Here is a 72089-nt window from a genome sequence, read left to right as displayed (position 1 = left end):
TTTGCAGGACGGCCATTCCTAGGGAGAGTAGCAACAGTGCTGAACTTTCTCCATTTATAGACATTTTGTCTTACTGTGGACTGATGAACATCAAGGCTTTTAGAGATACATTTGTAACCCTTTCCAGCTTTATGCAAGTCAACAATTCTTAATCTTGGGTCTTCTGAGATCTCTTTTGTTCGAGGCATGGTTCACATCAGGCAATGCTTCTTGTGAATAGCAAACTCACATTTTGTGAGGGGTTTTTATAGGGCAGGGCAGCTCCAACCAACATCCCCAATCTCATCTCAATGATTGTAGTCCAGGTTAGCTGACTCCTGACTCCAATTAGCTTTTGGAGAAGCCGTTAGCCTAGGGGTTCACATACTTTTTCCAACCTACACTGTGCATGTTTAAATTATGTATTCAATATAGACAAGAAAAATACAATTTGTGTGTTATTAGTTTAAGCAGACTGTGTTTGTCTGTTGTTGTGACTTACAGTAGATGAAGACCAGATCAAATGTGATGACAAATTTATGCAGAAATCTAGATAATTCCAAAGGGTTCACATACTTTCCACTGTATGTGAGAATACTGTTCATTGACTACAACTCAGTGTTCAACACCACAGTGCCCACAAGGCTCATCACTAAGCTAAGGACCCTGGGACTAAACACCTCCCTCTGCAACTGGATCCTGGACTTCCTGACGTGGTGCCCCCAGGTGGTAAGGGTAGGCAACAACACATCTGCCACGCTGATCTTCAACACAGGGGCCCCTCAGGGGTGCGTGCATAGTCCAGTCCTATGGAGTGGACTCCATGTTCACCCACAACTGCGTGGCCAAGCACAACTCCAACACCATCATTAAGTTTGACGATGACACAACGCTGGTAGGCCTGATCACCTACAACGATGAGACAGCCTATAGGGAGGAGGTTAGTGACCTGGCAGTGTGGTGCCAGAACAACAACCTCTCCCTCAACGTGAGCAACAAACTATCATGGTCCAAACACACCACGAAAGTTGTGAAGAGGACACCACAATGCCTTTTCCCCAGATCCTCAAAAAGTTCAACAGCTGCACCATCGAGAGCATCCTGACCGGTTGCATCACCGCCTGTAATGGCTACAGAGGGTAGCGCCTTACTGGGGCCAAGCTTCCTGCCATCCAGAACCTACAGTTGAAGTCGGAAGTTTACATACACCTTACCAAATATATTTAATCTCAGTACTTCACAATTCCTGACATTTAATCCTAGTAAAAAATCCCTGTTTTAGGTCAGTTAGGATCACCACTTCATTTTAAGAATGTGAAATGTCAGAATAATAGTAGAGAGAATGATTTATTTCAGCTTTTATTTCTTTCATCACATTCCCAGTGGGTCAGAAGTTTACATACGCTCAATTAGTATTTGGTAGCATTGCCTTTAAATTGTTTAACTTGGGTCAAATGTTTCGGGTAGTCTTCCACAAGCTTCCCACAATAAGTTGGGTGAATTTTGGCCCATTCCTCCTGACAGAGCTGGTGTAACTGAGTCAGATTTGTAGGCCTCCTTGCTCGCACACGCTTTTTCAGTTCTGCCCACAAATGTTCTATAGGATTTGAGGTCAGGCTTTGTGATGGCCACTCCAATACCTTGACTTTGTTGTTCTTAAGCCATTTTGCCACAACTTTGGAAGTATGCTTGGGGTCATTGTCCATTTGGAAGACCCATTTGCGATAAAGGTTTAACTTCCTGACTGATGTCTTGAGATGTTGCTTCAATATAGCTACAGCATTTTCCTTCCTCAAGATGCCATCTATTTTGAGAAGTGCACCAGTCCCTCCTGCAGCAAAGCACCCCCACAACATGATGCAGCCACCCCTGTGCTTCACGGTTGGGATGGTGTTCTTCTGCTTGCAAGCCTCTCCATTTTTCCTCCAAACATAACAATGGTCATTATGGCAAACAGTTCTATTTTTGTTTCATCAGACCAGAAGACATTTCTCCAAAAAGTACGATCTTTGTCCCCATGTGCAGTTGCAAACCGTAGTCTGTCTTTTTCATGGCTGTTTTGGAGCAGTGGCTTCTTCCTTGCTGAACGGCCTTTCAGGTTATGTCGATATAGGACTTGTTTTACTGTGGATATAGATACATTTGTACCTGTTTCCTCCAGCATCTTCACAGGGTCCTTTGCTGTTGTTCTGGGATTGATTTGCACTTTTCGCACCAAAGTACGTTCATCTCTAGGAGACAGAACGCGTCTCCTTCCTGAGCGGTATAACGGCTGAATGGTCCCATGGTGTTTATACTTGTGTACTATTGTTTGTACAGATGAATGTGGTACCTTCAGGCATTTGGAAATTGCTCCCAAGGATGAACCAGACTTGTGGAGGTCTACCATTATTTTTCTGAGGTCTTGGCTGATTTCTTTTGATTTTCCCATGATGTCAAGCAAAGAGGCACTGAGTTTGAAGGTAGGCCTTAAAATACATCCACAGGTACACCTCCAATTGACTCAAATGATGTCAATTAGCCTATCAGAAGCTTCTAAAGCCATGACATCATTTTCTGGAATTTTCCAAGCTGTTTAAAGGCACAGTCAACTTAGTGTACGTAAACTTCTGACCCACTGGAATTGTGACACAGTGAATTATAAGTTAAATAATCTGTCGGTAAACAATTGTTGTAAAAATTACTTGTGTCATGCACAAAGTAGATGTCCTAACCGACTTGCCAAAACTATAGTTTGTTAACAAGAAATTTGTGGAGTGGTTAAAAAACAAGTTTTAATGACTTCAACCTAAGTGTATGTAAACTTCCGACATCAACTGCCCAAAAAATTGTCAAAGACTCCAGTCACCCAAGTCATAGACTGTTTTCTCTGCTACCACACGGCAAGCGGTACCGGAGCGCCAAGTCCAGGTCCAAAAGGCTCCTTAATAGCTTTTATCCCCAAGCCATAGGACTGCTGAACAATGAATCAAATGGCCACCGGACTGGCAACCCCCACCTTTGTTTTTACAATGCTGCTACTTGCTGTTTATTATCTATGCATAGTCACTTTACCCCTACCTACATGTACAAATTACATCGACTAACCTGTACCCACGCACATTGACTCGGTAGCCCCTGTATATAGCCTCATTATTGTTATTTTATTGTTACTTTTTCATTTTTTTTACTTTCTTTTTTATTTTGTAAATATTTTCTTATCTCTATTTTCTTAAAACTATATTGTTGGTTAAAGGCTTGTAAGTAAGCATTTCACGGTAAGTTCTACACCTGTTGTATTCGGCACATTTGACAAATACAATTTTATTTTATTTTGAATGGTAAGTATGTGACGTGATATGATTCAAATATATGTAAAGCTGTGTTGATGATGACAAGTCAAACAACAACCCATTGCGGTAGGATTTATATACAGTGCTTCATATATTATTAATTACACACACACACACCACACGTTCATGTATTAAGAGGGCGATAACATTAATTATTTAACATTATGTCCACAGAAAGCAGCGGTTGTTGTGGGCCTGAATTAATAATGTATAAAATCAAGAATGAAGACTACTCAAAGACTATTTGAAGTGTCATGGATTCATCTGTATCACAGAAGATGCATACAGTGCATTCGGAAAGTATTCAGACCCCTTCCCTTTTTCCACATTTTGTTACATTACAGCCTTATTCTAAAATTGATTAAATAGTTTTTCCCCCCTCATCAATCTACACACATATCCCATAATAACAAAGCAAAAACAGGTTTTTAGAAATGTTTGCAAATGTATTACAAATAAAAATGAAAATATCACATTTAGATAAGTATTCAGACCCTTTGCTCGAAATTGAGTTCAGGTGTATCGTTTCCATTGATCATCCTTGAGATGTTTCTACGACTTTACTGGAGTCTACCTGTGGTAAATACAATTGATTGGACATTATTTGGGAAGGCACACACCAGTCTATATATGGTTCCACAGTTGGCAGTGCATGTCAGAGCAAAAACCAAGCCATGTGGTCAAAGGAATTGTCCATAGAGCTCCGAGACAGGATTGTGTCGAGGCACAGATCTGGGGAGCTCTGACAGAACTCCAGAGTTCCTCTGTTGAGATGGGAGAACATTCCAGAAGGACAACCATCTCTGCAGAACTCCACCAATCAGGACGTTATGGTAGAGTGGCCAGACGGAAGCCACTCCTCAGTAAAAGGCACTTGACAACCTGCTTGGAATTTGCCAAAAGGCACCTAAAGGACTCTCAGACCATGAGAAACAAGATTCTCTGGTCTAATGAAACAAAGATTGAACTCTTTGGCCTGAATGCCAAGCGTCACGTGACACGTCTGGATGAAACCTGGCACCATTCCTACGGTGAAGCATGGTGGTGGCAGCATCATGCTGTGGGGATGTTTTTCAGCAGCAGGGACTGGGAGACTAGACAGGATCGAGGGAAAGACAAACGGAATAAAGTACAGAGAGATCCGTGATGAAAACCTGCTCCAGAGCGTTCAGGACCTCAGAATTTGGCCAAGGTTTACCTTCCAACAGGACAATGACCCTAAGCACACAGCCAAGACAACGTAGGAGTGGCTTTGAGACAAGTCTCTGAATGTCCTTGAGTGGCCCAGCCAGAGCCCGGACTTGAACCAGATCGAAAATCTCTGGACAGACCTGAAAATATCTGTGCAGCGACGCTCCCCATCCAACCTGACAGAGCTTGAGAGGATCTGCAGAGAAGAATGGGTGAAACTCCCCAAATACAGGTGTGCCAAGCTTGTAGCGTCATACCCAAGAAGACTCAAGGCTGTAATCGCTGCCAAAGGTGCTGCAACAAAGTACTGAGTAAAGGTTATGAATACTTACTTGATATTTCAGGTTTTTATTTTTAATACATTTGCAAAAATTTCTAAAAACCTGTTTTTGCTTTGTCATTCTGGGGTATTGTGTGGAGATTAATGAGGGAAAAAATCAAATTAATCCATTTTAGAATAAGGCTGTAACGTGACAAAATGCGGAAAAAGTCAAGGGGTCTGAATACTTCCCGAACGCGCTGTACATGTAGATAGACCAGGAGCCCGTAGTGGTGGTCAAGAAATATCTAACTGAACATTCCTAGATAACCTCTACTTAGGTGGTGATGGCTATTATCACTCTCTTTGGCTTTTTTTCTAGAATGGCTGTAAAATTCCGTCTACAAATGTGTAATAGAATGTGATTCTATGGGGCCTCCCGAGTGGCGCAGCGGTCTAAAGCACTGCATTGAAGTGCTTGAGGTGTCACTGCAGACCCGGGTGTGATTCCAGGTTCTGTCACAATCGGCTGTGACTGGGAGTCCCATCGGGCGGAGCACAATTGGTCCAGCGTCGTCCGGTTTAGGGGAGGGTTTGGCTGGGGGGACTTTACTTGGCTCATCGCTCTCTAGTGACTCCTTGTGGCAGGTCAGGTGCCTGCAGGCTGACTTCGGTCGTCTGGTGAACAATGTTAAGGAGCGCGGTTTGGCGGATCATGTTTCGGAGGATGCATGACTCAACCTTCACCTCTCCCAAGCTCGTTGGGGAGTTGCAGCAATGAGACAAGATCGTAATTTGGCATTGTTGAATACTCATTTCTGATTGGATTGAAGGGCATTCTAGAGTGTGCATTATTTCCCTATAATGCATTGGTATATTTGCACGGTATAATTCAATGGCTATAGTTCATTTTTACAAATGTTTTGTTTGAGCTGCTTTAGAAAGCTAAACACGAATTGAAACCTGGACTGGAGTGTGGACCTCAGTTCATCTTTCAATCACCCATGTGGGTATTTGCTCCTAAAAACCAATGAGGAGATGGGAGACGCGGGACTTGCAGCGTCAGGCGTCACATAGAACCAAGTTGTAACATGCTGACCACACCACTCACGTCGAGTTGCAAAATAAATGTACACACATATTATTTAATCATTGCACCCACACTGCTCGTGCGCGTCAATGCGGTTCTATTGGTTTTACTCGTGAATCTTGATGTGCTGCAAGTCCCGCCTCTCCCATCTCCTCATTGGTTTTTAGGAGCATATACCCATGTGGGTGATTGAAAGATGAACTGAGGTCCACACTCCAGTCCAGTTGGTTGTGGTAATGCACCTTAAAGTTGGTTGCCAACCACCATATAAAGTCCAAAGAATAAGAAGAAGCCTGAAGGTGGAGAGATTACTAGAAATTAACTCGGTTTACCCTTTTATCTGTGGATTAATTGTCTGAGTAGAGGACCTTGTGCATTTCAGGTCAATTAACAACCCGATGTTTATATCCCAGGACAAATGAGCTAGCAACAGCAAGCTAGCTAAATTGCCATTAAATGTTTAATGCTTTTTGACCTATCCCCAAATTAATGTAGTTGGTTCAGAGTTCGTTTTGATATTTCAACCTGCGTGTCTTGATCGGTCCGGTGTGGGTGGACAATATCAACTTGCGCGCGATGGTGCACGTGGATGAGCTGTCTGGTCAGCATGTAAGGAAGAATTTAACATCCTTCTCCAACTATTTTATAGAAATGGGAAGGGTGAGCAGTACAGCATAAGTAGCTACCTGGCACTCCGGAGAGCGCTGAACCAGTTTCTGACTAACCCACCCATCGGTCGCAGCTGGTGCCTTAAGAAGGACACTGAATTTACCACCTCGAATCATGTATTTCTGGGCAAAATCAAACAGCTAATAAGGCAAGGAAAATATATCACAAACAGACACCCTCCCATCACCGATAAGGACATGGCCCAGCTCCAAAACTCCCAGGCTTTGAATCCCGCAACACCAAGGGGTCTGGCCCAGAAAGTGTGGTTAGACCTCCAGTTACATCTGGGTCAAAGAGGGTAACAGACAACTAAAGCCCAACTCATTCCTCGTAAAAACAGATGAGAACGGTCTACGGTATGTTGTTCATAGCCTGTTTGTGTTATTTCTAAGTTGCACTCATTATTAGGCTACTAGAAAACAATATTATAACAACGCATTCACTCTCAGATACACCACTTTCCCATATAACAACGCCACAAAGAATCCTCTGGACCCAAGGGGAGATTCATGTTTGAGCAGCCAGGGAACCCACTATGCCCGGTTGCATCACTGGGGAAATATCTATCGAAATGCCCGGAGAACGCCCTTACATTTTATCTCCACCCAAGGAGAGGAGAGTGTATCAGGGACTTGATCTGGTACACGTCAGAGCCGATGTGCGTGACCTATCTGGCAGCACTTTTACCCAAGATCTGCAGGGCAGCGGGAACAACTACATACACAAATCACAGCATCAGGACCACGACAGTCCAGAAACTGGCCAATGTTGGTTTAGAAGCGAGGGAGATTATGTCAGTGAGTGGGCATCGGTCCATAGCTACTGGCGTTCCTCACTTATAGACAGAAAATGCTGGAGCAACATCCTGGCCGAAAACTTAGAATACTGCAGCACCATCAACACCCAAAAGGCTGAAATCGAATCAAATCAAATTTTATTTGTCACATACACATGGTTAGCAGATGTTAATGCAAGTGTAGCGAAATGCTTGTGCTTCTAGTTCCGACCATGCAGTAATATCTAACAAGTAATCTAACAATTTCACAACAACTACCTTATACACACAAGTGTAAAGGAATGACTAAGAATATGTACATAAAAATATATGGATGAGCGATGGCCGAACGGCATAGGCAAGATGCAGTAGATGGTATAGAGTACAGTATATACATATGAGATGAGTAACGTAGGGTATGTAAACATTATATAAAGTGGCTAGTGATACATTTATTACATCCAATTTTTTATTATTAAAGTGGCTAGAGATGAGTCAGTATGTTGGCAGCAGCCACTCAATGTTAGTGATGGCTGTTTAACAGTCTGATGGCCTTGAGATAGAAGCTGTTTTTCAGTCTCTCGGTCCCCGCTTTGATGCACCTGTACTGACCTCGACTTCTGGATGATAGCAAGGTGAACAGGCAGTGGCTCGGGTCGTTGTTCAAATCAAATCAAATTTATTTATATAGCCCTTCTTACATCAGCTGATATATCAAAGTGCTGTACAGAAACCCAGCCTAAAACCCCAAACAGCAAGCAATGCAGGTGTAGGAGCATGGTGGCTAGGAAAAACTCCCTAGAAAGGCCAAAACCTAGCAAGAAACCTAGAGAGGAACCAGGCTATGAGGGGTGGCCAGTCCTCTTCTGGCTGTGCCGGGTGGAGATTATAACAGAACATGGCCAAGATGTTCAAATGTTCATAAATGACTAGCATGGTCAAATAATAGTAATCACAGTGAACAGGTCAGGGTTCCATAGCCACAGGCAGAACAGTTGAAACTGGAGCAGCAGCATGGCCAGGTGGACTGGGGACAACAAGGAGTCCTCATGCCAGGTAGTCCTGAGGCATGGTCCTAGGGTTCAGGTCCCCCGAGAGAGAGAGAGAGAGATATTTCTTCAGCCTCCTGAGGTTGAAGAGGCGCTGCTGCGCCTTCTTCACCATGCTGTCTGTGTGGGTGGACCATTTCAGTTTGTCCGTGATGTGTACGCCGAGGAACAAGGCAGCAGAAGTAGTAACACAGACTCCAACAGATATTTCAACCAATGCACAGTCCAGGGGAATGTACAGATAAATGTGACATACAATAAGTAGCAATATCTATGTCAGCTGTAGTGGACACAAAGAGAATGTATGGTTTCATTTATTAAAATCAGTTCAAATAAATGTCTTGGATTGTCTTTATTTTGTGTGAACAGTGTCCTGACAAGAGAGCACATTTTCTCTGCATGGCAAAATCGCTCACCATAAGCTCATTGTTATAAATGTATCAACATAAATCTAACTAGGAAATAGCTACTTGCTGTTATTCTGGCTGCACTGTTTGATGTGACTGTAAGTTAGCCGTAGTTGCATAGTTAGCAAGCAAGGAATAAGAATGTTGCCAGCCAGTATGGCAATGGAACATTTAGAACGAACAACTCGGTCGCGTCCATGGATACAGTATATCATTAATACATAGAGGAAGAAACATGATTTATTCAACAATGATGCATATGTAGCGCCCTGTGGTGTAGATGATGGATTGGGCCTTGGGACACCTCAGTTATCCTGTACCAAAGTCTAAACAACATTTCCTATCTCTTTTTAATGCACTGGGAGTCCTAACTTAGTCACATGAGTATACATCCTATTTCTTTTTAATGCACTGGGCCGTGATCTCACTCGCAAAAGAACACAGACAATCATTTTTTTTCATGTAAATGGTTTAACTACACTGAACAAAAATATATACGCAACATGTAAAGTGCTGGTTGCATGTTTCATGAGCTGAAATAAAAGATCCCAGAAATGTTCCATATGTACAAAAATCTTATTTCGCAAAGATGTGGTGCACAAATATGTTACATCCCTGTAAGTGACCATTTTATCCTTTGTCACGATAATCCATCCACCTGACAGGTGTGGCATATTAAGAGGCTGAATAAACAGCATGATCATTACACAGGTGCACCTTGTGCTGGGACAATAAAAGGTCACTCTAAAATGTGCAGTTTTGTCACACCTCACAATGCCACAGATGTCTCAAGTTTTGAGGGAGCGTGCAATTGGCATGCTGACTGCAGGAATGTCCACCAGAGTTGTTGCCAGAGAATTAAATGTTCAATTCTCTACCATAAGCCGCCTCCAACGTCGGAGGATTAGGAGTATTTCTGGCTGTAATAAAGCCCTTTTGTGGGGAAAACTAATTCTGATTGGCTGAACCTGGCTCCCCAATGCGTGGGTCTATGCCCTCCCAGGCCCACCCATGGCTGTGCCCCTGCCAAGTCGTGAAATCCATAGATTAGGGCCTAATGAATGTATTTAAATCGACTGATATCCTTACAGGCTGAGTACACCGCTCGCATCGCGTGCGCGAGCGTTGCAAAAATAAATGTAAAAATCTATATTATTCAATTATTGCACCCACACCGCGCACGCGTCAACGAGCATCTGCATTGCCAATGGCTAAAATAGAAGTCAGTTTTATTTCTGACGCAGATCGTGCCTCAAGTCCTGCCTCTCTAATCTCCTCATTGGTTTATAGAAGCAGGTACCCACGTGCCATCTCCTCGTTGGTTATACCCACATGGGTGACTGAAAGACGAAATAGGTCAGTGGCAGTAATGCACGTAATTTATGAAAGTTGCCAATCGCAATATAAAGTCAAGAGAAGAAAATCCTGGAAGGAGGAGAGATGACTAGAAATTATTTGGTTGACCGTTTTATGTGTGGATTAATTGGTGGAGTAGAGGACCTTGTGCATTTCAGGTAAAATAACAACTCAATGTTTATATCACAGGACAAATTAGCTAGCAACAGCAAGCTAGCTAAATAGGACAAATTAGCTAGCAAGTGCAAGCTAGCTAGCTACATTTCCATAAATGTTTAATGCTATTCGACCTGTCGCCAAATTAATATAATTGGTTCAGAGTTTGTTTTGATATTTTAACCTGCGTGTCGTGATCGCGTTTAGTGTGGGGGGACAAAATACATTTATGCACGATGGTGCATGCGCGCAGCCAGTTTGGGTTCCGTGTTTTATGAACTGCAACTAATCAAAATCTTTGAAATTGTTGCATGTTGTGTTTATATTTTTGTTCAGTATAAATAATAATTTACTGGTATTCATGTATCTTTTTATCATGTATTATGTAATTCAGAATGAATTGTAAAAGTCCTAAATGGATCATGTCTAGTTTATCTATGTACACTACATGACCAAAAGTATGTGGACACCTACTCGTCCTACATCTCATTCCAAAATCATGTGCATTAATATGGAGTTGGGCCCCCCTTTGCTGCTATAACAGCCTCCACTCTTCTGGGAAGGCTTTGGAACAATGCTGCGGGGATTGCTTACATTCAGCCACAAGAGCATTAGTGATGTCGATCACTGATTTTGGGCGATTACGCCTGGCTCTGAGTCTGCGTTCCTATTCATCCCAAAGGTTTTCAATAGAGTTGAGGTCAGGGCTCTATGCAGGCCAGTCAAGTTCTTACACATCTATCTCGACAAACCATTTCTGTACGGACCTCGCTTTGTGCATGGGGGCATTGTCATGCTGAAACAGGAAAGGGCATTTCCCAAACCTTTGCTACAAAGTTGGAAGCACAGAATCGTCTAGAATGTCATTGTACAGTGCCTTGCAAAAGTATTCATCCCCCTTGGCGTTTTTCCTATTTTGTTGCATTACAACCTGTAATTTAAATGTATTTTTATTTGGATTTCATGTAATGGACATGCACAAAATAGTCCAAATTGGCAATGTGAAATTAAAAAACGAACTTGTTTCAAAAAATAAAGTACAAATTAAAACCGTAAAAGTGGTGCATGCGTATGTATTCACCCCTTTGCTATACAGCACCTAAATATGATCTGGTGCAATCAACTACCTTCAGAAGTCACATAATTAGTTAAATAAAGTCCACCTGTGTGCAATCAAGAGTGTCATATGAGCTGTCACAGGAAATTAGTATATACAGTTGAAGTCGGATGTTTACATACACTTAGGTGGGAGTCATTAAAACTCGTTTTTCAACCACTCCACAAATTTCTTGTTAACAAATTCTAGTTTTGGCAAGTTGGTTAGGACATCTACTTTGTGCATGACACAAGTCATTTTTCCACCAATTGTTTACCGACAGATTATTTCACTTATAATTCACTGTATCACAATTCCAGTGGGTCAGAAGTTTACATACACTAAGTTGACTGTGCCTTTAAACAGCTTGGAAAATTCCAGAAAATGATGTCATGGCTTTAGAAGCTTCTGATAGGCTAATTTACATAATTTGAGTCAATTGGAGGTGTACCTGTGGATGTATTTTAAGGCCTACCTTCAAACTCAGTGCCTCTTTGCTTGACATCATGGGAAAAATCAAAAGAAATAAGCCAAGACCTCAGAAAAAAAAATGGTAGACCTCCACAAGTCTGATTCATCCTTGGGAGCAATTTCCAAATGCCTGAAGGTACCACGTTCATCTGTACAAACAATAGTACACAAGTATAAACACCATGGGACCACGCGGCCGTCATACCGCTCAGGAAGGAGACACGTTCTGTCTCCTAGAGATGAACGTACTTTGGTACAAAAAGTGTGAATCAATCCCAGAGCAACAGCAAAGGACCTTGTGAAGATGCTGGAGGAAACAGGTACAAAAGTATCTATATCCACAGTAAAACGAGTCCTATATCGACATAACCTGAAAGGCCGCTCAGAAAGAAAGAAGCTACTGCTCCAAAACTGCCATGAAAAAGCCAGACTACGGTTTGCAACTGCACATGGGGACAAAGATTGTCATTTTTGGAGAAATGTCCTCTGGTCTGATGAAACAAAAATAGAACTGTTTGCCATAATGACCATCGTTATGTTTGGAGGAAAAAGGGGGAGGCTTGCAAGCCGAAGAACACCATCCTAGGAGGTTTCTAGGCTTTCTCAGTTTAACATCTCCAGATGTTCTTCACAAATTCCAGAGCTCTGAAATATTCTATTGTGTTCTATTCTATTGTACTTTTTTTATATTATTTTCTATTCAGATTACTTGTGATAGGTACATGTGAGATGTACCCTCCCTACCTTAGGTGATTTGGCTGTATGTGTACTTGTAAATGATCAAATTAAATCAATCAATAAATACAATCAATCGACCTCTTCCTCTCTGCTGAGCCAATCCAACCTGGCACAGCTGGCTGTGAAGGACTCTGGGAAATCTCATCAGCAGTCTACGGGAAACAGTGAAGTCACTCAGCTAGTCACATATAATATAGATAATGCTATTCTGATAGAGAGAGTGGAAGGCATCCCCTCTCTTTCTCTCTCTCTATCTCACTCCCTATATATCTCTCTGTCACTCCCTTTCTCTCAATCTGGTTCTCTATCCTTCTCTCTGTCTCTCTCTCTCTCTGTTTCTCTCGCTCTCTGTCTCTCTCTCTCTGTTGTTGTTGTTTTCTATGGTTCTTGTGTCAAGGTAACCTTCAGGGGCTTGTTCCTTGTCTCTGACATTTTAGTGCCTTGTTGTGCGTCACAGTGTGTGTGTGTGTGTGTGTGTGTGTGTGTGTGTGTGTGTGTGTGTGTGTGTGTGTGTGTGTGTGTGTGTGTGTGTGTGTGTTTTCTCCTGTTGTGAGAGAGCCACTGCCCAAACAGAGACACTGCTCGGCGGACAATATTAACTGCTGTGTAGAATAATATAATAATATCACAATAATATGATAATCAAGTCTTATAGCTGATCGCTAATTTGTTTACATTGTTGTTTCCTCTTTAGTGAGCACAATGTGTTGTCATACAATACAGCTGCTCTCCTTTCCCTCTGTCTGTCTGTCTGTCTGTCTGTCTGTCTGTCTGTCTGTCTGTCTCTCTCTCTCTTTTCTCTGTCTCTCTCGTTCTTCTCTGTCTCTGTTTGTCTGTATCTCTCTCTTTCCCCTCTGTCTCTGTCAGTCTTTCCACACTGTCTTTCTCTCTCTCTCCTTCCCCTCTGTCTCTCTGTATTTAATTGGGTGATGAGAGACAGAAACAAGTGTGCCCATGGATCAATTAAAGGTTTGTGTGTGTGTCCTTCTGCTGCTAATGAAGGTGACTAGGTCACTGTTCACTCTCCTGAAACTATCAATTAGACCGTGAGGTGCTGAACTTGTGTAGCCCACATATGAGTCACACACACACACACACACACACACACACACACACACACACACACACACACACACACACACACACACACACACACACACACACACACACACACACCGAAGGCACTCTAACACCAGCAGTCCTTGAGATATAGTCATCCATTCCACATAGTCATCCATAAATGATGTGTTAGTGCAGTATGAAGCTATTACTCATCCACTCCGCCCAAACTATCTCACTGTGCTGCACCTCGTCCTCCTCTCCCTCCTGTTTTCAACCTCCCTAACTGAGCACCCTATCAAACCACTGGGCCAGCTAGAAACCTGAGCTGCTTCACCGTTTGTGTACTGCATTTTTGGTATGACACCATCACCTAAAAAGGTATACACAAGACCCTTAGAGAACCATTGAGCAACTGCAATATTTCCTTGTATGCCTTGGAACTTTTTATTTTTATCCCTAATTACTTGTTCCTTCTTGACTTTTCTGGGTCACGGTTATTGACAGTACTTCTTTGTGTTGTGTTGGTGTGTAGACGGTTGTGAGTTGGTGCCCAGATTGGGATGGAAACTCTCTTACATGTATTTGAGAGGATGAAGTAGTATGGCAGGTAGTCTAGTGGTTAGGAACTTGGTTAGGAAGGCTTCTGGATCGAATCCCTGAGCTGACAAGGTAAACATCTGTCGTTCTGCCCCTGAACAAGGCAGTTAACCCACTGTTCCCCGGGCGCTGAAGACGTGGATGTCGATGAAGGCAGCCCCCTGCACCTCTCTGATTCAGAGGGGTTGGGTTAAATGTGGAGGACACATTTCAGTTGGACAACTGACTATTAATAACTGAGTGACTGTAGAAACATAGCATGCTAGCCTAGTGGGTTAACACACACACACAGAGGATGAAAGCTCATAGAAGACATTCTGTTCTGATACCACTTGAACCAGACCTGATGACTCTTCAGATACCAGAGACAAAAGATGAATTTAGCTAAGCTCTGAGACAATGGAGAAAGATCCTGTGTTTCAATATAAAACTGGAGCACAATGGAGACCAAAGTGGGTCTAAAGTGTCTAAAGTGGGCCAAGAAAATGTGTGCAGCAGTATGTAAGTTTACCTCTTAAGGACGAACTTTTCCCTCTGAAAAACAGGTGAAAACTTGGTAAGTCAATGCTTAGTACATTTTTGGTAGAGATCCTAACATTGGACGCTGTTGGCTGTGTCTGTCACGATCTAGGAAATGAGCGGATCAAGGCGCAGCGTGAGTATAGTTCCACATATTTATTTAAGTGAAACTAACAAACACAAAATAACAAAACGTACTAAGACCGTGAGGACGTAGTGCCCAAGCACACTAACAAACAATCAATATCCCACAAAACACAGGTGGGGAAATAGCTACCTAAATATGATCCCCAATAAGAGGCAACGATAAACAGCTGCCTTTAATTGGGAACCATATTAGCACCAACATAGAAATAGATATACTAGATCACCCCCTAGTCACGCCCTGACCTACTACACCATAGAGAACCAAGGGCTCTCTATGGTCAGGGCGTGACAGTACCCACCCCCAAAGGTGCGGACTCTGGCCACAAAACCTGAAACCAAATGGGGAGGGTAGGGGGGGTGATTAGTGTCGGTGGTGGCTCCAGTGCAGGTCGTAGCCCCCGCCCCTCCCCCGGATCCGGCCAAGTCGCCGGGCTGAACGCCGTGCCTGGACATCGGCGCAAAGGAGGGCTCCGGCCATGGAGCTGGGCTGGACGCTGTGCCTGGACTGGGCACCGGCGCAAAGGAGGGCTCCAGCCATGGAGCTGGGCTGGACGCCGTGCCTGGACTGGGCACCGGCGCAGAGGAAGGCTCCGGCCATGGAGCTGGACTGGACACCGTGCCTGGACTGGGCACCGGTGCAGAGGAAGGCTCCTGCCATGGAGCGGGACTGGACACCGTGCCTGGACTCTCTGGACCGTTGACCTTCCCAGGAAGCTCCGGGCCGTTAACTTTTTAAGGTATAGGGGGCAGTATTGTCATATTCGGATGAAAAGCGTGCCCAGAATAAACTGCCTAATACTCGGGCCCAGTGTCATATATTTGCATATTATTAGTAGATTTGGATAGAAAACACTCTGAAGTTTCTAAAACTGTTTGAATGATGTCTGTGAGCATAACAGAACTCATATGGCAGGCAAAAACCTGAGAAAAATCCAACCAGGAAGTGGGAAATCTGAGAATTGTAGTTCTTCTTTTGAATCCCTCTCGAAACTACAGTGTCTGTGGGGACACGTTGCACTTCCTAAGGCTTCCATTGGCTGTCAACAGCCTTTAGAAACGTGTTTCATCCTTCTCCTGTTACTGGGCAGAAAATAGGAGCTCAGTCAATGAGTGGACTGCCTGGGACCAGTGAGTTGTTTACTGCGCTGGCACATTTGGTGCGCCGCTCCTTCTTTTTCCTCTGTAATGAATACGCTATTGTCCGGTTGAAATATTATCGACGTTTTATGTTAAAAAGACCCTAAGGATTGATTGTAAACAACGTTTGACATGTTTCTACGAACGGTAATGGAACTATTTTACTTTTCATGTTTGGATTTACGCTTGCGCGTTATGCCTTTGGATAGTGATCTGAACGCACGAACAAAACGGAGGTAGTTGGACATAAATATGGAGTATTTTGAACAAAAAGAACATTTCTTGTGGAAGTAGGAGTCCTGGGAGTGCATTCTGACGAAGATCAGCAAAGGTAAGAGAATATTTATAATACTAATTCTGAGTTTAGTTGACCCCAGAACTTGGCGGGTATCTGTATAGCTTGCTTTGATGGCTGAGCTATGTACTCAGAATATTGAAAAATGTGCTTTCTCCGTAAAGCTATTTTAAAATCCGACACAGCGGTTGCATTAAGGAGAAGTATATCTATAATTCTTTCAATAACTGTTGTAAATTTTATCAACGTTTATGATGAGTATTTTTGTAAATTGATGTGCTCATTCACCGGAAGTTTTGGTGGGAATACATTTTCTGAACATCACGCGCCACCTAGCCCATAAAAGTTCACCGTCCCTGGAAGCTCCGGTCCGTTGTCCGTCGCTGGAGGTTCCGGACTGTTGACCGTCGCAGGAGGAGGCACAGGACGTACCGGACTGGGAACACGCACTTCAGGGCGAGTGCGAGGAGGAGACACAGGATGTATCGGACTGGGGAGGCGCACTGGAGGCCAGATGCGTGGAACCGGCCCAGGTTGCACCAGACTGCTAACCGGATCCTCTGGTCGGATGTAGAGCAGAACACACTTAAACAACATCTCTCTCTCTCCCAGCTTCCTCATTGCCTCCCTGATGGTCTCTGGCTCTTCAGGGCGAGTGCAGGGAGCAGGCACATGATGCACCAGGCTGGGGAGGCGCACTGGAGATCTGGTGTGTGGAGCCGGCACAGATGGCACCGGACTGATGACCCGATCTTCAGTCCGCCTGCGCTACAGCCTACTCTTCGCCAACATCATTCTCCGATATCCTTCTTCACATTGCTCCATTGACTCCCAGGTGGGCTCTGGCTCTCTCCTTGGGTTGACCGACCACTTCTCTATCGCCTGCTCCATGTGCTCTGGCTCTTCCCGTGGCTCAGCCGGCCACCCCTTGTGCCCACCCCAAAGAAATCTTGGGGTTGTCCTTGTGTTTTCTGTGGCCGCGAACCCTGGCGTCGTCGCTGTCCTCCATTATTACCTTCCGTCTGCCACCAAGGAAGGGTTTCGCATCCACCCATCACTTCTTCCCATGTCCAAAACTCCTTTACCTTGTGGATGCGCTGCTTGGTCCTCTTTTGGTGGGATATTCTGTCACGATCTTGGAAATGAGCGGACCAAGGCGCAGCGTGAGTATAGTTCCACATATTTATTTAAGTGAAACTAACAAAAACAAAATAACAAAACTTACTAAGACCGTGAGGACGTAGTGCCCAAACACACTAACAAACAATCAATATCCCACAAAACACAGGTGGGGAAATGGCTACCTAAATATGATCCCCAATCAGAGGCAACGATAAACAGCTGCCTTTAATTAGAACCATATTAGCACCAACATAGAAATAGATATACTAGATCACCCCCTAGTCACACCCTGAACCAAGGGCTCTCTATGGTCAGGGCGTGACAGTGCCTCAGTTACGTCCACTATTCAATGTACCGTAACTACTCCAGAATAGCTCTAAGGAAAAAGAAAGTGAAGAGATAATGATTCACATGAGTTAAAACAATAGCTCTAGTTTGGTCATGATGACATGAAAAACATCAACAAAGATCTTGAATAGAGAAGAGATCAATAGATAAATGTTTGTGTATCATGTGAGTGAATGCAAACAAAACCAGGTCCATTCATCAGTTTCAATAAGCTGTAACTTTTATTGCACATTCCTGTTTGGTCTTGCAACGACCTTTCACCTTTTGAACTTTTGACCTCGGCCTGGACTAGACACTTCAGTCGGGAGTTGGGTGAAGTTGCCCCAAGAAGCTGATCTGGGGGCAGATGTGCGTATTCCATTCTAATCGTGAAGGTTAGGATTTAGGCAGGGTAAGCTGATCCTAGATCTGTGCCTAAGGGCAACTTCTACCCGAGCAGTACCGAAGTCTGGAACCAGAAAAAGAAGGATGGACATCAGTGATATCACAGAAGACAGTAGGAAATACACGTGAGAGCCGAGAATTCCGATTGATCCTTCAGTTCCATTGAGTTCCATAGAGTTCTGCTCCCAGTGAGATTAGTTCCTGGAGAATGTTTACATCATTGTCTAGTCCTTCTTAATCTGGTTCTTGGAAAGTCTCCCACAAAATATACAACTGAACACCCTCCTTCTGACACAGATAAGCATCATCATTCTTAGTTAGGATTTTTTTTTTCTCTTTTTCTGTGACAATACCTGCGACATGCTTCAACATCTTCATTTTGGCAAACCACAAATAAATTAAAACACAAACATTCAAAGAACATAACGTGAAAGTATTTTTTTAGGATGTCGGAAAGAAAAATATAAATACAGAAAACGGAAATCAAGAGAACAAGAGAAGAGAAGCATTTTGCTGTTCGTTTTTTACCCCGTCGTCATTTTTTCCTTTGTTTTTCTTGAAAAAAGATAGCTAGCTACCAATCACTTACCACATGCAGATATAATACAACAGAATCGATTCACCCAGTTAGTGTCTGCAAACTACCGATCTAAACTATATCACAAAATGATTCTCTTTAAACCAGCAAACACCCAATTTGGAGATATTTTGTCTTATATTAATTCTTAATTTTACAGTAGTTTTCTCCTCTCATCGTAAGCACAGAGAAACGCCTACAGCCAACCCTGACTTGACTGTCCCCAACAGAAAAGGAAGAAGACCGTCCGCACTGACTTAGGCTTCATCCCATTGGCACCCTATTCCCTACATAGGGCTCTGGTCACATGTAGTGCACTACACGGGTAATACAGTAGGGTACCATTTTAAAACGTACCCTTTCTCATGATTAGATACCAGATGGGGATGTCTTTAACTGTGTCCAAGAGACCGTCACACACACGACAACCACTCTCACACACATATCATCCCCCTGATGATGAACATAGTCTATAAGGATGTAGTGTATGAACATTGCTTTACACACAATGTAAAACAAAAAGTGAGTTTGTCTAGAACTCCCGACCCAGCAGTGCAGGATGTGTGTGTGTGTGTGTGTGTGTGTGTGTGTGTGTGTGTGTGTGTGTGTGTGTGTGTGTGTGGGTGGGTGAGTGAGCGAGCAGCGCAGGTGTGACGTCATCACTCTCACTAGTTATTCTTCTGACAACTCTCTGGTCAAATGTCACGGCAATTAGCAACTAGCTCTTTGTGGTGCTCATTCCCAGCCACACATATACTGTACGGCATAACAAGAGGAATGTGGAGGCTACAGTGTGTGTGTATGTACACACACACACATGCTTTTTTTCAGCCATTCTGGATTCCAGCTGACATTTCGAGGAGCTGGCGGTAAACATCAAAGTTTGCATCCCTCTCTCTTCCTCCCTCTCTCCTTCCATCTCATCCTCCCTCTCTCCCTCCCCCTCCCTCTCTCCCTCCCTCTCTCCCTCTCTTCCTCCCTCTTTCCTTCCCTCTCTCCTTCCCTCTCTTCCTCCCTCTCTCCTTCCCTCTCTTCCTCCCTCTCTCCTTCCCTCTCTCCTTCCCTCTCACCCTCCCTCTCATCCTCCCCCTCTCCCGCCCTCCCCCTCTCCCTCTCCCTCCCTCCCTCCCTCCCTCCCTCCCTCCCTCCCTCCCTCCCTCCCTCCCTCCCTCCCTCCCTCCCTCCCTCCCTCCCTCCCTCTCTCCCTCCCTCTCTCCCTCTCTTCCTCCCTCTTTCCTTCCCTCTCTCCTTCCCTCTCTTCCTCCCTCTCTCCTTCCCTCTCTTCCTCCCTCTCTCCTTCCCTCTCTCCTTCCCTCTCACCCTCCCTCTCATCCTCCCCCTCTCCCTCTCCCTCCCTCCCTCCCTCCCTCCCTCCCTCCCTCCCTCCCTCCCTCCCTCCCTCCAGACATTAATCAGGAGCTCACTGAGACAGTCATCTCTGAGGGCACTTGTTTATTATTCCACCACTCCATCCTCGCCAGGGTTCTGCTCTGTCCTAATTTAGGAGTGTTATTATCACACACAGCCACGCTGACAGGTGTGTGTGTGTGCGCGCGTAACAACGCTAAATGTTGAGTGTGTATGTGATGTGCCAATGCAAAATAGCCACAGTCCTTCACACAACGACACACACACACACACACACACTCTGCAGTCTTAATGTGTGGTGTATAGTCCCATAGGGAACTGTCAGAGATGATCATTACCTCTGGTCAGGACATCACCATCACCATTAGCATTGTAACAACATCCCATGAGGTAATGTACTAATACTATTACTGGGTTACTGATAGTAAAAGGATCTGCATTGTACAGTTGTCTTCACATAGGAACACAATGAAAAGCCATGGTGAGACACACACACACACACACACACACACACACACACACACACACACACACACACACACACACACACACACACACACACACACACACACACACACACCTTTCAGGGGCCTGATTATTAGCTTGACCATCTGGTATCTAAATCATGGATTATGAATTATAGCTCCTGGTCTTCATCTATACATGATAATATGACCAGAGAGAGAGGATAAAGAGAGAGAGAGAGGAGAGAAACAGCGAGAGAGAGAGGAGAGAGAGGAGAGAGAGACAGTGAGAAAGAGGAGAGAGGAGAGAGAGACAGTGAGAGATAGAGACAGTGAGAGAGAGGAGAGAGAGACAGCGAGACAGCAAGAGACAGCAAGAGAGAGAGGAGAGAGAGACAGTGAGAGAGAGAGAGAGAGAGACAGCGAGAGAGAGAGAGACAGCGAGAGAGAGAGAGAGACAGCGAGAGAGAGACAGCGAGAGAGAGAGAGCGAGACAGCTAGAGAGAGAGCGAGAGAGAGAGAGCGAGACAGCTAGAGAGAGAGCGAGAGAGAGCGAGAGAGAGAGCGAGAGAGAGAGCGCGAGAGAGAGAGAGAGAGACAGAGAGAGAGGAGAGAGAGAGAGAGAGAGGAGAGAGAAAGAGAGAGAGAGGGGAGAGAGAGCGCTGTGGTTGACTGTCATTCTATTAATCGTACAGTCTCTGCATATAAAGCAAGTGATTTTTTTCTCTCGTTAGAAATCAATAACCGTCTACGCAACACAGTGAGGTCTAAATTTAGCCACAAAGAGAGAGCGAGAACGAGAGAGAGATGAGAATTAACGATAGATAGCGAGATGGAGAGAGAGCACAGCTCTACATACATTACAATCTTCATGTTGCATTGAACTGTGAAAAACAGCACAGTCAAAAGAAAAGAACAGAGGAGAGAAAAATGAAATAAAAATGAAGGGGTGAATGCATGAGCTGCCGTCCTGCACTGCCTGTCTGTTAAACATCAACAGCCTGGTCTGTATTTAAACAATCAGGCAGACTGGATGGACTTCAGTTCAGTGCATTGTAGTGTCAGCTTAGACAGAGCGATGAGGGATGAGAGGAAGGAAGGTGAGATGGGAGGGTGGGATAAAAGAGGACAGGAAGGAAGGTGAGATGAGATGGGAGGGTTGGATAAAAGAGGACAGGAAGGAAGGTGAGATGGGAGGGTGGGATAAAAGAGGAGAGGAAGGAAGGTGAGATGGGAGGGTGGGATAAAAGAGGACAGGAAGGAAGGTGAGATGGGAGGGTGGGATAAAAGAGGAGAGGAAGGAAGGTGAGATGGGAGGGTGGGATAAAAGAGGAGAGGAAGGAAGGTGAGATGGGAGGGTGGGATAAAAGAGGACAGGAAGGAAGGTGAGATGGGAGGGTGGGATAAAAGAGGACAGGAAGGAAGGTGAGATGGGAGGGTGGGATAAAAGAGGAGAGGGGATACATCTCCCTCTTCTCAGTAGTCTTTCACAGTCTTTCCACAAATCCCCACACAGTGGGTGTGGGTGTGTGGTTGGTGTGTGTGTGCGTGTGTCGGAAACCCAATCCATCAACCGCTGTGACAAACACTCCGTGGACACACACACACACACACACACTTTCCTGAATAAGTCAGTTCACGCACATCCCGCAGAACCTTCTACTCAGCCGAAGGAGGGATGAACACAGAGAGAGAGGAGGGAGGGAGGAGTGCAGCGCTGGAGGGAGGCTTGATGATGACGAGATTATGACGATTATCGGCAAAGTGAAGACGAAGTAGGCGAGCGTTCCTTCATTTGTTCCTTCTGAAGTCTCAGTGAGCTGATCAAAACAACAACAAGAAAAAACCCAAAGCAACCGAAAACAACTGGAGCGGTGGAGTGGTATGGTCAAGGAGGAGTTGAGTTAGCGTGGTGTGTCATGGTTAGCATGGCTAGCTAGCGTCATGGCCGGCCCATCTCCTCAGCCGTCAGACACAGGGGGGGAGACCCAGCCGTACTTCTCGTGGGTCTTCACCAGACTCTTAAAGGTGGCCTCCGCCTCTTTGCGGCTAAACGCCTTCTTGGACTTCCCTGCTTTTCTGCAGATACGCCCCTACGGAGAGAGAGAAAGAGAGGGAGGGAGGGAGGGAGGGAGGGAGGGAGGGAGGGAGGGAGGGAGGGAGGGAGGGAGAGATGATTAGTAGGGAATTGACGCCATTGATACATTGAAAACACACCCACACAGAAAGAGAGAGAGAGGGAGTGAGAATGAGTACAGTATCATCTGCATTCAACACCTCACTGAGTCAATTATACTGAGAAAAGAGGGACCCACAACCATCAACCATCCTTCCACAAGCTCCCTCGGTCCAACTCCCCAAGGTGACTACACAAGTCAGCTCTTTACGTAAAAAAACACTTCCTTGTCACAGATATTCAACACCCTTATGTCACCAGTACTGCATCTAAAGGAGGAATATCCTCATAAGGATGAATGGTAAAATAATTTGACAGGTGAATAATAACATACACTACATAACCAAAAATATGTCAACACCTGCTCATCGAACATCTCATTCCAAAATCATGGGCATTAATATGGAGTTGGTCCCCCCTTTGCTGCTATAACAGACTCCATTCTTCTGGGGAGGCTTTCTACTAGACGTTGGAACATTGCTGCGGGGACTTACTTCCATTCAGCCACAATAGGTCAGGCACTGATTTTGGGCGATTAGGCCTGGCTCACAGTCGGTGTTCCAATTCATCCCAAAGGTGTTCAATGGGGTTGAGGTCAGGGCTCTGTGCAGGCCAGTCAAGTTCTTCCACACCGATCTCGACGCTGAACCCCACACCGATCTCAAAGGAATCCCAACTCTGATCTTTTGCCAATTATTTGTCATATTTGATACAGTACATATAGTATCTTATATTTTTCCCAATGTGTAAACAGCAACAACAACAAAAAACACATCTGATCTTTTGAGTTCTGGTTTGTACCACATTTGTATGTGGTTCCCAATGAACTCTGATCCATTATGCAACCTCAGTCTGGACGCAGATTTTTTCCACATGACTTGCTGTTACCAAAACAACCACCCAAAATGTAATGGAACAGTGACAGAAAATGGACTGAAAAAAAGATCAGATATGAAGAACAAAAACTGAATTGGGTTCTTACGGCCCTGCTATATATCAGCCATCAGCCATCAGCCATTGAGGGGATGCTTTAAAAAAAAAAAAAAATGAAAGCTACTATGCTGCTCGCATTGCATTGCGTCCAAGCTCAAGAATCAGCCAGCTTAAATTCTCATTGGCTGACGCGCACTTTCATTCTATCTTGTGAATTGAAATAATGAAAAATAAAGTTGATTTTGGTTGTTTTCTGTGTAGCAGGTAGACTGTCACATTAAGTGACATGGGTAGTGTAGCTGAAGTGTTAGGGCGGTGTGCAGCATGTGTGTCGTTCCACATTTTATTTTAACTGCGAAACTATGCAATACATATAAATAAACTGAATAACAAAACAAACCGTGACGCAGAGTTGAAACATACACAAACTCAAAAACAATCTCCCACAAACCCTGGTAGAAAAAAAACCCTACTTAAGTATGATCTCCAATTAGAGACAACGAGGACCAGCTGCCTCTAATTGGAGATCATCCCAAACAAAACCCAACATAGAAATACAAAACTAGAACATGACAACATAGAAAAACTACACTAGAAAACCCCCCTGTCACGCCCCGACCTACTCTACCATAGAAAATAACATCTTTCTATGGTCAGGACGTGACAGATGGCTGTGTAAACACAACGTCTTTCACTCTCTTGAATGGGGAAAGTTATGCTATTATCTAATTAAATGTGATAAAATAAACAAGCCATCCAAGGTTTTTATAAATATTTTATTTATTTATTAATTATTTACAAATTCTGTATGGATCATGTTTTGTGAATGGGGGCATTGTCATGCTGAAACAGGAAAGGGCCTTCCCAGACCATTATTCCTCCTCCACCAAACTTTACAGTTGGCACTATGCATTCGGGCAGGTAGCGTTCTCCTGGCATCCGTCAAACACAGATTCGTCCATCGGACTGCCAGATGGTGAAGCGTAATTCATCACTCCAGAGAATGCATTTCCACTGCTCTAGAGTCCAATGGCGGCGAGCTTTACACCACTTCAGCTGACGCTTGGTATTGCGCATGGTGATCTTAGGCTTGTGTGCGGCTGCTCGGCCATGGAAACCCATTTCATGAAGATCCCGACGAACAGTTCTTGTGCTGAAGTTGCTTCCAGCAGTTTGGAACTCAATTTCAGACAGATGATTATTATGACCTATGTGCTTCAGCACTCAGTGGTCCCGTTCCGTGAGAATGTGTGGCCTACCACTTTGCGGCTGAGCCGTTGTTGCTCCTAGACATTTCCACTTCACAATAACAGCACTTACAGTTGAACGGGGCTGCTCTAGCAGGGCAGAAATTTGACAAACTGACTAGTTGGAAAGGTGGCATCCGATGGTGGTGCCACGTTGAAAGTAATTGAGTTCTTCCCTAAGACCATAAACTAATTTGAAGGGGCGTCCATACACTTTTGTATATATAGTTTATACATGACCACGGTTTTGGTGGTGACAGCTCAGGTGCTATGGATGCTGTTGCAACATTAATGTTGAAGGAAAGAGAAAGGAGAGAAAAACCTTTTAAGATGTCACTCTCGATTGCCAGAGAGAAGGAGCTACTCGGAGACTAGATCCTCTTCTCAGAGCCAACAATGAAACATTTCAACATCACAAATATGAAAAGCTATAAATATAGGAGATGATATTCTTGCGATGGCTGCAAAAAGCGTCCTATAAACAATTGAGTTGGTCAAAGAAGCAATTCCATCCAAACACAATCTCCCATCTTGGTAAAAAAAACAACAACTGTATTTCCTACACACACAAAGGCTAATAATATACAGTATGTGGCAGATGAGGAAAGAAGTGAGTGTAGGCGTTGCATGTGACGCTAAAGCTGGGATGATCTCTTAGCAACAGTGGCTCAGTCTTCTCTAAAGAGGATTGTGTGGGTGGGAGAACAAAATGACAAAACAAAAAAGCCCTGACTTTATCTTCAAAATATTAATATTTAGCCTCAGAGCCACAATAAGGGGCATACTGAGCTAATATAAGATGCATGGCTGATTCTGCTTTTGGAGGCGTTGTGTGTTGTCTTAAATTACATCATCTAATTTATGATTCACCTCTGGAGCAAAACGCTTTGAAGAGTCAACTCACACACACACACAGAGAAAGAGAGAGATAGAGAGGGGGAGGAAGTGAGAGACAGAGAAAGAGAGAGAGAGAGAGAGAGAGAGAGAGAGAGAGAGAGGGAGGGAGAGAGAGACAGAGAAAGAGAGAGAGAGAGGGAGGGAGGGAGAGAGCGAGAGAGAGGAAAAGAGACAGAGAAAGCGAGAGAGAGACAAAGAAAGCGAGAGAGAAAAAGCGAGAGAGAGAGAGAGACAGAGAGCGAGAGAGAGAAAGAGAACACAGGCCAGAATGGCTCCTTGCCACCACCACAGTAAATCAGTTTCCATTGGTCACACTCAAACCACATTAAAAGGTAATGTATTAAACGAGAGGTTCGTGTGTCTGGACGGTCATTTTGCGTCAAAGGGATCTCAGTAAGGCTCTGGTCAAATGTAGTGCACGATGATGACTCTATCTGCAAATCAAATCAAATCAAAGTTCATTTGTCACGTGCACCGAATACAACAGGTGTAGACCTTACAGTGAAATGCTTACTTACAGGCTCTAACCAGTAGTGCAAAAAAGGTATTAGGTGAACAATAGGTAGGTAAAGAAATAAAACAACAGTAAAAAGACAGGCTATATACAGTAGGGAGGCTATAAAAGTAGTGAGGTTAAATACAGACACCGGTTAGTCAGGCTGATTGAGGTAGTATGTACATGTAGATATGGTTAAAGTCACTATGCATATATGATGAACAGAGAGTAGCAGTAGCGTACAAGCATCTGAAATAGCACCCTATTCCTTATATTGTGCATTACCTTAGGATGCAATTTCAGAACCATTCTTTGTCTGGTCAAAAGTAGTGCACTATGTGTGGAACAGGGTATCAATTGAGACTCTGTTTCAGATTCAGCCATTTTGTGTCAAATGGCAGGCTTGTTGTCTGGTCGGACATTTTGTGTCTCAAAGATTCTGAGGATGAGTAGGATGGGGTCATAATGCTGAGTGGTCAGGTGATTAGGAACACAGTTTCCATGTCTAAATGCGCTGGTTAATGAGACTCAGTGACTCAGACAGACTAGAACAGGAACATAATAAGAACAGGAGGATCATCAGCTCAGAAGGAGAGACCTTTCTCCTGTCTCTCAGAGGAGACATACAAAGACATTAAGGCTGTATCTCAATAGTTAGAGTAGTAGTAGGCCTACTATAGAGAGAATCTCAAATGCATACGTCCGCTCTCCTCTCTTCTCACCTCCTTCTCAAAACCCATTGGAGGAGAAGGTTAGAGCGAAGGGACCTCTGGCTTTCTCATCCAATGGGTTTTGAGAAAGGGGCAAGGAGAGAGATGATGTGAGGGGTATGTAATTCAGATTCTCCCATAGACTATTGAGATTAGTGATGCACCGATATGACATTTTTGGCCGATACCGATATCCAATATTTTCCTTGACAAAAAAAAACGATACCGATAACCGATATTGACAATTTTAGCGGCCTTTTGAACATTCTAGTACAGTTAAATAGTTAACACACACACATGGACGCAGCGGTCTAAGGCACTGCATCTCAGTGCAAGAGGCGTCATTATAGTCCTTGGTTCGAATCCAGGTTGTATCACATCCGGCTGTAATTGGGAGTCCCATAGGGCGGCGCACAATTGGCCTAGCGTCGTCTGGGTTTGGCTGGGGTAGGCCGTCATTGTAAATAAGAATTTGTTGTTAACTGATTTGCCTAGTTAATTAAAGGTTACACACACACACACCACACTGACCAAAATAAATAGCTAGCCAGCTACTTAACCCTGTTGCCCAAAGCTAACGTTATAAGCAGCCAGCTAGCTTCATCTGGCTAGTGAGGCTCGACCGGACTATGTGTTGTGAAGCTAGCCACAATAAGGATTAGGCACAATAGTGGACTTTTCGGTTAGCCTTCAAAATAAAAGTATGGCATAAATCTACTATTTGTGTTCATTTGCGTCACTGTCAATGACATGCTTTTATTTTGAAGGCTAACCGAAAAGTCCACTGTTGTGGCTAATCCTTACGTATCGATGAATCATTGTGACATATGAAATACGATTGATAGTGTAATCAATGTGTAATAACTACATATAAAATGTATGAATGCGTTAAATAATTATTTTGTTGGCATTTATGTATGTCCCCATTACCTGTAAAACATAATCAAAACCTATTTCTTTCACTTACTTGCTGTGTTGTGTTGTTGTTCATTTGTTCAGTCGTTTCATTCTCAACCAGGATTTCTATGGAACGCCATTTGGGTCTTTGTGTGTCAAAAAATATACTATTTAACACTATTTTATGTGTCAAATAACACTATTTGACGTGTCAATTAAGCTTGTTGACCAATCAGGACCTGAATATGACTGCACGTCACATAATTATTTAATGCATTCATACATTTTATATGTAGTTATTACACATTGATTACACTATCAATCGTATTTCATATGTCACAATGATTCATCGATACGTAAGGATTAGCCACAACAGTGGACTTTTCAGTTAGCCTTCAAAATAAAAGCCTGTCATTGACAGTGACGCAAATGAATACAAATAGTAGAATTATGCCATACTTTTATTTTGAAGGCAAACCGCAAATTCCACTATTGTGCCTAATCCTTATTGTGGCTAGCTTCACAACACATAACCCGGTCCGGTCGAACCTCACTAGCCAGATGAAGCTAGCTGGCTGCTTATAACGTTAGCTTTGGCAACAGGGATAAGTAGCTGGTTAGCTATTTATTTTCATGAACTGAAGTTAAATTTCAATAGGCGAACAACAAGTGGCAACCTAGCTAATACTTACTCACAAGGATTCCTAAATCATTGCTAAGAATAATGAAAATGACTGCAGTTTCTACTGGTCATTGTTTTCAGGCTGGTTGTATTGGTGCTAGCTAGGTACCAAGCTAAAGTTAGCTATCCCAGAAGTTGCGGTCAAACAAATTATGTTTTATTACCAACGCGGTATTGTAAACACATCGTTCGTGGCCGGTGTTTGCTTGTTTGCAGACTGTTTTGTACAGCTTTGACAGTGCTACTATATCTTTTTTGACACGCAAAGACCCAAACGGCGTTCCATTGAATGTATGTTGTGACGCTATTACTATTACTGTGTAGCAGTGACGCAATTACTGTGTAACTCCGGTAGGACAACATCGGAAAAATAGTGCACTTGGTAGTGTTAACCGGTGCTCGACCAGTCGGCGAAAGCCATCATCACCCACGTCAGAGAACGGTTGATTGTCAAGGGCAATGACTTCCATTATCTTGGCTTTAATGGATTTCGCCTTTGAGTTGTCTCGCTGAAATGTTCTTACTCTTTCAAATGACTGCTTGACTTGTTGATTGTTCGATCCACACAGCAGACATTGTGGGCTAGGTTAGGAATGCTGTGTTGCACGTATAGCGCAACATTTTACGTGGAGTCATTACGTCATGTACCTTCGTTATATACGTATGCATGTCACCTTTGACATCGGTTTTGCACATCGGGCGTTAAACTAGACATCGGCCAATACCGATGTTAGCTAATATCGGCCGATTCTGATATGTTCACCAATATATCGTGTATCCCTAATTGAGATGCTCACTAAAGACACTGTGTCAGCAGTAATGGCCACCCTTTCTCAAAACCACTAAAACGAGTTGAAAAGTGAGGGAAATGTCTTGGTATTTTACCAGGCAAAATAATCCAGTTGAAGACTTATGACTTCGAGACAGACAAAGCCTCTTATCAATAACTCATTGAATTCCTGAAACCTAGGACCCATTCCAGAGAGGTGAAAGCTCAACTGGGTGAGACTGTTTAGCTTGCCTAACTAATCGTTACCTTGGTATAATCATGTCTGTGTTTTGGCCAGGACTCGACACCCTGTCCCGAACGGCGGGGGCAGGGCCCTGTGCCTCCATCTCGGCACTCCCCCACCGTTGTAAAAAAATATTTTGAAAGCTATAGAAATGCATTTATTAATGTCAACATTACTTTTTGACACATTTATTATATTATAGACACCTTAATGCATACTTTTAAATGATATTATATGAGCCAAACATTTTTAAAAAATTATATAAAATCATTACCCTTAAAGTATAGTTTTTGGAGATTACTATTGTTACTGTCCCCACTACAACCAAAAATACTTGAAACATTAAATTGAAATACTATAGAATTCCATTCATTCCTATGGAGGACTGCTCCTACTAGGGAGTGCCAATATGGCCGACCGGTGGCTTCAAAGCCTCTCAATGGCTAATAAATAGCATCAAAAATCCAGGGTTTATATACATCATTGGTTACAGCCCGACAAGGTTTGTGGCCATCTTTGCCATGGAGAGAGGTTGCCAGGGCGAATGAGAAGTGTCATTACCGTGGTGATTAATACCAGAGGACAACTGGCCAGTGGCCACTGGTTTAACACACAACCATTATTAGAGCAATTACAATACACACACACACGCATGCACAGCTAAATTCATCAACCTCATCAATTATGACCAATTAAACAATTAACAAATGACATTCAAAACAATTTCCTGAATTGTCTTGCACTGATTTAAATAAACTGGATATCACAGCCATTTGAGAGCTAAGCCTTATTTCCCCTAATCAACACTGCCTGGAAGAGAGCGATGTAGAGACTGACTACCTAATTGTTTACATTACATCAATCAACAATATCACTCCACCGGCCAGCACACTCCATTAACGTGTGACGATTATGTCTGTCCCCCTAGCCACTGCGCAGCGATTATTTCCTTCCCCTTGGCTGTGTGACGATTATTTCCGTCCTGTCTGACCTGTGCAATGGGTATTTCCTTCCTTCCTTCCTTCCTGTGGTGTGTGTGTGTGTGTGTGTGTGTGTGTGTGTGTGTGTGTGTGTGTGTGTGTGTGTGTGTGTGTGTGTGTGTGTGTGTGTGTGTGTGTGGACAAAATAGGGACTGAAACAACTCGTTCCTGCCCCAGGCATGTCCGGGCTGACTGACGCTTAACAAGACTGAAATAACAGAGAGAGCGAGAGAGAGAGAGATAGAAAGAGAGAGAGACAGAGAGAGAGGGTGAGAGACGGAGGGAGAGAGAGAGAGAGAGAGGAAGAGAAAGAAGGAGCAAGAGAGAGATGGAGAGAGAAAGATGGATAAAGAGAGAGATGGGGAAAAGAGAGAGAGGTGTGCTTGTGTGTGTGTGTGTGTGTGTGTGTGTGTGTGTGTGTGTGTGTGTGTGTGTGTGTGTGTGTGTGTGTGTGTGTGTGTGTGTGTGTGTGTGTGTGTTACATCCAGAGTGTGCTTGAGGCTGTACACTACAGTTGTCTATCATTGTTAATCTAGTTCACTTAAGCCTTCTCTCCTTTGCTTGCTCACATCCACAGTGACACACACTTGTCCGTTGTGTGAAGTGAAGTGGTTGATGGGTAATCTTGTGAATGGAGATCAATGGGCTGGGCGGCGGGCGCTCCGATCAGGGCCCCAGTGTATCTTGGTAAGAGGCTTTGCGCTTGGGATTATTGCGTAACGCCTAGCTACATGTGCCAGAGAACCGGATCAAGCTAGAGAAACATGCTATGGGACTGGAGAGCTGGGGATATTGTCAACACATCACTGAAGACTTGTTGACTGTGGAGATTCATGTGTAATATGCAAATCGTTGTGGGTTTAGTGATGTCTGACTGTGTGTAGCTTGTGCAACACGCAAGTAGATACAGCACCAGTCAAAAGTTTGGACCCACCTACTCATTCAAGGGTTTTTCTTTATTTTGACTTATCTACATTGTAGAATAATAGTGAAGACATCAAAACTATGAAATAACACATATGGAATCATGTAGTAACCAAAACAGCATTATCTCAACCAGCTTCACCTGGAATGCTTTTCCAACAGTCTTGAAGGAGTTCCCACATATGCTGAGCACTTGTTGGCTGCTTTTCCTTCACTCTGCGGTCCAACTCATCCTAAACCATCTCAATTGGGTTGACGTCGGAGGATTGTGGAGGCCAGGTCATCTGATACAGCACACCATCACTCTCCTTTTTGGTCAAATAGCCCTTACACAGTCTGGAGTTGTGTTGGGTCATTGTCCTGTTGAAAAACAGATGATAGTCCCACTAAGCGCAAACCAGATGGGATGGCGTATCGCAGCCAAATGCTGTGGTAGCCATGCTGGTTAAGTGTGCCTTGAATTCTAAATAAATCACAGACAGTGTCACCAGCAAAGCACCCCCACACCATCACATCCACCTCCTCCATGCTTCATGGTGGGAACCACACATGCGGAGATCATCCGTTCACCTACTCTGCGTCTCACTAAGACACGGCGGTTGGAACCAAAATTCTTACATTTGGACTCATCAGAACAAAGGACAGATATCCACCGGTCTAATGTCCATTGCTCGTGTTTCTTGGCCCAAGCAAGTTTCTTCTTATTATTGGTGTCCTTTAGTAGTGGTTTCTTTGCAACAATTCGACCATGAAGACCTGATTCGCGCGGTCTCCTCTGAATACTTGATGTTGAGATGTGTCTGTTACTTGAACTTTGTGAAGCATTTATTTGCGCTGCAATCTGAAGTGCAGTTAACTCTAATTAATTTATCCTCTGCAGCAGAGGTAACTCTGGGTCTTCCTTTCCAGTGGCGGTTCTCATGAGAGCCAGTTTCATCATAGCGCTTGATGGTTGTTGCAACTGCACTTGAAATTGACTGACCTTCATGTCTTAGAGTAATGATGGACTGTTGTTTCTCTTTGCTTATTTGAGCCGTTCTTGCCATAATATGGACTTGGTCTTTTACCAAATAGGGCTATTGTCACGTCCTGACCAGTAAAAGGGGTTATTTGTCATTGTAGTTTGGTCAGGGCGTGGCAGGGGAGTTTGTTTTGTGTGTTTCGGTGTTTTGGGGTTTAGGTTCTATGTTATCTATTTCTATGTTTATATCAGTCCAGAACCTACAGAGACGCTCTTCAGCCCGGAGCCTCCAGCGACGCTCTTCAGCCCGGAGCCTCCAGCGACGCTCCTCAGCCCTGAGCCTCCATTTTGGGGGGGGCACACGGGGAGTTTGGCAGAGTCAGGTTGGAGACCTGTGCTAACTCCCCATGCTTATTATGGGGAGCGACGGATCAAGCAAGCACCTTGTTACGCAGAAATGAGCATGGTGTCGCCCATAAGCACACACAGTCCGGTGCGGCAAATAAGGGCTCCGCAGCGTTGCTGGGCGAGAGTTGGCCGGCAGCCAGGAAGAAGTGTGCCGGCACAACAGATCTGGTCTCCAGTGCGTCTCCTCGGCCCAGTTTACCTTGCGCCTGCTCTACGCACAGCAGCCCTCATTCCCCAGCACAGCCCAGTTTGCCCTGTGCCAGCGCTCCGCCCGTGCCGGGTTACAGTGACCATCCAGCCAGGACGGGTTGTGCAGGCCGTGCGCTCCAGACCTCCAGTGTGCCTCCAAGACCCAGTGTACCCTGTGCCTGCTCCGCGCACTCTACCTCCAGTGCGCCACCATAGCCCTGTAAGGCCGGTGCCTGCTGTGAGCACGCGGTCCGAAGTACGTCTCCCCAGTCCGGTGAGACAAGTTCCAGCGCCCCGAAGGAAGCCTCTAATGATGGTCAATGGTCCGACGTCTCCAGCGATAATCCATGGAATGAAGCCTCCAGTGATGATCCATGGCCCGGAGCCTGTAGTGTTAATCCATGGCACGCAGCCTCCAGTGATGATCCATGGCCCGGAGCCCGTCGGGATGATCCAAGGCACGAAGCCTCCAGTGATGATCCATGGCCCGGAGCTTGTAGGGATGATCCATGTCACGAAGTCTCCAGTGATAACCCATGGCCCGGAGCCTCCAGTGATGATCCATGGCACAAAGCCTCCAGTGATTATCCATGACGCGGAACCAGTAGTGATGACCCATGGCACGGAGCCTGCAGCGAAGTTCCCCAGTCCAGAACCTACAGAGACGCTCTTCAGCCCGGAGCCTCCAGCGACGCTCTTCAGCCCGGAGCCTCCAGCGACGCTCCTCAGCCCTGAGCCTCCAGCGACGCTCCTCAGCCCGGAGCCTCCAGCGACGCTCCTCAGCCCGGAGTCTTCTGAAGGGGAGCTACGCCCAGAGCCAGAGCCACCTCCGTAGTGGGAGGATTGGGAAGGGGGGTTGTAGCACAGGGACCATCGTTGACGGTGGCCACCCTCCTTTCCCTCCCTTTAAGTTTGGGGTTGTTTTTGTTTTTGAGGTGCATTTGGGGTCTGCTCTCATCAAGGCAAGGTGGCTACTTTGAAGAATCTAAAATCTAAAATATATTTTGATATGTTTAACACTTTTTTTGGTTACAACATGTGTAATTTCATAGTTTTGATGTCTTGACTATTATTCTACAATGCAGAAAATAGTAAAAATAAAGAAAAACCTGGAATGAGTAGGTGTGTCCAAACGTTTGACTGGTACTGAATATAAAGGGTTTCTAGACTTTTAATAATATCTTCCTGGTAGAAGATGAAGTGTAGAAAAGCAAAACATTTGAGAGTGAATTTGGTCTTAATTCAACAAAGGTCCTCTCTGGACGTGGTTATGTTCATGGCCGTCATGACCGCTGCCCTTATTAGCTGTGTTAACGTGCGATAATGTGTACTCCGAGCATGCGCTGACTAACTGGCAAGTGTCTTCACTGACATTTTCAACCTCTCCTTGTCTGAATCTCTAATACCTACATGTTTCAAGCAGACCACCATAGTCCCTGTGCCCTAGAACACTAAGGTAACCTACCTAAATGACTAACGACCCGTAGCACTCACGTCTGTAGCCATGAAATGCTTTGAAAGGCTGGTCATGGCTCACATCAACATCATTATCCCAGAAACCCTAGACCAACTCCAATTTGCATAGCGCACCAACAGATCTGTATATATCAATGATGTCGCTCTTGCTGCTAGTGATTCTCTGATCTACCTCTACACAGACGACACCATTCTGCATACATCTGGCCCTTCTTTGGACACTGTGCTAACAAACCTCCAAACAAGCTTCAATGCCATACAACACTCCTTCCGAGGCCTCCAACTGCTTTTAAATGCAAGTACAACTAAGTGCATGCTCTTCAACCGATTGCTGCCCGCACCTGCCCATCCGTCTAGCATCACTACTCTGGACGGTTCTGACTTAGAATATGTGGACAACTACAAATGCCTAGGTGTCTGGTTAGACTGTAAACTCTCCTTCCAGACTCACATTAAACATCTCCAATCCAAAATGAAATCTAGAATCAGTTTCATATTTCGCAACATATTCTCCTTCACTCATGCTGCCAAACATACTCTCGTAAAACTGACTATCCTACCGATCCTTGACTTCGGCGATGTCATTTACAAAATAGCCTCCAACACTCTACTCAGCAATCTGGATGTAGCCTATCACAGTGCCATCCATTTTGTCACCAAAGCCCCATATACTACCCACCACTGCGACCTGTATGATGTTGTTGGCTGGCCATCACTACATATTCCTCGCCAAACCCACTGGCTCCAGGTCATCTATAAGTCTATGCTACGTAAAGCCCCGCCTTATCTCAGCTTACTGGTCACCATAGCAACACCCACCCGTAGCACAAGCTCCAGCAGGTATATTTCACTGGTCATCCCCAAAGCCAACACTTCCTTTGGCCGCCTTTCCTTTCAGTTCTCTGATGCCAATGACTGGAACGAATTGCAAAAATCACTGAAGCTGGAGTCTTATATCTCCCTCTCTAACTTTAAGCATCAGCTGTCAGAGCAGCTTACCGATCACTGTACCTGTACACAGCCAATCTGTAAATAGCACACCCAACTACCTCATCCCCATATTATTACTTATCCTCTTTTGCACTCCAGTATCTCTATTCTCTACTTGCACATCATAATCTGCACATCTATCACTCCAGTGTTAAAGCTAAAGTGTAATTATTTCGCCTCCATGGCCTATTTATAGCCTTACCTCCCTACTCTTCTACATTTGCACACACTGCACATTTTTCTATTGTGTTATTGACTGTACATTTGTTTATGTGTAACTCTGTGTTGTTGTTTTTGTCGCACTGCTTTGCTTTATCTTGGCCAGGTCGCAGTTGTAAATGAGAACTTGTTCTCAACTGGCCTACCTGGTTAAATAAAGGTGAAATAAAAAAATAAATCAAAGATCCACAGATGATGCCATCTCTATTGCACTCCACACTGCCCTTTCACACCTGGACTAAAGGAACACCTATGTGAGAATGCTATTCATTGACTACATCTCAGCGTTCAACACCATAGTGCCCTCAAAGCTCATCACTAAGCTAAGGACCCTGGGACTAAACACCTCCCTCTGCAACTAGATCCTGGACTTCCTGATGGGCTGCCCCCAGGTGGTAAGGGTAGGTAACAACACATCCGCCATGCTGATCCTCAACACGGGGGCCTCTCAGGGGTGCGTGCTCAGTCCCTGTTCACTCATGACTGCACCGCCAGGCACACCTCCAACACTATCATTAAGTTTGCTGATGACACAACAGTGGTAGGCCTGATCACCGACAACGATGAGACAGCCTATAGGAAGGAGGTCAGAGACCTGACACTTACACAACAACCTCTCCCTCAACGTGATCAAGACAAAGAAGATGATTGTGGACTACAGGAAAAGAAGAACCGAGCACGCCCCAATTCTCATCGACGGGGCTGTAGTGGAGCAGGTTGAGAGCTTCAAGTTGAGGGCTTCCACATCACCAACAAACTAACATGGTCCAAGCACACCATGACAGTTGTGAAGAGGAAACGACAGTCTCCCCCAGGAGACTGAAAAGATTTGGCATGGGTCCTCAGATCCTCAAAAGGTTTTACAGCTGCACCATCGAGAGCATCCTGACTGGTTGCATCAATGCCTGCTATGGCAACAGCTCGTCCACCGACCGCAAAGGCTGATTTCAAGTTTTCATAACAATCGGTAAACGGCATTTTTGGACACCGATTTACGGCCGATTACATTACAATCCACGAAGAGACTGCGTGGCAGGCTGACCACCTGTTACGCGAGTGCAGCAAGGAGCCAAGGTAAGTTGCTAGTTAGCATTAAACGTATCTTATAAAAAACAATCAATCTTAACATAATCACTAGTTAACCACATGTCACGACTGTTCAAAGGAGCGGACCAAAATGCAGCGTGTTCGTAGTTCCACATATTTCTTAAACGTGAAACTGAATGCAATACACTTAAATACTAGAATATACAAAAACAACAAACCGTGACGCAGAGAGGAAAACACACTACTCAAAAGATAATAACCCACAAACAACAATGAGAAAAACCCCTACTCAAATATGATCTCTAATCAGAGGCAATGAGGATCAGCTGCCTCCAATTAGAGATCAACCCCAAACAATCCCAACATAGAAATAGAAAACATAGAACAACCCAAAACACCCCCCTGTCATGCCCTGCCCTACTCTACTATAGAAAATTACATCTTACTAGGGTCAGGACGTGACAGTACCCCCCCCCCAAAGGTGCAGACTCCGAACGCAAAAAAAACAACAAAAAAAACAAAAAAAACAAACACAAAACACAAAGGGAGGGTAGGGTGGGTGACTAATGTCTATGGCGACGGCTCTGGTTCCGGGCGTAGTACCCCCACCGCCCGCTGATCCCCCCCGCTTCTGTATGTCAGGAGGAACCAGACCATGGATCATCGCCGGATGCTTCGGACCACCAACCGCCGCTGAAGACTCTGGGCTAAAGGCCACCGCTGAAGACTCTGGGCTGCAGACCGCCGCTGAAGGCTCTGGGTTGCAGACCCCCGCTGAAGGCTCTGGGTTGCAGACCGCCGCTGAAGGCTCTGGGTTGCAGACCCCCGCTGAAGGCTCTGGGTTGCAGACCCCCGCTGAAGGCTCTGGGTTGCAGACCAGCGCTGAAGGCTCTGGGTTGCAGACCCCCGCTGAAGGCTCTGGGTTGCAGACCGCCGCTGAAGGCTCTGGGTTGCAGACCCCCGCTGAAGGCTCTGGGTTGCAGACCACCGCTGAAGGCTCTGGGTTGCAGACCAGCGCTGAAGGCTCTGGGTTGCAGACCCCCGCTGAAGGCTCTGGGTTGCAGACCGCCGCTGAAGGCTCTGGGTTGCAGACCCCCGCTGAAGGCTCTGGGTTGCAGACCCCCGCTGAAGGCTCTGGGTTGCAGACCCCCGCTGAAGGCTCTGGGTTGCAGACCACCGCTGAAGGCTCTGGGTTGCAGACCAGCGCTGAAGGCTCTGGGTTGCAGACCAGCGCTGAAGGCTCTTGGTTGCAGACCACCGCTGAAGGCTCTTGGCTGCAGACCACCGCTGAGGGCTCCGGGCTGAGGAGCGTCGCTGGAGGCTCCGGGCTGAGGAGCATCGCAGGAGGCTCCGGGCTGAGGAGCGTCGCTGGAGGCTCCGGACTAGGGATGCGCACTGGAGGTCCGATGCGTGGGACTGGCATAGGTGGCGCCAGACTGGTAACACGCACCTCAGGTCGAGTGCAGGGAGCAGGAACAGGACACCCCGGACTGGGCAGGCGCACTGGAGGCCTGATGCATGGAGCTGGCATAGGAGGCGCCAGACTAGTAACACGCACCTCAGGGCGAGTGCGGGGAGCAGGCACAGGACATACTAGGCTATGGAGGCGCACTGGAGGGAGAGTGCGAGGAGCAGGAATCGGTCTCACCGGACTGGGGAGACGCACTAAGGGCCGAGAGCTCACTGCAGGCACTGGCTGTACCGGGTTATGGCTGCGCACTGGAGGAATAGTGCGAGGAGCAGGAATCGGTCTCACCGGACTGGGGAGACGCATTAAGGGCTGAGTGCTCACAGCAGGCACTGGCTGTACCGGGTTATGAATGAGCACTGGAGGGAGAGTGCGAGGAGCAGGAATCGGTCTCACCGGACTGGGGAGACAAACTAAGGGCCGAGTGCTCACAGCAGGCACTGGCTGTACCGGGTAATGGATACGTACTGGAGACTTGGTGCGTGGTACTGGCTTGGATGGCTCCAGACTGGTAACACACACCTCAGGACTTGTGCAGGGAGCAGGGACAGGACACTCCGGACTGGGTATGCGCACTGGAGGTCTGATGCGTGGAACTGGCTTAGGTGGCGCCAGACTGGTAACACGCACCTCAAGACGAGTGCAGGGAGCAGGAACAGGACGTTCTGGGCTATGTAGGCGAACTGGGGACCTGGCATGCTGAGCAGGCCTACTCCTTCCGGGTTCAATAACCATCTTCGCCCTACACCGGCGAGGAGCTTGCACTGACCGCACCGGGCTGTGAGTGCGTATGGGCGATATAGTGCGCACCACACAGTAACTCATCGCTCGCTCCTCCGCACGCCCGCTCCGCCTTGCACTTTCTGCCAGTACTTCCCTTCGAAATCTCGCGTCGAGCTCCGCGCTTGACTCCTGTACTGACTTCTGTCTGCTCCACGGCTCTCACAGGAAGTTCGATCAGGGCTCCCCCCTGATGTTGACAAACTGCCCTTACGCCCCCACCCCCAAAGAATTATGGGGCTGCCTCTCCACCTTGATTATAGGTGGATATAGTGCTTCATAGTAACGTCGCTCCCTCTTGTCTTCCTCTAGTTCCTCCTTCGGGCGACGATACTCCCCAGCCTGGCTCCAGGGTCCTTTACCGTCTAATATTTCCTCCCAAGTCCACGACTCCAAGTACTTCTCCTCACGCCGCTTGATCCTTTTATGGTGGGTTATTCTGTCACGGCTGTTCGAAGGAGCGGACCAAAATGCAGCGTGTTCGTAGTTCCACATATTTCTTCAACGTGAAACTGAATGCAATACACTTAAATACTAGAATATACAAAAACAACAAACCGTGACGCAGAGAGGAAAACACACTACTCAAAAGATAATAACACACAAACAACAATGAGAAAAACCCCTACTTAAATATGATCTCTAATCAGAGGCAATGAGGATCAGCTGCCTCCAATTAGAGATCAACCCCAAACAATCCCAACATAGAAATAGAAAACTAGAACTTAAACATAGAAATAGAAAACATAGAACAACCCAAAACACCCCGTCACGCCCTGCCCTACTCTACTATAGAAAATGACATCTTACTAGGGTCAGGACGTGACACCACATGGTTGATGATATCACTAGTTTAACTAGCTTGTCCAGCGTTGCATTTAATCAATGCGGTGACTGTTAATTTATCATCGAATCACAGCCTACTTCGCCAAACGGATGATGATTTAACAAAAGCGCATTTATGAAAAAAGCACACTCGTTGCACCAATGTACCTAACCATAAACATCAATGCCTTTCTTAAAATCAATACACGTATATTTTCTTAAACCTGCATATTTAGTGAAAAGAAATTCATGTTAGCAGGCAATATTAACTAGGGAAATTGTGTCACTCCTCTTGCGTACAGTGCAAGCAGAGTCAGGGTATATGCAGCAGTTTGGGCCGCCTGGCTCGTTGCGAACTGTGTGAAGACCATTTCTTCCTAACAAAGACCGTAATTAATTTGCCAGAATTTTACATAATTATGACATAACATTGAAGATTGTGCAATGTAACAGCAATATTTAGACTTAGGGTTGCCACCCGTTCGATAAAATATGGAACGGTTCCGTATTTCACTGAAAGAATAAAAGTTTTGTTTTCGAAATGATCGTTTCCGGATTTTACAATATTAATGATGGCTCGTATTTCTGGAGCACCAAGTCTAGGTCCAAGAGGCTTCTAAACAGCTTCTACACCCAAGCCATAAGACTCCTGAACAGCTAATCAAATGGCTACCCAGACTATTTGCATTGCCCCCCCCCCCACCCTCTTCTACGCTGCTGCTACTCTCTGTTATTATCTATGCATAGGCACTTTAATAACTCTACCTACATGTACATATTACCTCAATTACCTCGACACCGGTTCCCCCTGTATATAGCCCCGCTATTGTTATTTACGGCACAGACAAATGAAAATTTATTTGATTTGATAATGCTGATAATCACCCAAGGTCAAACCACTTCTAAAAACCATTCAGTGATTGAATTGGAGCGGTGCAGCTCACATGTTCTACAGCTTGAGTACCACTTATAGAATATTCCCTCTAAGATATGAACTCTGGTACTGTCAAATTAAAGAACCATCTTTAATCTAAAAACCTAGTCTTCTTCTGCTACCCTGGGGTCACAGCCATGGGAATCTATTGTCTTTCTACTCAGTAATTACATCATCGTCCCATTCAAGAGATGGTTGTTATTGGAGGTGATCATTTCTATCTCAAGCAGAACCACCACAGGGAACCACAGAGTAGCAGTACTGGTGGCACTAGAGGAGGAATTACTTTGTGTTAGTTTCACATTCAGGATATGGCAAACCAATCACATGGGAAATTAGGATACACACATACAGAGATGCACAAGCAAAGACACATGCGCATGCACACGCACGCACTTGCATAATTAATCAATATTGTTTTCATTAGCAAACTGGAGGAGGAAGGCACTGGGAAGTAATTAGTGTATACTGACTGCAGAGCTGCTCCTCTCTCTCTCTCTCTCTCGCTCTCTCTCTTTCTCATTCTCTCTCTCTCTTACTATCTCCCCATCAGAGTGTAATCAGAGATAAGATGGAAAGAATAACCGACTAATCCAGATGATGACAAAAGGTCTTCGCTGTCGCGAGTCAATTCTAGAACCTTGTGATGTTCTGTCTTGGCTGATACTGGAAAAAAAAGAAAATGGTGTACTCTGAATACTGAATGTGTGTGTGTTGGTGTGTGTGTCTGTGTGTGTGTGTGTGTGCATGCGTGCGTGTGCATGTGTGCAATTTTGAAAGTAAAGATGACCCTTGAAGCTAAATACCTATCACAAGTCCCCCCGGAGACCATTTCCAGTCATGTTATTTGGGTCTCCCTCACGAGCCTTAAGGCCTCAACCAGTGGGATGGAGATGAGGACCACTACCTTCACAGCTGCTTCTGCTCACAATGCATCATTAGGATCTAATTGGCTCGTAATACATTATAAATGTATTAAGTGTAAATGAAATACTTGAGATGATGTGTACATCACCAATCTATATTATTGTCTTTGCTAGTCTTTGCTATGGATCCTTTTGGGTGTTTTTCCTTACATTGCCCATGCATTTACAATTGTGACCACATCTTATGTGTCAATGTACCTGAATTATTTGAAGTGATATGCACGATATCAATGCATAATATTGAAAACTGAACCACCACACATACCTTTGCTTTACATTGTCCATTAGACTAAGCATATGTTTCTTCCTCTCTAATAATTCATGCATTTAATAGACCTATAATAACACCTGCATGACCCAATGTCAACTGGAATTCAACTGAAATTCCGTTACATCATCAAAGAGAAAAGGGAAAAACTACCACTCTTAGGTCATTGGAGGGAAATCACATGACATGCTTACATAAATTCCCCCTGTCATAACGCTATCATAACAATGACGTCACATGTGACTGGCGAACCCAAACCGTCAGTCAAAGCAGCTAGATTCAAGGAATGACAAGCAATAACGTTCTAATGCATGAAATGCTCTACTTGTTCATGTGGTGCATTTCATGCATCAGCGTACTGATTGAATAGGATCAGGTCAACAAACATGATAAATTGTAGGGAAATGATCATATTTGATGACAGAGTGGGTGAGAATGTTGCAGTGTCTGATTTACATAGGTTCTGCTCAGTCCGTATCTGTCAAAGAGGACAGGACAGGTAGAGGGGAGACAAGCTACTGACTGACTGGATGATGCTTGGTCAATGTGGTTCCAATGACTTTATAGGCTACCTGCAGTAGTTTAATTACATGTTTTAGTACATTTTTTACATCTATGATTTCAAATCATTCCTGTAGGCTTGAGGAAATTAAACCCCCATACACATGTATTCTATATCTGGCCAACAACTAGATTATCTGGAGTGACCTTGTCATTCTATGGTAGACATTTATTTCCCCCTTTCTGGAGGTGATAAAATATGATGCATTCCAATGAGGAGATAGGAGGAGGAATATACATCTCACACGGAGTAGAGAACATTCAGAGCACAGTAGCGAAATGGCGTCTGTAATGTCACAGCTAAAGATTAATCACGTCTAAGATGGGGAGATGGATTCCCGCCTCTCCCTTTCTCTCTCTCAGAGCTGGGGGAGAGATATAGGTCTCACTATATGAGATCTGTATCACAGTAAAACACCATTCTGATTCTGCTCAGTTTGGCAGATATGAGCAATGGCAAGCTGTAACTAACTCGCACAGTCTCCTGACAGTATTAGACGTTCATCCAAGTTTCTCAAGCTTCAAATTTCGAAATTGTTGCAAAGATCAAATTTCTAAGTGTTTAAGGTTAAATTAAGGCATTAACTCCGAAATCCTAAAGTACGGGCTAACGTTTGAGATAGGGTTAAAACAGAAATCTCAAAAACAACTTTCTATTACTGGATTCCAACTTGCAACCTTTGAAATCAGAGCAGGTGCTTTTGCCCTTCCGTGTACACAACGCAGTAGAAAAACAGAAACCTACTTGAAGGTAACAGTGCTCAGACATGAATGGACGTCGAATACTGACTTGTATCATGGATGGACGTCGAATACTGACTTGTATCATGGGTGACCTAGCTGCAACTACTTCGTATTGACAGGCATTATGCAGTATGGGTTCACTAAATTAACATTATGCATGTTGCATGAGTGTCATGTATGAACATTCAACACTAAATATTCAGCGTCCGCTGCGTCTGATGTTCCAAAACACACACGGGAAGAATGCATTAACAAAACAAATATCCTCACCTGTCCTTTTACCAGACTTGCCGCAAATTGTCTCATCACGGCTTCCACTGTGTAGGCGCTGGACCATCCGCGGGGGGTTAACAACTCCATACATATCGCTCCACCGTCCAGAACGTACCCGTTTTCCAACCGGGGGGTGAGAACCCGCATGAATGGCGGAGAGAACGGGAAATTGTCGGGGAAAGAGACATTCAGCAGAATGAACTCGGTGTTTGTTTCTTTCATGTCCTGCCACAGCGCCGAGTCTTTGTCCACCTGGTGGAGCTTGACGTTCCAGTCAAATAGATTGTCGTCGACCAGCTCGACCGTTATAAAGTTGTCTCCCAACCGCCGGATCTCCTGGAGTTCCTTCATAAGTCTCCTCGTCCGGACTTGGGTGCAGTGCTGCCGGTGAGGGGCTAGTGGTGGTATTGAGGCACTGGTCGCTGATTTTCCAACCCCGATCCCACCTCCTCCTCCTCCGCCTCCCATCTGCTGTTTCTCATTGGCGTCCTTGCCCTGTTGCTTATCCTTTACGGACGGTTTGTCCTTGCTGTTGTGCTGGTCCAGCTTTTTCGCTTTGATCTCGGGGGTGCTGAGGAGGTTGTTCGTCTCGTTGGTGGTCTGACAGTGCTGCTTAGTGTTCTTCGTGTTCCCCTTGGTTCCCTTTAGCGAGCCCTGGTGATGCTTGGGGTCCTCTGTGTCCCGGTCGTGAAGACGAATCAGACCGATTTTCCGCAGTAGAGTGGCCATTATGTTTTCGCCGAGCGCAGGGCGATCAAAATGCACGATTCTCCCTTAACAGCCAACCACTGATGTTAGACTGTGAAACCGTAAAAAAAAACGTCAACAGTGTGCCGCAATCGCTCAGCTATACTGCAGCCTCTGGACAGACGCTTGCATGTAGCCTAGTCTTTCTTCAGTGCATCATTCCGATGAGGTCCGACTGAAAAAACACACAAGCCATGAATAAACCAATGAACTGCTGTCTAATCGATTTGCAGTCTAATAAATCTGCCACTGAATATAAAAAATAATCATATTCAATATTAGCCTAGTGGACTGACTGTGTTGTGGCTATTGACTGCATTCCTAGTTGCAATGGTTGCTTAATATCTCTGCTCTTATCCAATAGGCAACAAAGCGCACTGAATAGATAGATGCTTTGAAATAAGCCTATACACTATTATGTATGTTAGAAACGAATATAGAAAACACATAGAATAGCTTCTCTATTTTAATATAGCCTGCACATCGACTTACCATTTATACGTCCGTTCGGAAAAATGTAGCCTTGGCGACGAAAAGGCGAATCTGCAGCAGCACTGGCAGCAGCTATTACAGTGGAGAGGGATATCAAACGGTTACTATCCAGCAACGTTCCCGTTGATGTGACCTGGAAGAGCGAGCTAAAGCCTTTGATGTAACTGCAGCTGCCGCGACACTGTATCTACTGAGGACAAACCAACTCCACTAATCCTTGGCGAGGACTCACACAATCCTCGTTAGCTCGCTGCGCTCACTCACACACAAATAGCAGTAGCGGAACGGAACGACCAGCCAGACGTGGGTTGGCTTTGGCCGCTCTACCTTGTTGGAATGGATAATGATGTGGACAGGAGTGAGAGCGATAGATGTGGACGGAAGAGGAGAGAGTGAAAGTGGGCTGGGCTTTTTAGCCAATGTCATCCTATCATAGCCGATACATATGGTCGTTTTCTCCACTTTCCAGGCCTATATGACTCAGGGTTGGGGTCAATTCCCTTCAATTCCAGTCAAGTCAGAAAGTAGGGTGATGTCAGCATTAGTGGGACATCAGGTGTTGTGGTACATTTGTGTTTGAGGGTACTGTTCTGTGTTGATTTTGCAACCCAATCACAATAAATGTTATTGGGCTGTTGGTGAATCAATTAAAATGTTATTTGGCATTGCTTCGTAAACAACAGGTATACTAACAGTAGGGTTGTGTAGGTTACTTTCTAAATGTAAACCGTTACAGTTACTAGTTATCGGTCCAAAATTGTAATCAGTAATGTAATTTGGGATTACCTAAACTCAGTAATGTAATCTGATTACATTCTGTTACTTTTAGATCCTTTTCCCCTTAAATATGAGGCATTAGAAGACAAAAAGGTATGTTACCACTTAAACGACATCTACTGCAGGATAAATCAATGTTAAAGTTCACATAGCTGGACATATATGGATGTTACATTTTACTTTATGGGTTGATTATGTTGGCTTCTTCTAACCCATCACTTTCAACTACATATAATAACAAGATTAAATTATATCTTTACATTAAAAACCAAAGTCTATCAGAATTCCAGTCATTCCAGTAAATGTTATACCCCTTGATCTTCAAGAATAGGACTTGGAAATATGGAAGTATAGATTAGCCAAATTGTTTTACCTGAGCATAACCCCAAAACTAAGGACTTATTAGCCAGCCTACTCTGTTGTTTATGATTTTGTTGTCATGGAGGACTGATTGGGCTCATTGATTCGAGTTGAAAAATGTATGCTGCGCTCATGGAATGGCATGCTTTGCTATTTACATGTGAAAATTAATGCTGTATGCTGCATTTGCAGTCACCCTGCCTCTGTTTTGGTAAAAAGCTGAGGGATGGGTCTGGAAAAATGAATCCACTCTCAGATTAATAGACGGAGCTATGGATGCAAGGACTGACCATCCATGATATAAAATGTATTGTTTTAACCATGTTATACAGTGTTTGTTTACATTTATAATGTTTACAAACATTGGAGATATACAAGCTTATATTTTGGGTTCTCATGGAGTGTGACTAAATTCTTGAGGCATTTATAAGTTATATTCTTCAAGAATCAATGGATATATACAGTACCAGTCAAAAGTTTGGAATCACCTGCTCATTCAAGTGTTTTTCTTTATTTTGACTATTTTCTACATTGTAGAATGATAGTGAAAACATCAAAACTATGAAATAACACATATGGAATCATGTAGTAACCAAAAAAGTGTTAAACAAATGAGATTCTTCAAATAGCCACCCTTTGCCTTGATGACAGCTTTGCACACTCTTGGCATTCTCTGAACCAGCTTCATGAGGTAGTCACCTGGAATGCATTTAACTGAACAGGTGTGCCTTCTTAAAAGTTAATCTGTGGAATTTCTTTCCTTCTTAATGCGTTTAAGCCAATCAGGTGTTGTGACAAGGTAGGAGGGTATACAGAATATAGCCCTATTTGGTAAAAGACCAAGTCCATATTAAGGCAAGAACAGCTCAAATAAGCACAGAGAAACAACAGTCCGTTACTTTAAGACATAAAGGTCAGTCAATACGGAAAATTTCAAGAACTTTGACAGTTTCTTCAAGTGCTGTCGCAAAAACCATCAAGCGCTATGATGAAACTGGCTCTCATGAAGACCGCCACAGGAATGGAAGACCCAGAGATACTTCTGCTGCAGGGGATAAGTTCATTAGAGTTACCAGCCACAGAAATTGCAGCCCAAATAAATGCTTCACAGAGTTCAAGTAACAGACACATCTCAACATAAACTGTTCAGAGAAGATTGTGAATCAGATCTTCATGGTCCAATTGCTGCAAAGAAACCACAACTAAATGACACCAATAATAAGAAGAGACTTGCTTGGGCCAAGAAACACGAGCAATGGACATTAGACGGGTGGATATTTGTCCTTTGGTCTGGGGTCCAAATTTGAGATTTTTGGTGAACGGATCATCTCTGCATGTCTATTTCCCACAGTAAAGCATGGAGGAGGAGGTGTCATTGTGTGGGGGTGCTTTGCTGGTGACACTGTCTGTGATTTATTTAGAATTCAAGGCACACTTACCCGGCATGGCTACCACAGCATTCTGCAGCGATATGCCATACCATCTGGTTTTGGGCTTAGTGGGACTATCATTTGTTTTTCAACAGGACAATGACCCAACACACCTCCAGGCTGTGTAAGGGCTATTTTACCAAGAAGGAGAGTGATGGAGTGCTGCATCAGATGACCTGGCCTCCACAATCTCCCGACTTCAAACAAATTGAGATGGTTTGGGATTAGTCGGACCGCAGAGTGAAGGAAAAGCAGCCAACAAGTGCTCAGCATATGAGGGAACTCCTTCAAGGCTGTTGGAAAAGCATTCCATGTTAAGCTGGTTGTTGAGAGAATGCCAAGAGTGTGCAAAGCTGTCATCATGGTTACTACATGATTCCATACATGTTTTTTCATAGTTTTGATGGCCTGATCACCGACAACGACGAGACAGCCTATAGGGAGGAGGTCAGAGACCTGGCCGGGTGGTGCCAGAATAACAACCTATCCCTCAACATAACCACGACTAAGGAGATGATTGTGGACTACAGGAAAAGGAGCACCGAGCTCACCCCCATTCTCATCGACGGGGCTGTAGTGGAGCAGGTTGAGAGCTTCAAGTTACTTGGTGTCCACATCAACAACAAACTAGAATGGTCCAAACACACCAAGACAGTTGTGAAGAGGGCACGACAAAGCCTATTCCCCCTCAGGAAACTAAAAAGATTAGGCATGGGTCCTGAGATCCTCAAAAGGTTCTACAACTGCAACATCGAGAGCATCCTGACCGGTTGCATCACTGCCTGGTACGGCAATTGCTCGGCCTCCGACCGCAAGGCACTTCAGAGGGTAGTGCGTACGGCCCAGTACATCACTGGGGCAAAGCTGCCTGCCATCCAGGACCTCTACACCAGGCGGTGTCAGAGGAAGGCCATAAAAATTGTCAAAGACCCCAGCCACCCCAGTCATAGACTGTTCTCTCTACTACCGCATGGCAAGCGGTACCGGAGTGCCAAGTCTAGGACAGCTTCTCAACAGTTTTACCCCCAAGCCATAAGACTCCTGAACAGGTAACCAAATGGTTACCCAGACTATTTGCATTGTGTGCCCCCCTCCCCTCTTTTACGCTGCTGCTACTCTCTGTTTATCTTATATACATAGTCACTTTAACTATACATTCATGTACATACTACCTCAATTGGCCCGACCAACCAGTACTCCCACACATTGGCTAACCGGGCTATCTGCATTGTGTCCCACCACCCGCCAACCCCTCTTTTTACGCTACTGCTACTCTCTGTTCATCATATATGCATACCGGTAGTCACTTTAACCATACCTACATGTACATACTACCTCAATAAGCCTGACTAACCGGTGCCTGTATATAGCCTTGCTACTCTTATTTTCAAATTTATTTTTACTGTTGTTTTATTTATTTACTAACCTACACACACACACACACACACACACACACACACACACGCACGCACGCACGCACGCACGCACGCACGCACACACACACACACACACACCTTTTTTTCGCACTATTGGTTAGAGCCTGTAAGTAAGCATTTCACTGTAAGGTCTACACCTGTTGTATTCGGTGCGCGTGACAAATAAACTTTGATTTGATTTCATTCACTATTATTCTACATTGCAGAAAATAGTAAAAATAAAGAAAAACCCTTGAATGTGTAGGTGTTCTAAAACTTTTGACCGGTAGTGTATGTTGGGTGAATTCGGAAAAACTGGGACACTTTTTGCATTTCCTTTTTCTGTAACCTCTTTTGACATATATCCAACATACAGTATTAGCCCAACACATGATACATTAACATGTCTGAAATCTTCAACTGAGTCTAAACCATTTTTTCAGTTTACATTTGGTAGACTGGGACAGCAGGTTAGATAAATTGGGACACCGTTGTTAAAGTCCTAATTGTACCCCAATGACAATTCAATTCAATTTTGTATGATTAGGAAACTTCATGTGTTGGGCTAATATGTTGGGCATACACTAAGTGCACAAAACGTTAAGCACACCTTCCTAGTATTGAGTTGCCCTCCCTCAGAACAGCCTCAATTCGTCGGGGCATGGACTCTATAAGGTGTTGAAAATATTCCACAGGGATGCTGGGCCATATTGACTCCAATGCTTCCCACAGTTGTGTCAAGTTGGCTGGTGGTTCCTTTGGGTGATGGACCATTCTTGATACACAAGGGAAATTGTTGAGTGTGAAAAATCCAGCAGTGTTGCAGTTCTTGACACAAACCTAGGCAACATGATAGATAATAAACAGTAGCATCAGCGTATGCGATCTGTCAAAAGTGTTAGTGCAAAAAGGGTCAATGCAGATAGTCTGGGTAGCTATTGCTTAACTATTTAACTAACTATTTTGCAGTCTAATGGCTTGGAAATGAATCTGCTCAGGGTCCTGTTGGTTCCAGACTTGGTGCATTGGTACGGCTTGCCTGTGCGTTAGCAGAGAGAACAGTCTATGACTTGGGTGGCTGGAGTCTGACAATTTTTAGGGCCTTCCTCTAACACAACCTGGGATAGAGGTCCTGAATGGCTGGGAACTCGGGCCCGGGGATGTACTGGGCTGTACGCACTACCCTCTGTAGTGCCTTGTGTCGGATGTCAAGCATTTGCCATACCAAGTGAGGATGCAGCCAGTCAACATGCTGTCAATGCTGTAGACCTTTTTGAGGATCAGAGGGCCCATGCCAAATCTTTTCAACCTCCCGAGGGGCTGAATATGTTCTGTGCATGAACCATTTATTAGTTAGTGTGACATCATTGTAGTGTAAGTGTTCTGGCTTCCTAGATGGGGTGACACGTTGAAACTCATGAAAAACCGCCATATGAAACCTTAATAATAAGGCTTTCATTCTATCAATTATAATTCAAAAATCTAGCTTTTGGTGTTAAAATGAGTAGTTATTGGTAGTGTTTTAAAATATAATAACTAGTCATGTAAACAGTTGTTATATTTTATGAAATCAGATTTATATCACTGTTCCACTTCCCCTGAATGGTGTGTGAATAGTGGGACAGAGACCTTTTCAGCTATAAAAATGCACAAAATGAACCTTTAATAAATGTAAATGTATTTTCCTTCATTAGATATTGTATAATACATTGAAATATGTTATTTTAGTTGTTCATAACATCTCTGAATCAATTTATTTTCTATATAGCAAATAAACAGCATATGATGATGGTGGAAGGAATTACAGGGAAATAATAAGTTAGGAAAGAAAGGAAGCACATGATGTGCAATAAAGGGGGTAGAAAAGAGGCTACATTCATGAAAAGGGGCAGAATTTGGGGATAGTAGAGGTGTTTCAGGATCAAGTAAAAGATGTGCAGACTCCATTAGTTAGATTTTCACCAAGAGCCTGGAAAGTCCCCAAATCAATTTCCCAAGTGCATGGAGAGGGTTTTGTAAAAAGGTTATTGTCACATATTTGTAAAAAACAAGAGTTTGTTATCGGATCGTTATCTACAAGCTTCTACAAAGTCTTATTGATGAATTCATAACAAGTGTGAGGTGATGTGGGACACTAGTGTAAGGTTATTATATTACAAAGTGGCATCAAACCAGCTGTCCTAAGTAGCCTACAAAGTATTTTACTATATTTTATATTTTGTTTGTTTTATTGTTTCATTGCACTGCTTTTATGAATTGAAAACACTTATAAAACACTGTCCATCAATATATAAACACACGCTTTCAAATGACCTGTATTAAAAATGCATGGTGATGATGATACATTGTAACAATCAATGTTCGAGTTGTAAGACCTTGAACAAATAACAAGTTGCAACAATGTGTCTCTGACTATTTCAGAGCACGACGCTTTGCGGCAATCTGGAGCGGCAGACGGCAGGCTGTCGCTACGGCAACTACATATTTGCCAATGATTGGTTCTTACCCTTCGGAAAAGCAGTGTAGCGCTATAGAAGTCTGGATAGCGACTGAAATTGTCATGAATTGATTAAAGGCTTTGTTTGTCTTTTTACATTTCCACAAATATTTAATGTTTATGAGAACTGAAGACATAGATAGCGTTTTGTTGGAGACATGGCTGAGAAATTTGATAACCTCGAGGAGCATCTCGAGAAGTTTGTTGAAAATATTCGACAAATGGGAATCATCGTTAGCGACTTCCAACCTAGCAGTCAAACAGGACTCAACCAAAAACTGTAAGTTATGCCAGTTGGCTAGCTAGCTAGGTGTTTCTAGTATTACTAGCCATCATAGCTAGCCACTTAAATATGTGACTACTAACTCCCCGTTATCAATACACCACAGTTGTGTAAAAAAGGCAAACGGGTTAGTCAATGCTAACTAGCTTCCACATAGCGAGCTAGCTAGCTAGTACAGTCAATCAATGTTATAGACACATCATGGTATAAAATACTTAACATATATTAATGACCTGATTTAATTACTGACTAACTATCAGTAATGTTGAGGTAGTTAGTTGTATGGTAGTTGTAGATTTAGCCTGCTAACGTTAGTTGTTGAAATGTCAATACTCGATTCTGTGCCTTTCAGAAACTACATGATCACGGGACTGCAGGACATTGAGAAATGTCGCCAGCAGCTACATGAGATCAACGTTCCTCTCGAGGCATTCGAGTGAGTAGATGTACCTACCAACTTGTACATACATCTGCCATTTCTGGCTCTAGTTTGTGAGCCTCGGAATCCCAGGATTGTCATGTAACTTTTGAAAGCCTGGGAAAGTTCGCCTCACGAATACGATAAAAATGGGTGTAGAGTACGAGATGGAAACTAGGTATGCGTTGCCATTTCAAACCAATCACATAGTTTGTATGGGTGACACTGAGCAGGAAACAGATTGTTTTCTGAAAATAAATCTGGCTTGCATTAGGCGAGCATGCATGCATGCATGCATGCATAATATACTAAACAAATGCTGCATAAGCTATAAGACTTTGTCTGACAGGGTAGGAAAAGGGACACAGACATAACAAGGAATTGCCTCTCTTGAGGGGAAACTGAGTAGTAATTTATTCTCAGAGTCAGTCAAATGCGAGTGTTGAATGCTAGCGCTCCCATTCAAACGCAAAATCAAGACATCCAATAGTCGAGTCAACGAGATGAGATTTGTAACGATGGCTACTCGAGACTGTGGTGAGCTTAATAGAAGGAAAGTCACCCTTATACCAGCTATTTCTCACCCTCAGATCTCCACTTGGCCACAGACCCTCAGCCTAACTAAACCAATGTAATGTTTTGCCTTATGTTTTCAGATACATAGATCAGGGTCGTAACCCCCAGCTGTACACTAAGGAGTGTCTGGAAAGGGCCCTGGCCAAGAACGAGCAGGTTAAAGGCAAGATTGACACCATGACGGTAAGTGGCAGTAGATTCAAGCCTAATAAAGACAGAGAAATAGATTCAAGAAATGACTTAAGGACAGGTAGTCATGGTTACACTTTACTCAAAGCCTGCTGGTATAATGCCTGATTATAATGGAGTGTAAGATGTGTCATAAGCACATATAATCCTCTTATACTGTCTTATTACCATTAGGGCCATAATGGTTCTTACTAAGTAACAGTAAATACACTTTAGCTTCAAACTCTGACCCCTCTGTTCTGTCTCTGGTTGCAGAAGTTTAAGAGCCTGCTGATCTCTGAGCTGGGCAAGGTTTTTCCAGAGGAGATGACCAAGTACAAGGCTATCCATGGAGATGACCCCCCATCATAGTGACCCCTAACCCCACTACCCAAAGCCACAGTGAGGTTTCACAGGGCAGGATCGATGAGTCAGCCAGATGACGTGTATTCATATTCACAAATATTCATGGGAAAGTGGGTTGTTGACATTGAGAAATCGCCTAGTCTGAGATAATGAGACAGCTGTAGAGGTAGTTGGAGGAGAAATTCTTTGTTTCTGATGTGGGAAGAGTAATGTGGCAAGAATGCTCCATGGAAGGGTACAAAATATTGTGGACAAAAAAACAAAAAGAAAGACAATCATCACAAATGAGCTAGAGCTGAGGATTGGATAGTAAGAACTGGCAGCCAAGAACCTATTGCCTTTTTCGACTATCTTTTTGTTGTTCTGGAAATATAAAATAATTCTCAATGTGATATCTGGCTAACTGTTTCCTCCTGCTGTGTGAGATCCCACCTAGAACATGTATATAATGTTTCTACTCATACGGAACCTTTTTGTAAAGACTAAGATCATTGTACAATGCTGAAGATCTGGACTGGGACTCTGTTTTGTATCAAGCTCAAGTATCTAAATGTATCTTGTACATGGTCAACAAACTAGATCAGATGTTTACAATACACATTTTGTGTTTTGATTGAATCTTGTTTGTTTTGCTTTTTGTTTTATATTGCAAATAAATGGTCTTGTGATTGAAAGATTAGTGTGGTATTTACTGCGCCTTATAGGCTACAATTCATAAACAGGGTCTTGATTTATAAGTGGTAAAGGCCTCAATAATGTCCCATTCTTTTACCCAAAGGTCAATCACCATGGACATTACATTATAAGAGGTTGTGTTCAGTGGGTATTAAAGAAGGAAATGGAAGAAAATAGTTTTAACCAATGTTTTTTGTTGTTGGATATTTTACCCACCTACCAATAGGTGCCCATCTTTGCGAGGCATTGGAAAACCTCCCTGGTCTTTGTGGTTGAATCTGTTAGAAATGCACTGCTTGACTGAGGGACCTTACATATAATTGTGTGTGAGGTACAGAGATGAGGTAGTCATTCAAAAATCATATTAAACACTATTATTGCACACACGGTGAGTCCATGCAGCTTATTATGTGACTTGTTAAGCACATTTTTACTCCTGATTTTATTTAGGCTTGCCATTAGAAAGGGGTTGAATACTTATTGACTCAAAACATTTCAGCTTTTAATTTTGAATTAATAAAAAACAAAAATATGAATCCACTTTGACATTATGGGGTATTGTGTGTAAACCAGTGACACAATCTCAATTCAATCAATTTTAAATTCAGGCTGTAACACAACAAAATATGGATAAAGTCAAGTGGTGTGAATACTTTCTGAACGCACTGCAGGTATCGACTTCTCAGCCGATGAGGCTGCCATCAACTTTCACAATGCCCTGAGGTCGCAGTTGATTAATTAAACTTAGGTTCTCCACAATGCAGGTGTGTGTGTGTTCCCTGGATGACTGGTTGCTTAGTAATTGGCGTGTTAATGACAGAGCCCTCAGTGCTCTTTAGTGACGCACAGACGTGACGATGCAACCTGTCCTCGGGAAAGGGGTGACGTCATATGTGTGTGTACAGGGGACAGGTAGGTGGCTGATGTCATCAAATGGACACTATTCTCAGTGCTTCTTTTCTCCTTATCTTCCTTCTCTTTCTCCTCATTTCTCTTCCTCCCCTACTTGTCTATGTCCTTTACTTGTACTGTGCTGTCAACATCTTCTCTCCTCTTCCGGTGTATTTTCATCACCTGCTAACCTCTCCCATTTCTCAACGAGTTTTGAAGGAATTGTCAGTGACAACACATCATAGGTCAGGGGTAGACCTTTCGGTCACCAGCAACACAGGGAAAGGCTTTTGATGGAAATGTACTTTGGATGTTTTTGTTCAGTTTGTTGTTATTCACTTTTTATTCGGTTTGCGTACATAGATGTAAATGGCTGTGGCATTTCTCTAGCTGTGTGTGTGTGTGTGTGAGAATTACTTCTTGTGAGGTAAGTTTGACTTTCTCTCTCTGTTTCCCTCGTCCTCTTCATTTGCACTCAGGCTAGTCGCCTCCAACGTGAACATCCTCGGCCGTTACCTAGGTTACCTACCTTCTCTCTTTTATGATGGCCGGATTATTTTAATTTCATTAAAAAAAATTGTCTTCAGCATTCCCCCCAGGAGTGAGACAGAAAGAGGGAGGGAATGTGAGGTTTCTTGATTGAAATAGTCTTTCTGCTAGAGGTGGATCCTCTTGCTCTTTGTTATATGCAGTTCCTGGCCTTGAGTAGTATTTATAACATTGAATGCTATGTAGTTCAATGAGGGTACTGGAAAAAAAAAAACATTTTTGTTCCTAACAGTTACATTTATTAGTTAAAGTGATGTCGTATTCCTATTGTAAACTATAGATGGTAAATGTATGAAGTAGTCTACATTAATGCAACATAATTAACGTAGTTAAGCCTCTGTCCTGTGTAGCTCAGTTGGTGGAGCATGGCACTTGCAATGCAGCGTTGTGGGTTCGATTCCCACGACGGGTCCAGTACGACGAAAAGTATGAAAATGTATGCTCACTAGTGTAAGTCACTTACGCAACAGCAATCTCTTCCTTGATAAGGGTCAGAAGGCAGTCACAGTCCTTCTGTCGCTCCTGTTACTATGGTAACACCCCTCCCCCGGTCCCTGGCTAGATGCAGAGACAATGGCCCATGCCGTGTGTGTTTAATTGCATATTCAGGGAGAAGGCAGTAGGTGTGTGTTTGTTATTCATATTAGAGCCCTAGAGGACAATAAAGTCAGCCAATAGAATCCGCTTTGATGAGACCGACACACACACAAACCAGCCTTAGAACAAGGTCGTCAAGTCACCTGAGAGGTATTGACGATCTCTAGGATCACTTTACCTATTCAGTTACCTGTAGTAGAGATAGAATGACAGTTACCTATTGCGTCTATGGTTCCTCTAGGTCCATTTACACACTAGCTGTTGAATCACCAAGGAAAAAGACACCTCTACCCTGGCACCATTCTGAAATATCCCTGCTTAGAGGAGAGGGGGGTGAGCGAGAGACATATTCCAAGAGAGAGAAGAGGGGAGGGGGGAGAAACATTCAAACAGAGAGAAGAGGAGAGATGAGAAATAGAGGGTGATTGAGAGAGGAGATAGATGATTGAGAGAGAAATGAGAGGAGACAGGAGAAAAAGAGGGAAATAGATGGGGATTGAGAGAGAATGCAGAAAGAGAGGAATTGAGAGAGAAAGGAGAGAAGAGAGATGGGAAAGAGGGAAATAGATGGGGATTGAGAGAGACGGAGTCGAGAGAAAGGGGGAGAGAGATACCACGCCCAGGGTTGTAGTATTGTCCAGTGAGGAGGATGGGACACTAAACGTTAAATTAAACCTATAAATTACCAGTTAGTTGTCGTCTGCACACCCAGACTCCACTGATAAATCACATTACTGTGTAGGAGAAAGTGACTGATTGCACCTTTATTGTTACAATTGGTACTAATACATGGAAGGATATCTTTATTTGAGGATTATGCCTGCTCTATCAGTATTTCTAACCATTTTTTTCTCTCCTCTCCTCCACTCCTTGACATCCCTCTCTCCCTCCCCCATCCCTCGCTCCACCCTGCCCAAGAGTCCCCATTTAATCTACAATCAGAGAGATTTGCTAAGGTGCAGGGTGAACCAGAGGGAGCAGGAGGAGGGGAGAGATAGATAGATAGACAGACAGACACAGAGGGAGAGATTGCAAAATGAGAGAGAAAGAGAATGTATAAAATGATCCTATAATTTCCCTCTGGTTTAATTATCTACCTTTGTAGACAGCTCTGCTCTCTCCCTATCAGTGGTAAGTGTGTGTGTGCAATTGTGTGTGTGTGTGTGTGTGTGTGTGTGTGTGTGTGTGTGTGTGTGTGTGTGTGTGTGTGTGTGTGTGTGTGTGTGTGTGCAAGCGTGTGTGTAGGTGTTAGGACGCTGCTCCCCGTCTCAGCATTAAGTGTGTCTTAATAACACTGAATTGTAATCCCACCATAACACACACAACCCCCCTACACACACACACACACACACACACACAGACACTACTGGATGAATGGAGGGAATAGATCACTTTCATGTTTCTCCAGCGCTTTGTGTTGTTGTGATCAGATATGTCATTACAATCATTTTGATGATGTATATGTAATCACGTTTCTGTGTTATGTCTGGGTAAAAGTGGCAGGTATGCATAAATTGAAGTCTAGGTTAATTCCACAAGCTTAAACAATGGCTGTGAATGATACCAACAATGATTCTCACATTCTATTCATTATATTGTCTTCAGACGTTCTGCCTCAGGCTGCTTTGACCTGACGCTGAGGGAATTTGGGATATCATTAACTGGGAATTTGGGAATGTGTTTGTACACTTAGTAAGTACACAAAACATGACGTTTGAGAAACATGGCTGAACATCTCATTTTGACGTGAGACTGTGAGAGATGGTAGGGACTCCACAAGGTGTCGAAAGTGGTCCACAGGGATGCTGGCCCATGTTAACTCCAATGCTTCCCACAGTTGTGTCAAGTTGGCTGGAGGTCCTTTGGATGGTTGAGCGTGAAAAACCCAGCAGTGTTGAATTTCTTGACACAATCCAATGCGGGATCATAGGTTTCACTTGGATTCACCTGGTCAGTCTATGTCATGGAAATACAGGTGTTCTTAATGTTTTGTACACTCAGTGTATGTGGGTCCTCTGCTTTGCTCCGTAGGCGGCCTCCCCAGGAACAGAAGGGGTGAGTAGAGATGTGTCCCAAATGGATGAATAAAATGTACTTTTGTCTCCTCTATAGTCAGCTGTTAGCACACACACACACACACACACACACACACACACACACACACACACACACACACACACACACACACACACACACACACACACACACACACACACACACACACACACACACACACACACCCCGGCCTCATGAAACTGCCCACCACGGCCAGGCTTTGTCTGGCCATGTGGCCCCCACTGCTGTGCTCATATGTGGCTCTTGGTAGGGACATCGCATGTACTCTCGAACTCACACACACACACGCCCCACAGACTGCGACACACAGGTGCATGCATGCACATTTCGCCATGAGCCAACTGTCTCCCAAAGGGCCAGGAGAAGGACAGACAGGACAGAGAACAAGAGAGAGACAGAGGAGAGAGACCACTGTTGTCTGGGGTGTGTGCTAGCAGTAAGGTTGGGGTTGGATGTATGCCACTAAGAGTGAGAGGTGGGGTGAGGGTCATGCAAGTGCTCAGGGACGTCACACACCTCGCCATCGGCTGTTAGAGACCATGGACGGTGGGGGTGGGGGCATGTAGGGTGTGTATAGGTCGTGTCGGGGTTTTGTGTGTGTGTGAGGGGGAGGTTGACCCCCTGGTATAATGGGGTTGTGATGGCCATATTGTTTCCGGCTCATGCTGAGATCTGGCCCCGGCAGCAGATGTGGTGTTACACACAACATAATGAATCACTGTCTGCTGTGTGTGTGTGTGTGGCTAGATGGGTATCTGTTGGTGTCCATGTGTGATGTCAGTTATATGTGTGTAAGCAGTTTTTGATGATGAAGTGTGTGTGTGACTCACTAAGATCGGTTCATGTCCCTAGGGACTGAAGGGGTATAACAGGGAACCACAGTCTAATTTAAATCATAGCTATGGGGCTATTGTGACCCCATCTTTATAACACACACACACACACACACACACACACACACACACACACACACACACACACACACACACACACACACACACACACACACACACACACACACACACACACACACACACACACACACACACACACGCTCATAAAAGGCACAGGAGGGTCATTACTAGTCTGCGGCACTCTTTTCTCCTCCTCCTTCTCTCCTCTTCTCTCTCCTCCTCTCTCCCTCTCCCCCCATCTCCTCCCCCAGACATTATCTCTTTATCAACCATTTACCATACAGGTGCCACCACCACGCCTTCAGTCACTAATAACACACATACTGTATCTGTGCTAGTTTCCACCACCACGCCTTCAGTCACTAATAACACACATACTCTATCTGTCTTATTTTCCACCACCATGCCTTCAGTCACTAATAACACACATACTGTATCTGTGCTAGTTTCCACCACCACGCCTTCAGTCACTAATAACACACATACTGTATCTGTGCTAGTTTCCACCACTACGCCTTCAGTCACTAATAACACACATACTGTATCTGTGCTAGTTTCCACCACTACGCCTTCAGTCACTAATAACACACATACTGTATCTGTGCTAGTTTCCACCACTACGCCTTCAGTCACTAATAACACACATACTGTATCTGTGCTAGTTTCCACCACTACGCCTTCAGTCACTAATAACACACATACTGTATCTGTGCTAGTTTCCACCACTACGCCTTCAGTCACTAATAACACACATACTGTATCTGTGCTAGTTTCCACCACTACGCCTTCAGTCACTAATAACACACATACTGTATCTGTGCTAGTTTCCACCACCACGCCTTCAGTCACTAATAACACACATACTGTATCTGTGCTAGTTTCCACCACCACGCCTTCAGTCACTAATAACACACATGCTGTATCTGTGCTAGTTTCCACCACCACGCCTTCAGTCACTAATAACACACATGCTGTATCTGTGCTAGTTTCCACCACTACGCCTTCAGTCACTAATAACACACATACTGTATCTGTGCTAGTTTCCACCACCACGCCTTCAGTCACTAATAACACACATACTGTATCTGTGCTAGTTTCCACCACTACGCCTTCAGTCACTGATAACACACATACTGTATCTGTGCTAGTTTCCACCACCACGCCTTCAGTCACTAATAACACACATACTGTATCTGTGCTAGTTTCCACCACCACGCCTTCAGTCACTAATAACACACATACTGTATCTGTGCTAGTTTCCACCACCACGCCTTGAGTCACTAACAACACACATACTGTATCTGTGCTAGTTTCCACCACCACGCCTTCAGTCACTAATAACACACATACTGTATCTGTGCTAGTTTCCACCACCACGCCTTCAGTCACTAATAACACACATACTGTATCTGTGCTAGTTTCCACCACCACGCCTTCAGTCACTAATAACACACATACTGTATCTGTGCTAGTTTCCACCACCACGCCTTCAGTCACTAATAACACACATACTGTATCTGTGCTAGTTTCCACCACCACGCCTTCAGTCACTAATAACACACATACTGTATCTGTGCTAGTTTCCACCACCACGCCTTCAGTCACTAATAACACACATACTGTATCTGTGCTAGTTTCCACCACCACGCCTTCAGTCACTAATAACACACATACTGTATCTGTGCTAGTTTCCACCACCACGCCTTGAGTCACTGACAACACACATACTGAAACTGTGCTAGTTTCCACCACCACGCCTTCAGTCACTGATAACACACATACTGTATCTGTGCTAGTTTCCACCACCACGCCTTCAGTCACTGATAACACACATACTGTATCTGTGCTAGTTTCCACCACCACGCCTTCAGTCACTAATAACACACATACTGTATCTGTGCTAGTTTCCACCACCACGCCTTCAGTCACTAATAACACACATACTGTATCTGTGCTAGTTTCCACCACCACGCCTTCAGTCACTAATAACACACATACTGTATCTGTGCTAGTTTACACCACCACGCCTTCAGTCACTAATAACACACATACTGTATCTGTGCTAGTTTCCACCACCACGCCTTCAGTCACTAATAACACACATACTGTATCTGTGCTAGTTTCCACCACCACGCCTTCAGTCACTAATAACACACATACTGTATCTGTGCTAGTTTCCACCACCACGCCTTCAGTCACTAATAACACACATGCTGTATCTGGGCTAGTTTCCACCACCACGCCTTCAGTCACTAATAACACACATGCTGTATCTGTGCTAGTTTCCACCACCACGCCTTCAGTCACTAATAACACACATACTGTATCTGTGCTAGTTTCCACCACCACGCCTTCAGTCACTAATAACACACATACTGTATCTGTGCTAGTTTCCACCACCACGCCTTCAGTCACTAATAACACACATACTGTATCTGTGCTAGTTTCCACCACCACGCCTTCAGTCACTAATAACACACATACTGTATCTGTGCTAGTTTCCACCACCACGCCTTCAGTCACTAACAACACACATACTGTATCTGTGCTAGTTTCCACCACCACGCCTTCAGTCACTAATAACACACATACTGTATCTGTGCTAGTTTCCACCACCACGCCTTCAGTCACTAATAACACACATACTGTATCTGTGCTAGTTTCCACCACCACGCCTTCAGTCACTAATAACACACATACTGTATCTGTGCTAGTTTCCACCACCACGCCTTCAGTCACTAATAACACACATACTGTATCTGTGCTAGTTTCCACCACCACGCCTTCAGTCACTAATAACACACATACTGTATCTGTGCTAGTTTCCACCACCACGCCTTCAGTCACTAATAACACACATACTGTATCTGTGCTAGTTTCCACCACCACGCCTTCAGTCACTAATAACACACATACTGTATCTGTGCTAGTTTCCACCACCACGCCTTCAGTCACTAATAACACACATACTGTATCTGTGCTAGTTTCCACCACCACGCCTTCAGTCACTAATAACACACATACTGTATCTGTGCTAGTTTCCACCACCACGCCTTCAGTCACTAATAACACACATACTGTATCTGTGCTAGTTTCCACCACCACGCCTTCAGTCACTAATAACACACATACTGTATCTGTGCTAGTTTCCACCACCACGCCTTCAGTCACTAATAACACACATACTGTATCTGTGCTAGTTTCCACCACCACGCCTTCAGTCACTAATAACACACATACTGTATCTGTGCTAGTTTCCACCACCACGCCTTCAGTCACTAACAACACACATACTGTATCTGTGCTAGTTTCCACCACCACGCCTTCAGTCACTAACAACACACATACTGTATCTGTGCTAGTTTCCACCACCACGCCTTCAGTCACTAATAACACACATACTGTATCTGTGCTAGTTTCCACCACCACGCCTTCAGTCACTAATAACACACATACTGTATCTGTGCTAGTTTCCACCACCACGCCTTCAGTCACTAATAACACACATACTGTATCTGTGCTAGTTTCCACCACCACGCCTTCAGTCACTAATAACACACATACTGTATCTGTGCTAGTTTCCACCACCACGCCTTCAGTCACTAATAACACACATACTGTATCTGTGCTAGTTTCCACCACCACGCCTTCAGTCACTAATAACACACATACTGTATCTGTGCTAGTTTCCACCACCACGCCTTCAGTCACTAATAACACACATACTGTATCTGTGCTAGTTTCCACCACCACGCCTTCAGTCACTAATAACACACATGCTGTATCTGGTGCTAGTTTCCACCACCACGCCTTCAGTCACTAATAACACACATACTGTATCTGTGCTAGTTTCCACCACCACGCCTTCAGTCACTAATAACACACATACTGTATCTGTGCTAGTTTCCACCACCACGCCTTCAGTCACTAATAACACACATACTGTATCTGTGCTAGTTTCCACCACTACGCCTTCAGTCACTAATAACACACATACTGTATCTGTGCTAGTTTCCACCACCACGCCTTCATTCACTAATAACACACATACTGTATCTGTGCTAGTTTCCACCACTACGCCTTCATAAAGGTTTCTATGTGTGATGTATGTAGGGATACTTGGCAAAACGCACATTACTATTGCGCACTGGTGATCGGAACATTGAAAAAGGCATGAAAACAAACAACCAGCTGACAAAGGATTGAACTTTTAGGAGCAGGATTCTTTTTGTCTTCTCGTGGTGGACATACTGTAGGGATAGAAATCCACTCTTAGTAAAACAGATGCTATCTAGAACCTAAAAGGGTTCTTCGGCTGTCCCCATAGGAGAACCGCTTGAAGAACCCTTTTTGGTTCCAGGTAGAATCATTTTGGCTACAGGTACAACTCTTTTGGGTTCCATGTAGAATCCTTTCCACAGAGGGTTCTACCTGGAACCAAAAAGGGTTCTCCCATGGGGACAGCCGAAGGAACGCTTCTGAAACCTTTTTTCTAAGAAGTTACATTTGAACCTTTTTATGTAACTTCTGGTCTATTTTGGGAGATTGGTGAGATACAATAGACTACCATCTAGTCACTGCAGTGCCCACTCACGATTCCAACCCACGCAGGGCTGTTTACTGGAGTTGTGATACAATATATACTATGGTACTCAAACCTATTTTTACAGAAGATGATGAAAAAGGTGTCCACATGCTTGATGTTAAACCCACATTCCTTATCGGCCTACATGTTCTTCTTATATCTCATTCTCCCACATACACATATCTCTCTTCCTCCCTCTCTCTCTCTACCTAGCTCCCATCTATCTCTCTCTCTTTCTCTCCCTTCCTTCTCTCTCTACCTCACTCACATCTCTCTCTACCCCCCTCTCTCTCTTTCTCGCTCTCTCTCTCCCTTCCCTCTCTCTCTACCTAGCTCCCATCTCTCTCTTTCTCTCCCTTCCTTCTCTCTCTACCTCGCTCACATCTCTCTCTCTCTACCCCCCCTCTCCCCCCTCTCTCGCTCTCTCTCTCTCTCTTCCCCCTCCCTCTCTCTCTTTCTCTCTCTTTTCATGTCTGCTTAAATCCTATGGGGATGATGGTGATGTTTTCCCAGGTCTGTGTAATGAGTATTGATGAAGTTATTCTACCAGAACTCATTACAATACTGTTGATTCTTGGTTTCCTACAGATGACATATACTAAGCACCATACATTGTAGTGTGTGTGTGTGTGTGTGTGTGTGTGTGTGTGTGTGTGTGTGTGTGTGTGTGTGTGTGTGTGTGTGTGTGTGTGTGTGTGTGTGTGTGTGTATGTGTGTGTGTGTGTGTGTGTGTGTGTGTGTGTGTGTGTGTGTGTGTGTGTGTGAGTGTGTGTGTGTGTGTGTGTGTGTGTGTGTGTGTGTGTGTGTATGTCCGTCCAGCCGTCCGTCCCCATCTGTCTTATTGTATTCTTACCAAGAGCAGCATCACTACAATACATTCTCACTGACCTCAGACTGAAGAGGTGTGTCTGGAAATAGCCTCCGGTTGACAGCTTTGTCCCTTGTTCTAGGTAGGACACACACATGCGTCTAATGGAGGAGCTTAGGGGGAGGACGATGCTTGTGTCAGCATGTCACGTAATAGATTTTATCATTGCGTCCAAAAGAGCATCGAGCCAAACCATCTCACACACACACACACACACACACCACTGTGAACATCTTCAAGGTCGTGCCAACACCTGCTGCTAGACACACACACACACACACACACACACACACACACACACACACACACACACACACACACACACACACACACACACACACACACACACACACACACACACACACACACACACACACACACACACACACACACACACACACACACACACACCACCACACTAACAATATAAACATAACAGAGTGGGTCAGTCTGCAGAGGCAGGGGGAAATTATATAAAACGATTTAACTGAAGACCTGAGCAGAGAGAGTTTAACAGGAATACTGTCACTTCACGACACAAATCAAAACAAACCAAAATCTGCTGCTGCCTTCACCATTCTGGACCATGATAAATGTTTTTATCTGAGATCTGCACGCTGAAGAATAATTTTTTCTCAAATCTCTCAGTGACGTCAATGAATGTGTGTGTTTGTCCGCATATGTGCATGTCCGTGCATGAGTGTGTGTGCTGGTAAATAAGTGATGGCGGTATATTACTGAGTCAGTGGAAAGAGCAACAACACCTGTTCAAGGAAATGATGGATGCAGGACCCTATTCTCCTTGACAAGCCTAGGCCTCGATCCCTCCATACCTGCCTGTACCACTTTCTAAAAGGCACAGACGAGGAAATACAGTGGTTATTTCAAGAGATAGGGGGAGAGTGTGTGTTGTGTGTGTGTGTGTATATGCAATTTATATATAGATATACACTGAGCGTAGAAAACATGAAGAACTCTTTCCATGACAGAGATTGACCAGGTGAATCCAGGTGAAAGCTAATATCTCTTATTGATGTCACTTGTTAAATCTACTTCCATCAGGGTAGTTGAAGGGGAGGAGACAGGTTAAAGAACAATGTTTAAGCCTTGAGACAAAGATTGTGTATGCGAGCCATTCAGAGGGTGAAAGGGCATGACAAAAAATGTAAGTGCCTTTGAACGGGGTATGATAGTAGGTGCCAGGAGCACCGGTTGGTGTCAGGAAATGCAACACTGCTGGGTTTTTCCACACCCGTGTGTATCAAGAATGGTCCACCACCCAAGGGACATCCAGCCAACTTGACACAACTGTGGGAAGCATTGGAGTCAACATGGACCAGCATCCCTGTGGAACGCTTTAGACAGCTTGTAGAGTCCATGCCCTGACGGAAGGGTGCAACTCAATATTAGGAAGCTGTTCTGTGTAGATCTGCATGCATCTGTTTTTATTTGCTTGTCGATAATGTTACATCATAAAAACTACACAAGAGGAAATAAATAATTGTTGCTTAGGCCAGCTCTTCGTCCCAAGTGTACCTACTACTACTTAGGAGGGGGCGAGGGGGGGGGGGGGGTAGTTCTAAGTGCAGCGAAGCCGGACAAATTTAGATTGGCGTAAAAGTGCTGACTTTCCTACGCAGTCAGCACTTTGTGTGTTCTGTGGAGACGTGCTGAAATTAAGAGGTGAGTAAAACAAGTCTATAAAGAGAGAGAGGGTAAAAGAGAAATGAGGGTGAGCAGGTAGAGCAGGACTATCCCCTCTTAGTGCAGAACCTCTCTAACTTCTCTAACTCAGCAGAACCTGTCTCTAACTCCTCTAACTCAGCAGAACCTGTCTCTAACTCCTCTAACTCAGCAGAACCTGTCTCTAACTCCTCTAACTCAGCAGAACCTGTCTCTAACTCCTCTAACTCAGCAGAACCTGTCTCTAACTCCTCTAACTCAGCAGAACCTGTCTCTAACTCCTCTAACTCAGCAGAACCTGTCTCTAACTCCTCTAACTCAGCAGAACCTGTCTCTAACTCCTCTAACTCAGCAGAACCTGTCTCTAACTCCTCTAACTCAGCAGAACCTGTCTCTAACTCCTCTAACTCAGCAGAACCTGTCTCTAACTCCTCTAACTCAGCAGAACCTGTCTCTAACTCCTCTAACTCAGCAGAACCTGTCTCTAACTCCTCTAACTCAGCAGAACCTGTCTCTAACTCCTCTAACTCAGCAGAACCTGTCTCTAACTCCTCTAACTCAGCAGAACCTGTCTCTAACTCCTCTAACTCAGCAGAACCTGTCTCTAACTCCTCTAACTCAGCAGAACCTGTCTCTAACTCCTCTAACTCAGCTGAACCTGTCTCTAACTCCTCTAACTCAGCAGAACCTGTCTCTAACTCCTCTAACTCAGCAGAACCTGTCTCTAACTCCTCTAACTCAGCAGAACCTGTCTCTAACTCCTCTAACTCAGCAGAACCTGTCTCTAACTCCTCTAACTCAGCAGAACCTGTCTCTAACTCCTCTAACTCAGCAGAACCTGTCTCTAACTCCTCTAACTCAGCAGAACCTGTCTCTAACTCCTCTAACTCAGCTGAACCTGTCTCTAACTCCTCTAACTCAGCAGAACCTGTCTCTAACTCCTCTAACTCAGCAGAACCTGTCTCTAACTCCTCTAACTCAGCAGAACCTGTCTCTAACTCCTCTAACTCAGCAGAACCTGTCTCTAACTCCTCTAACTCAGCAGAACCTGTCTCTAACTCCTCTAACTCAGCAGAACCTGTCTCTAACTTCTCTAACTCAGCAGAACCTGTCTCTAACTCCTCTAACTCAGCAGAACCTGTCTCTAACTCCTCTAACTCAGCAGAACCTGTCTCTAACTCCTCTAACTCAGCAGAACCTGTCTCTAACTCCTCTAACTCAGCAGAACCTGTCTCTAACTCCTCTAACTCAGCAGAACCTGTCTCTAACTCCTCTAACTCAGCAGAACCTGTCTCTAACTCCTCTAACTCAGCAGAACCTGTCTCTAACTCCTCTAACTCAGCAGAACCTGTCTCTAACTCCTCTAACTCAGCAGAACCTGTCTCTAACTCCTCTAACTCAGCAGAACCTGTCTCTAACTCCTCTAACTCAGCAGAACCTGTCTCTAACTCCTCTAACTCAGCAGAACCTGTCTCTAACTCCTCTAACTCAGCAGAACCTGTCTCTAACTCCTCTAACTCAGCAGAACCTGTCTCTAACTCCTCTAACTCAGCAGAACCTGTCTCTAACTCCTCTAACTCAGCAGAACCTGTCTCTAACTCCTCTAACTCAGCAGAACCTGTCTCTAACTCCTCTAACTCAGCAGAACCTGTCTCTAACTCCTCTAACTCAGCAGAACCTGTCTCTAACTCCTCTAACTCAGCAGAACCTGTCTCTAACTCCTCTAACTCAGCAGAACCTGTCTCTAACTCCTCTAACTCAGCAGAACCTGTCTCTAACTCCTCTAACTCAGCAGAACCTGTCTCTAACTCCTCTAACTCAGCAGAACCTGTCTCTAACTCCTCTAACTCAGCAGAACCTGTCTCTAACTCCTCTAACTCAGCAGAACCTGTCTCTAACTCCTCTAACTCAGCAGAACCTGTCTCTAACTCCTCTAACTCAGCAGAACCTGTCTCTAACTCCTCTAACTCAGCAGAACCTGTCTCTAACTCCTCTAACTCAGCAGAACCTGTCTCTAACTCCTCTAACTCAGCAGAACCTGTCTCTAACTCCTCTAACTCAGCAGAACCTGAACCTGATAGAAGGTTTATTTATATTTGGCTTATGAAATGGTGCAGGTCAACATCATCAGTCTCTCTCTCTTCTCTCCATCCACCCCTCCATTTATATCTTTCCTTCTACTTTCTTTACTCTTCCTCCATCACTCCCCTCTCCCCTCATTTACTCTATCGCTCCACCTGTCCACCCCTCTTATCCTCCCCTCCTTCCTTCCCACTCTGCATCTCCCTCTCTCTGATCCTCTCTATACCTAGGCAGACAGACCTCAGTAGGAGGATGGAGGCTGATGACAGACAGATCTTCGTAGGAGAATGGAGGCTCATGACAGACAGATCTCAGTAGAAAGAGTTTTTTTTTATTTCACCTTTATTTAACTAGGCAAGTCACTTAAGAACAAATTCTTATTTACAATGACGGCCTACCCCGGCCAAACTAGGACGACGCTGGGCCAATTGTGCGCTGCCCTATGGGACTCCCAATCAAGGCCGGATGTGATAGGGCCTGGATGGAGGCTGATGACAGACAGATCTCAGTAGGAAGATGGAGGCTGATGACTGACAGATCTCAGTAGGAAGATGGAGACTGATGACTGACAGATCTCAGTAGGAAGATGGAAACTGATGACTGACAGATCTCAGTAGCAAGATGGAGGCTGATGACTGACAGATCTCAGTAGGAAGATGGAGACTGATGACTGACAGATCTCAGTAGGAAGATGGAAACTGATGACTGACAGATCTCAGTAGGAAGATGGAGGCTGATGACAGACAGATCTCAGTAGCAAGATGGAGGCTGATGACTGACAGATCTCAGTAGGAAAATGGAGGCTGATGACTGACAGATCTCAGTAGGAAGATGGAGGCTGATGACAGACAGAACTCAGTAGGAACATGGAGGCTGATGACTGACAGATCTCAGTAGGAACATGGAGGCTGATGACTGACAGATCTCAGTAGGAAGATGGAGGCTGATGACAGACAGAACTCAGTAGGAACATGGAGGCTGATGACTGACAGATCTCAGTAGGAACATGGAGGCTGATGACTGACAGAACTCAGTAGGAACATGGAGGCTGATGACAGACAAATCTCAGTAAGAAGATGGAGGCTGATGACAGACAGATCTCAGTAGGAAGATAGAGGCTGATGACAGACAGATCTCAGTAGGAACATGGAGGCTGATGACAGACAGATCTCAGTAAGAAGATGGAGGCTGATGACAGACAGATCTCAGTAGGAAGATGGAGGCTGATGACGGACAGATCTCAGTAGGAAGATGGAGGCTGATGACAAGCGTGTTCCAGTGCTATCTCATCCCTGACATATTCAAGCATAAGCCTGTCCTTGTTTCCAGGGGTTCAGTATAAGGTTTGGGTCAGTTCCATTTCAACTAATTCAGTTCAATTGCTCAATCTTGGTTGGGGTCAATTCCAAGTCAATTAATTCAGTCCATTTTAGTTCATTCAACTCCACCATAGATTGAGAGTAACCAAAGAGCTTTACAATACACTGCTTCACAGAACTGTCACTCATGTCCCATTCATCCCTGTAGTCTGCGTTTTGCCTTCACCTTTCTGTTAGGACAGGCTGTATAATCCTCTTTGCTGTGAATGGGAACACACTCATACACAAACAGTTGAAGTTGGAAGTTTACATACACTTAGGTTGGAGTCATTAAAACTCGTTTTTCAACCACTCCACAAATTTCTTGTCAACGAACAATAGTTTTGACAAGTCGGTTAGGCCATCTACTTTGTGCATGACACAAGTAATTTTTCCAACAATTGTTTACAGACAGATTATTTCACTTATAATTCACTGTATCACAATTCCAGAGGGTCAGAAGATTACATACACTAAGTTGACTGTGCTTTAAACAGCTTGGAAAATTCCAGAAAATGATGTCATGGCTTTAGAAACTTTTAATTGGCTAATTGACATAATTTGAGTCAATTGGAGGTGTACCTGTGGATGTATTTCAAGGCCTACCTTCAATCTCAGTGCCTCTTTGCTTGACATCATGGGAAAATCAAAAGAAATCAGCCAAGACCTCAGAAAAAAAATTGTAGACCTCCACAAGTCTGGTTCATCCTTGGGAGCAATTTCCAAATGCCTGAAGGTACCACGTTCATCTGTACTAACAATAGTACGCAAGTACAAACACCATGGGACCATTCAGCCGTCATACCGCTCAGGAAGGAGATGCGTTCTGTCTCCTAGAGATGAACGTACTTTGGTGCGAAAAGTGCAAATCAATCCCAGAGCAACAGGAAAGGACCTTGTGAAGATGCTGGAGGAAACAGGTACAAAAGTATCTATATCCACAGTAAAACGAGTCCTATATCGACATAACCTGAAAGGCCGCTCAGCAAGAAAGAAGCCACTGCTCCAAAACCGCCATAAAAAAGCCAGACTACGGTTTGCAACTGCACATGGGGACAAAGATTGTACTTTTTGGATAAATGTCCTCTGGTCTGATGAAACAAAAATAGACCATAATGACCATCGTTATGTTTGGAGGAAAAAGGGGGAGGCTTGCAAGCCAAAGAAAACCATCCCAACCGTGAAGCATGGGGGTGGCAGCATCATGTTGTGGGTGTGCTTTGCTGCAGGAGGGACTGGTGCACTTCACAAAATAGATGTCAGGAAAATTATGTGGATATATTGAAGCAACATCTCAAGAAATCAGTCAGGAAGTTAAAGCTTGGTCACAAATGGGTCTTCCAAATGGACAATGACCCCTAGCATACTTCCAAAGTTGTGGCAAAATGGCTTAAGGACAACAAAGTCAAGGTATTGGAGTGGCCATCACAAAGCCCTGACCTCAATCCTACAGAAAATTTGTGGGCAGAACTGAAAATGTGTGTGCGAGCAAGGAGGCCTACAAACCTGACTCAGTTACACCAGCTCTGTCAGGAGGAATTGGCCAAAATTCACCCAACTTATTGTGGGAAGCTTGTGGAAAGCTACTCGAAAACGTTTGACCCAAGTTAAACAATTTAAATGTAATACTATTTCAATTTAATAACAATTTTAATTTAATACTAATTGAGTGTATGCAAACTTCTGACCCACTGGGAATGTGATGAAAAAATAAAAGCTGAAATAAATCATTTTCTCTACTATTATTCTGACATTTCACATTCTTAAAATAAAGTGGTGATCTTAACTGACCTAAGACAGGGAATTTTTACTAAGATTAAATGTCAGGAATTGTGAAAAACTGAGTTTAAATGTATTTGGCTAAGGTGTATGTAAACTTCCGACTTCAACTGTACGTGGTTGATGTGCACACACACACTTGCAGGCAGGCAGGCAGGCAGGCAGGCAGGCAGGCAGGCAGGCAGGCAGGCAGGCAGGCAGGCAGGCAGGCAGGCAGGCAGGCAGGCAGGCAGGCAGGCAGGCGCACACTCACACGCACACACACAGAGAGAAGCTCATACAGGGATATCCTTTAGATTTCTTCATCCTGTGTAGTTGGTTCCTTGAGCCATTGATAGGAGAGGATACAGGGGAAGAACAAAGTGATGCGTGTGTGTCACCATAATAAGTGTCCCCCTTCATCCCCTCATGTAATATGTAACAGGTTGAGGAGGAACATTTCTTCTCTGAAAATCAATTGGGACGATGAGTCACTTGTTGCCTAAACCTCTGTGTCTGTTCTCTTCTGAGTCTCACAGAGACTGTCTGGCCAACAATCTACTATAGTTGTTACAATCAAATAGTTACAATTCTGCTTCTCCACATCCGCTCAATTTCCAAATCACATAGATGTTAGCAGTATTGTCATCTATCCCTCTGGCTTTATTTCATATTAACGTCTCAAAGCCCTAAAACATCACCAACATTAAACAATCTGTACAACGTTAGCTATAACCCTCACATCACAGCCTGTAAGTAGATTCAGTGTGAGTCATGCACAGTAGTACATCCATAGATGTGTTGACGTCTAAAGCTGTCACACACATGCACACACGGACACACACACGCCATCGTGATGTTATAATGTTGTCTTTACATTCTATTCTAACCTCAGAGGACTTCTATATTGAG

General features: G+C 44.4%; 2 protein-coding genes across 2 annotated transcripts; one reads left to right on the top strand and one right to left on the bottom strand.

Annotated features, from left to right (window-relative positions):
* Positions 1 to 22183: 22183 nt before the first annotated feature.
* On the bottom strand, positions 22184 to 45231 carry LOC106588697 (ubiquitin-conjugating enzyme E2Q-like protein 1). The gene is made up of 3 exons (XM_014177961.3): positions 44852 to 45231; positions 43610 to 44534; positions 22184 to 22681 (listed from the first exon to the last, which is right to left on the bottom strand). The coding sequence occupies exons 2-3, from the start codon at positions 44339 to 44341 to the stop codon at positions 22550 to 22552; spliced, it is 864 nt and encodes a 287-aa protein (XP_014033436.1). The 5' UTR covers positions 44342 to 44534; positions 44852 to 45231; the 3' UTR covers positions 22184 to 22549.
* A 6102-nt stretch (positions 45232 to 51333) lies between these two features.
* med10 (mediator complex subunit 10) lies at positions 51334 to 53815 on the top strand. The gene is made up of 4 exons (XM_014177962.3): positions 51334 to 51610; positions 51966 to 52049; positions 52688 to 52790; positions 53052 to 53815. Exons 1-4 carry the CDS (start codon positions 51489 to 51491, stop codon positions 53145 to 53147), a joined length of 405 nt encoding a protein of 134 aa, XP_014033437.1. The 5' UTR covers positions 51334 to 51488; the 3' UTR covers positions 53148 to 53815.
* Positions 53816 to 72089: the final 18274 nt, after the last annotated feature.

This window comes from Salmo salar, chromosome 27, assembly GCF_965601325.2.
Source record: "Salmo salar chromosome 27, fSalSal1, whole genome shotgun sequence".
NCBI lineage: Eukaryota > Metazoa > Chordata > Actinopteri > Salmoniformes > Salmonidae > Salmo > Salmo salar.
The sequence above is the reverse complement of the archived record's forward strand: the minus strand, read 5'-3'. Positions and strand labels throughout refer to the sequence as shown.

Coding starts and splice junctions, on each gene's coding strand:
- LOC106588697 (XM_014177961.3), bottom strand. CDS start 44,341: ATGGCCACTCTACTGCGGAAAATCGGTCTGATTCGTCTTCACGACCGG. Junction 22,682..43,609: donor CAAGTCTGGTAAAAGGACAG/GTGAGGATATTT, acceptor CTCTCTCCGTAG/GGGCGTATCTGCAGAAAAGC.
- med10 (XM_014177962.3), top strand. CDS start 51,489: ATGGCTGAGAAATTTGATAACCTCGAGGAGCATCTCGAGAAGTTTGTT. Junction 52,050..52,687: donor GTTCCTCTCGAGGCATTCGA/GTGAGTAGATGT, acceptor TTATGTTTTCAG/ATACATAGATCAGGGTCGTA. Junction 52,791..53,051: donor GCAAGATTGACACCATGACG/GTAAGTGGCAGT, acceptor CTCTGGTTGCAG/AAGTTTAAGAGCCTGCTGAT.